Genomic DNA, 72,089 nt, shown 5'->3' on the forward strand with positions numbered 1-72,089 from the left:
AACATTGTCAGGATATGGGTAAAAAAAATAATCCCACACCTAAGAGGTGGCTATTTTTGTCTTATACCCAGGCATCAAAATGGCTTTTTTTTATCACGGGCAAGAACTGCAGCAACTGGTGGCTGACTTACACAAACATCATCAACATCCTCATTTTCAGTGTCAGATAGTAGTAGTACACACACATCCCCCTCATCCTTTTCCACTTTCACACAAGCATCCTCAATTTCTATTATGTCCTCATCACCATCTTTACGTGTACTGCTCCCCACATGTGCAGATGGTGCAGAAATGGTGGAAGGAGGTGAAAGAGGCTTTTCTACAAGGACAGTGTGAGAAATGTCAGACTCACACATAGTTAATGTGGACAACCCTAAACGTTCCTCAGGAATGTGTGACGGTTCTGAACGCACAGTTTGTTCTACTGCCTTAGTGGCTTTCATTTTTTTGACAACTGTTCTAGACTCTAAGTGACAAGTTCTTGCATCGTCATGAGACGCAGAGTAAGATGCCTCACTGACAGTTGCTGAACCACCACTAATAAATAAAGACCAAGACCTGAGTCTTTCCTTGCCACTTCATGTGGTGAATGCATATTGCCAATTTCATGTTTCTCTGCAGCTAACTTGCCTTTTGATGTTTTTTTCTTTACCACTGTAATATTAAATTGCTTTTTTTATTTTACATGCCCTGACTTAAGCCCTCTTTGCCTTTGGGCATCGGCCTTAGTAAATGACGTCAACGGACTTGTATTGTCATGACTGGTGGCAGCACCTGCAGCACTAGTATGTGCTTACTGCTCTCTCAATTGTTCATCCTCCATATCTTTAACAAACACAAATGAAGTGGGGTACAGCATACACTACAATTTGTACAAAAAATGTTCCACCTACAGTGTCACAATACGTGTATGAGTCAGAAATAATAATCTAACACTGTGGTTTACTTTCACCTACAGTGTCACACAATACGTGTATAAATCATAAATAATAATCTAACACTGCGGTTTACTTTCACCTACAGTGACACGCAATACATGTATGAGTCAGAAATAATAATCTAACAATGCGGTTTACTGTCACCTACTGTATTTTGTTGACAGAGCACATCTGGAGGACACAGCACCCCTTCATAGACGGAAAGAGTACCAGTAACACCCCTGTATAGACAACATAGCATCCCTGGACGGACACCGCACGTACATGTCCATTCAATACAAGCTCCACAGCCGGAGTGAAGATGGCGCAATCACCGAGGAACTTTATAGAATACAAATCCCCTGAGAATCTGACAGCGGGAGGATGACGTTTTGCCTTGTTTTGGGTGGGTCTGGTTCCCGGAGAACCGGACACGCTCATCTCTATCTATAAGTAAGTGCTAATATTAATAGTAAAGATCTTTGAAGCAGCTTATGATTTCTTACTGTCCCACTTGCTTAGTTCACTCTACATATGAAGGACTATTAGCGAGCAATACCTAGAATATCACTTAATTCATTTGGTGGTTAAACTTTTAGCTTTGTGGTCCCAAATCTATGGAACTCATGTAGGATTTGTCTTCTGTCAAGCTTAAGCTCTGCCTCCTAGTGACAAATGACATAGGGACCTGAGTCAATAAAGACTCAGGTTCCCGGCATTCATGATGAGAGGGTTGGCCATTATGTTGGAGCCACAGGAAGGAAATAGAGTGGTCTCACGGTACCCTGGCATCAGGCGGTTGCATGGCCATTGCAACAAGGTGACTTTACTTGGCCAAGGTGCCTGTGTCCAAGGGGGATGCATGGCTGTGAGTCACATGCCACATGCTGTTATGAGAGGGGCAGTCTCACTGAGAAAGGGCCCCTTTTAATCACCCTCTGCTTACTGCAGAAGAGGGGAGTCTGCTGTAAAATAAGGCGATACAGTGAGAGACCGGCAGTATACAGAGCTCTGCAGTACAGGTATCCCCACCCAGGGCCGCCAAGAACAGTTACGGGTGTAAGTACTGAGGAGAGTGGCCACAGTCCCTAAAAATATTGGAAAAAGTAGGAAGCAATGGTGCCCTGAAACAATGTCCCCCTTAGCAGCAGACCCGGTCTCCACTGGTCCCCTCGAATAAGCCATGCCCAGGTAATTAGTACTCCCCTTCTCCCCTTCTTGGTACCTCTGTTTCCACCTTAAGGGCTACCCCAATTGAGTGGTTGCAATATCAAGTGGCATAATCAGATGGTCCCCCCCCCCCCATTAGCTTGGAGTCCTTGTATTGGTAGAAGCCCCCTGAGATGCTCCCCCATAGTGAAGTGTGGGGAAGGTGGGGGTCTGTATGGACATCATGACTGTATGAAAAGTCTCGAAGCTGTGACGGCCCCTGGTGAGAAGAGGATGGAGTGCCCAGAGAGAGTCCCTGTTGGGTGGGAAGTGGTGCAGAAAACTTGTGTGACAGTCTGCTGGGTACCTTATTGTGTGAGATTGCATCCTGTGATGCTGTAGCACTGCTGTCCCCAAAATGTCCTGGAATGTATTGCTCCCTGTTTTACAACTTATGCCACTGTAATTTAGGCCCAAATGTATTAAGCCTTAACAAGAGATAAAGTTGAGATACATAAAGAATGATAAAGTACCAGCCAATCTGCTCCTGTCATTTTTCAAACACTGGGCAGATGTATTAAGCCTGGAGAAGTGATAAAGCAGTGATAAGTGCAAGGTGATAATGCACCAGCCACAGCCAGCCAGCTCCTAACTGTCAATTTACATATTGGAGCTGATTGGCTGGTGCGTTATCACTTTGCACTTATCGCTGCTTTATCAATTCTCCAGGCTTAATACATCTGCCCCACAGCCTGTTACATGGCAGTTAGGAAGCTGATTGACTGGTCATTTATCACTTATCCTTCTCCACTTTATCTCTTGTTAAGGCTTAATACATTTGGGCCAAAGTACTGCACTGGAGAGTTAGAATTCCCTTCTGTGGTCTAATGTAGCCCATACGAGTATTGTGCTGGAGGAGTTGTCAAAGTGTCAGATGACCTACTCTGTAACCAATAAGTTTTGTGCAGGAGGAAAGGAGTTTTTATGAGAAGGCCTGTCACCCAATTTATCTATATGATTGGCCCTGGCAGCTGTATTGATATCCACTCTACCACATCGTACAGTATCTGTATTAAACACTCGAGTATTCAAGGCACCCATTGGTAGTGTACTTTACCCGCAACGACCAACCGGAACAGAGTAAGCATGGTGTATCATACACTGTTATTTCTCTTACGTCCGTAGAGGATGCTGGGGTCCACATTAGTACCATGGGGTATAGACGGGTCCACTAGGAGCCACTGGCACTTTAAGAGTTTGAGAGTGGGGGCTGGCTCCTCCCTCTATGCCCCTCCTACCAGACTCAGTTTAGAAAATGTGCCCAGAGGAGCCGGTCACATCTAGGGGAGCTCCTAGAGCTTCTTTAGTTTTATTATTTTTCTAAGAGTAAGTTAGGCACAGGGAGGCTGCAGGCACACGGAGGCTGCTGGCATCAGTCTCCCTGCTTCGTGGGACTTAGGGGGGGAGCAGTGTCCGCCCTGTGGGGTTTTGAGCCACTATCTCCTCTGACAGGACATTAGCTCCTGAGGGTGATGATCGTTAGCCGCCCCAGTCGACCGCTCACTCCTGCAGCATGCCGCCACCCCCTAACAGAGCCAGAAGATTCTGGTGGCGAGTGAGTCAGTGGCCCCCTCAGCAAGCGGGGAGCCGGTGTGAAGACGGCGGCAACAGGGTAAGAGCGCAGTATTAACTGCACTCCGGAGGCTCAGCGGTACATAGCGCTGCGCTGTGAGGGGCGCCCTGAGCCAGCGCCTATACCCTACACTGGTCAGAAAGCCTGTCAGGGACCTCGGTTACACTGCCAGCAGAAATCCTCAGGTCAGTATAAAGAATGGAAGAGCGGGAAGCAGCGCCATGTTCAGGGGGTGGGGCTTCTCCTCAGAGCGGACCCAGCAACATTCAGCGCCATTTTCCTGGCTGCAGATCCTAACAGAGATAATGACAGGGAGAGCTGTCCCTCCAAGCAACTCCAGCTATCCTGTGTGATACCAGGTGGTTGTAGAAGGAAGGATGGTGGGGGGGGGGGGGGGGGGGGGCTGTGTAAATTCTGTGTAGTTTATTAAGGTACACAGTAGGCGCTAGGTAGTTGTATTATATCTACCTCAGTAAGCACTGTGTGTAGGTTGGCTCCAATCTCTGTGTCTCTCTGTGGCATACTTGGGGGGAAACTGTGTCTGACATTTCCCTGTGTGTGTGTGTGTGTGGGTGTTTGTTGTCTCATATAGCCATGTCTAGGGACTCTGTGTCATATGCTGCAGAGGATGTTTCCTCTCAGGAGGGATCCATTCCATGTACACAGGATTGTAATGTTTTGTCTCAGATCCCAATTAATGAGCCTGAGTGGTTGTCCTCTATTAAGGGCATGATCTCTCAGATTTCTACCAGGGTAGCTCATACTGAGACTGAAACTCAGGTGCTAAAGAACTCTATGGCAGTTTGGTCAGGTTCTGGGGTCATTCCGAGTTGATCGCTAGCAGATTTTGGTCGCAGCGCAGCGATCATGCAAAAAAGGCACTTCTGCGCATGCGCCGCAATGTGCATGCGCGTCGTACACTTACAAAAAACAATGTCGTTTCACACAAGGTCTAGCGAAGCATTTCAGTTGCACTGCTGGCCGCAGAGTGATTGACAGGAAGTGGGCGTTTCTGGGTGTCAACTGACCGTTTTCAGGGAGTGTGTGTAAAAACGCAGGCGTGCCAGATAAAAACGCAGGCGTGGTTGGGGAAACGCAGGCGTGGCTGGAGCTACTCTGACACTGCACAAAATTATTTTGTAGCCGCTCTGCAATCCTTTCGTTCGCACTTCTACTAAGCTAAAATACACTCCCAGAGGGCGGTGGCAGAGGCGTCACCAGGTGTGGTGACACCCGGTGCGCGCCCCTGATGTACTGCCGCGATCGCGGCAAAAAGGGGCGTGACCTTACAGCTAGGGGGCGTGGCTTCGCGGGGATACTGGTATCGTCACTCTGGGGGCGTGCCTAGCATCTCCGGAGATGCTGGGCTTCCCCCAGAGACGGTCTCAGTGTGCTGTCGGCTCCTCTGCTATGACAGGAGCCGGGTGCTGTAGCGGAATTTCACACTGCAGCACCTGGCTCCTGTCACTACGGAGGAGCTGACATTTGGAGTCACCCCCTCCAGGTGTCACACCCGGGTGCGGGCCGCACCCCCCGCACCCGCCTTGTGACGCCACTGGGCGGTGGCTTAACGTTTGCATGGCTGCTAAAAGCAGCTAGCGAGCGAACAACTCGGAATGAGGGCCTCTGTTCCTATTCCTGCAAAATCCCCTAGTATGTTCACACAGAAACGTGCACTTGCCCAGATTATGCAAGATGACATGGATACCGACTCTGATACAGCAGACGGTGATGGGGACGTGCTGAGGGGGGCGGCATCCCTTGCAAAGGGGGTGCAGCTCATGAGTGAGGCCATTAGAGATGTGTTAAACATTAATGACATGCCATCTGAGCAGGTTGAGGAGGCTTACTTCACTGACAATGAGAAAGCCTCGCTAACCTTCCCTGCGTCAAAACAATCAAATGCTATATTTAAAAAATCCTGGGAAAACCCGGAGAAAAAATTCCAGATCCCAAAAAGGGTTCTGGTTGCTTTTCCCTTCACTGAGGAGGATAGGAAAAAATGGGAAAACCCACCCATAGTTGACGCATCTGTCTCCAGACTGTCTAAAAAAGGTGGTTTTACCTGTACCTGGATCTACCGCGTTAAAAGATCCGGCTGATCGTAAAATTGACACTACGCTTAAATCCATATACACTGCTTCAGGAGTGGCATTAAGGCCCACTATTGCCTGTGCATGGATTTCTAAAGCCATAGTAAAGTGGTCATGCACATTACTAGAGGATTTGGATACAATGGATAGAAGTGACATTGAATTGTTTCTAGTAACATACGGGATTCTGCGGGGTTCATGGTGGAGTCCATGAAGGACCTGGGTACGCTGACTGCACGGATATCTTCCATGTCGGTCTCAGCTCGCAGGGGACTCTGGCTACGCCAATGGTCTGCAGACGCGGAATCCAGGAGAAGTGTGGAGAACCTACCCTACACAGATCAGGCTCTTTTTGGGGAAGCGTTGGATGCTTGGATTTCCACGGCAACCGCGGGTAAGTCACCTTTTCTTCCCTCAGCTACACCTTCTACGAAGAAACCCTTTTCTTCAGCTGCATCGCAGTCCTTTCGGACAACTAAGACAAAAAGTCCAAGCCTCCTACCACCTTCTTTAGAGGTGGGCGGGCAAAATCCAAAAAGCCTGCACCCGCAGGCTCCCAGGACCAGAAACCCCAGGACCAGAAACCTGCTTCTGGTTCCTCAAAATCCTCAGCATGACGGTGGACCGCACAGCCTGGAGGACGGGCTGGTGGGTGCGAGACTCAGACGTTTCAGACACGTCTGGGTGTTGTCTGGCCTGGATCCCTGGGTACAAGATATTGTGTCCCAGTGGTACAGACTGGAGTTTCAAAAACTCCCGCCTCACCGATTCTTCAAATCAGGCTTGCCAGCTTTGCTGACAGACAGGGCTATCCTATGGGAAGCCATCCTAAAATTGGAAAAGTCACAGGTCATTGTCCCAGTTCCACCTCATATGCAAAACAAGGGTTATTATTCAAACCTTTTCATGGTACCAAAACCGGATGGTTCGGTCAGACCAATTTTGAACTTGAAATCGTTGAACCTTTACCTGAGGGTGTGCAAATTCAAAATGGAGTCTCTCAGAGCAGTGATTTCAGGTCTAGAGGAGGGAGAATTCCTGGTATCCCTGGATATCAAGGATGCGTACCTCTACATTCCGATTTGGCTGCCACACCAGACTTATCTCAGATTTGCACTGTTAGACAGTCACTATCAATTTCAGGCACTGCCATTCGGCCTCTCCACAGCACCGAGGGTGTTCACCAAGGTGATGGCCGAGATGATGGTTCTCCTCCACAGAGGGTGTGAACATAATCTCATATCTTGTTGATCTGCTGATAAAGGCATCGTCCCGGGAGACATTGTTGCAGTCCATTGTTCTCACGACTCATCTGCTCAGGGAATACGGTTGGATCCTGAACCTTCCAAAGTCACATTTTGAGCTGACAAGGAGATTGTCTTTTCTGGGGATGATCCTCGACACAGAAGTGCAGAGGGTGTTTCTGCCGGAGGAGAAAGCGTTGGTAATTCAAACAATGGTCCGGGATGTCCTGAAGCCAACCCGGGTATCGGTTCATCAGTAGATTCGCCTTCTGGGGAAGATGGTTGCCTCCTACGAGGCTCTGCAGTATGGAAGGTTTCATGCTCGGTCCTTCCAACTGGATCTCCTAGACAAATGGTCAGGTTCTCACCTACACATGCACCAGAGGATACGTCTGTCGCCGAAAGCCAGGATTTCACTCCTCTGGTGGCTGCAAATGCCTCACCTTCTGGAGGGCCGCAGGTTCGGGATTCAGGACTGGGTCCTTCTTACCACGGATGCAAGTCTCCGGGGCTGGGGCGCAGTCAGTCAGGGGGAAACCTTCCAAGTAAGGTGGTCAAGCCTGGAATCCAGTCTTCAAATAAACATTCTGGAACTAAGAGCCGTCTACAACGGTCTTCTCCAATCGGCTCATCTTCTGCGAGATTGAGCCATTCAAGTGCAGACGGACAATGTAACGACGGTGGCCTACATAAACCGACAGGGCGGAACGAAGAGCAGAGCTGCAATGTCAGAGGTAACAAGAATCATCCTCTGGGCAGAAAAGCATGCGGTGGTGCTGTCTGCAATCTTCATTCTGGGAGTAGACAACTGGGAAGCGGACTTCCTCAGCAGACACGATCTCCATCCAGGAGAGTGGGGACTCCATCTGGAGGTGTTCACGGAGGTAACAGATGGCCTCTCGTCTCAACAAGAAGCTTTGGAGGTATTGTTCCAGGTCGAGGGACCCGCAAGCCGTGGCGGTGGATGTCCTAGTGACTCCGTGGGTGTTCCAGTCGGTGTACGTGTTTCCTCCACTTCCACTCATTCCAAGAGTTCTAAAGCTCATAAGGAGAACAAGAGTTCAGGCAATCCTCATTGCTCCAGACTGGCCAAGAAGGGCTTGGTACTCGAATCTTCTGGATCTACTGCTGGAAGAGCCGAGGCAGCAGGGGCCGTTCGCTTATCAAGACTTACCACGGCTACGTTTGACGGCTTGGAGGTTGAACGCCAGATATTAGCTCAGAAGGGCATTCCGAACAAGGTTATTCCTACCCTGATACAGGCTAGGAAAGGAGTAACGTCTAAACATTACCATCGTATATGGAAAAAATATGTATCTTTGTGTGAGTCCAAGAAGTTTCCTAAAGTGGAGTTTCAACTGGGACGGTTTCTCCTCTTCCTGCAAGCAGGTGTGGATATGGGCCTGAGGTTGGGATCCGTAAAGGTCCAGATTTCGGCCCTATCCATTTTCTTCCAGAAACAATTGGCTTCCCTTCCTGAGGTTCAGACTTTCTTGAAAGGGGTTCTGCACATCCAACCTCCCTTTGTGCCGCCTACGGCGCCCTGAGATCTTAATGTGGTGTTACAGTTCCTCCAATCGGATTGGTTTGAACCTCCACTGGAGGTTGAGGTCAAGTTTCTCAGGTGGAAGGCTGTCACTTTGTTGGCCTTAGCTTCTACTAGACGTGTTTCGGAGTTGGGGGCTATGTCTTGTAAGAGCCCCTACTTGATCTTCCATGAGGATAGAGCTGAGCTCCGGATACGTCAGCAGTTCCTTCTGATGGTTGTGTCGGCATTTCATATCAACCAACCTATTGTGGTGCCAGTTGCTACTGACGCCTCAATTTCATCAAAGTCCTTAGATGTTGTAAGGGCTCTGAAAATATATGTGAAGAGGACTGCTCGTCACAGAAAATCGGACTCTGGTATAATCCCAAGAAACTTGGGTGTCCTGCTTCTAAGCAGACTATCTCTCGCTGGATCAGGTTCACTATCCAGCATGCGTATTCTACGGCAGGATTGCCGTGTCCTACATCTGTTAAGGCCCACACTACTCGTAAGGTGGGTTCTTCCTGGGCGGCTGCCCGGGGTATCTTGGCTTTTACAGCTTTGCCGAGCGGCTACTTGGTCTGGGTCGAACACGTTTGCAAAGTTCTACAAGTTCGGTACTTTGGCCTCCGAGGACCTTAAGTTTGGTCAATCAGTTCTGCAGGAGCCTCCGCGCTCTCCCTCCCATTCTGGGAGCTTTGGTACATCCCCATAGTACTAATGTGGACCCCAGCATCCTCTAGGACGTAAGAGAAAATAGGATTTTAATTACCTACCGGTAAATCCTTTTCTCATAGTCTGTAGAGGATGCTGGGCCAGCGCTTCGTGATCCTGTAGTGGTTACTTAGTTCAGTACTGCTTAGTTCTTGGTTAAGTACTGTTTTGTTACTTGGTTAAGTAATATTGTTCAGCCGTAGCTGATTTTTCCAGCTGGTTAGCTTGGTTTGCCTTGTATGTGTGAGCTGGTGTGAATCTCACCACTATCTGTGTAATATCCTTCTCTCGAAGTTGTCTGTCTCCTCGGGCACAGTTTCTAGACTGAGTCTGGTAGGAGGGGCATAGAGGGAGGAGCCATCCCACACTCGCAAACTCTTAAAGTGCCAGTGGCTCCTAGTGGATCCGTCTATACCCCATGGTACTAATGTGGACCCCAGCATCCTCTACGGACTACAAGAAAAGGATTTACCGGTAGGTAATTAAAATCCTACTATTACGCACAATTTGCACCCAGTACAGTGGGATGTAAAGAACACACACAGTGCGAGCGGCTTCCACTGTAGAATTCTTCAAAAACAGATGTAAGTCTTAGGGGGATATTCAATTAAGTCTCGCGGGGGGGAAGCTATCTAATTAGCCCCGGTAAGCCGGCATGTGCCGCGACTTATCAGAGATTTTGTTTCACCTGCCTCCGGCAGACAAAGAAAAATCCCCAATAACAGCAAAATGGGGCTATTTCACCCCAAAACACACAAGTTTCACTGAACCTGTGTATTTTCGGGTGAAAATGCACTTTTTAACGGCCGGTCAAATCGAATAGGCCGACCGCAAAACTTGAAGAAACATCAGGAGTTTTTACTCCCGATGTCTCTCCGGGGGCTAATTGAATACCCCTCTTACCTGTTTACTCAAGAATTTTATTGATGCCCCAAGTTTCTAAAAAATACATCCCAAATGCTTAGCTCACTTTGCTGTTAAGTTTATTTTGTATCTTGTGCTTGTAAAATGCAAATATACAGATTGTACTGGGAGAAAATTACTAAATAAATTAACTATTATTATTATTATTATTATTATTATTATTATTATTATTATTAATATATGGTATTGTTATAGTGCTGTTGAGTGAGTTTACAGCTCCCTCTAGTGGGCAGCATGGAAACTAAGAAGCATATTCATTCTGATGATAGGTTTAATACATGCCATAACTACAGTACATGTTGTGATACGTAACAGCTATATATGACAATTGGGACATGATATTTGATATATAAAGACATGCTATACAATTGACAATATATTTTTTACAAGGGGGCTGTAAATCGCTATTGTACTGTAAATAATGTAATGATTACCATATCAATCAGTTCTTCAAGCAGCATTACAGCAGAATTAGAAAGAAGTTTTCCACAGGCTAAACAGTGAGATAGCCTATGGCTGGCTAGTCAAGTTGGTCAGTACCCATTGCCAGTCAATCATGGAGTAATATAGCAGCACTTCAATCTATCTATCTATCTATCTATCTATCTATCTATCTATCTATCTATCTATCTATCTATCTATCATCTATCTATCTATCTATCTATCTATCTATCTATCTATCTATCTATCTATCTATCTATCTATCTATCTATCTTATAGCCTTAATAATAATAATAATAATAATAATAATAATCTGGTCACTTAGGGCTGTCTGACAATTACATGTACCGGTCAGTTCAGACATCATTTAATGTAAACAAAAAACAAAACAAGTTCCCTCAGCACACTCAAAACATATAAACCCTGCCTGATAACAGCAAAGCAGAGATCTCAGTTACATACATTTGGAAACATGTGGTCAGCCACCAGCCATGGCAAGGCGTCTCTGCTCTGATGGTCCTACAGCTACATGATAATAGCTCCTACTTTGGGTCATACATTTATCTATTTCTAAACTGAGATCTAACTTACCTAGAGGCTCTCCAAGATCCTCTGATCTGGCACTACAAGAATCAGCATACCCTGCAACTACTGATCCCTTTCATGCCTTTCAACCATCCTGATTCCAGAGAGATAGTCCCGTGTTTTGGACACTGCCCCGCTGTCCCACCTGCAGGCTGCAGTGCCCCACTGGCCTGGGGGGGGGGGGGGAGGTTGAGAGCCTTTGATCACCTCAGCTTTGCACTGCAAAGCAGCGGGTGTCCAATAATAGATGCAGTGAGGGTAGGGGTGTGAGCCAAGGGGCTAAACCCAAAATGACGAGAATGGGAACATGCAGCTAGGCCACGCCCTCCCATCCAAGACCACACCCCTGTCCAGCCGAGGTCAACTCCCTTTTCAGCAGCGCACGGCTTCACCATGCGGGGAGTCTGGATTCTAGTGCACATATGTTGGGCGGTATGGAACACTGATACACAGAATGGCAATTGCTCATAGCAAACCATTGGCCCATCACAGGTTCATGTGCATAAAGGCACCACATCACTGTCTTCTCCATTAATGTCTCCAGTTTAAGCCATGCTCATTAGGCATTTCTACTACTTATTTATCAACCAAAACCTCCTCTGGCCAATTAGGACTCCTTCCTACAATTTTCTTCAGTCCAATATTGCTCTTGTATGATCAGGAACGTAGGTCTTCAGTCAGGTGATCCATGATCCAAGGAAATGCTTGTGTAGGTGGGGCACTGATAAACAGTGTTTGGTCTAGCTACAGGGCACAGGAGTCGGGAAGATGTTGGTCTCATGAATGAGGAGGATATTAATGTTCTGGAAGTCGCTGATAAGCTGAAACAGATATCAGGTAGAATCAACACTCAGAAAGGGGTTGCCCAACAGCACCAAGAAACAGAACTGACAATGTCCCCCTTTGCAGCTGACCTGGCCTACACTGGTGCCCCCCAATAAGCCATGCTCAGGTAATTAGTACCCCGTCCCTCTTGGCACCTCTTTTTCAACCTTCAAGGCACCCTAGACAAACGAGTGGCTGCAAGATCACGTGGCATAATCAGAAGCACCCCCTCCATTACATTGGAGTACTTGTATTGATTGAAGCCTCCTGAGAAGTGCCCCCATAGATAGAGGGGGTGGGGGTGGGAGTCACTGCATGGACAGCATGGCTGTATGAAAAGTCTGGAAGCAAGAGTGTGGAAGCTGCGAGGGTCCTTGGGCGAGTAGGGTATGGAGTGCTCAGAGTGAGTCCCTGTTGGGTGGGAAGTGGTGCAGGAAACTTGTGTGTCTTATTGTGTGAGATTGCAACTTGACACTACTGGCCCCAGAATGTCCTGGTATGTATTGCTCCCTGTTTTACAACATATGCCACTGTAACAAAGGCCCTTGATCGCTCGCTAGCTGCTTTTAGCAGCTGTGCAAACGCTAAGCCGCCGCCCTCTGGGAGTGTATCTTAGCTTAGCAGAAGTGCGAACGAAAGGATCGCACAGCGGCTACAAAATATTTTTGTGCAGCTTCAGAGTAGCTCCAGACCTACTCCTAGCTTGCGATCACTGCAGACTATTTAGTTCCTGTTTTGACGTCACGAACATGTCCTGCATTCGCCCAGCCACGCCTACTTTTCACCAGCCACGCCTGCGATTTTATCTGGCACGCCTGCGTTTTTTCACTCACTACCTGAAAACGGTCAGTAGACACCCAGAAACACCCACTTCCTGTCAATCACTCTGCGGTCAGCAGTGCGACTGAAAAGTTTCGCTAGACCTTGTGTGAAACTACATCGTTCGTTGTAATAGTACGACACGCATGTGAATTGCGCCACATACGCATGCGCAGAACTGCCATTTTTTTGCCTGATCGCTGCGCTGCGAACGAAAGCGGCTAGCGATCAACTCGGAATGACCACCAAAGTACTGTGCTGGAGAGAGTCAGAGTTCCCTTCTGTGGTCTGATGTAACCCATACAAGTATTGTGCTGGAGGAGTTGGCGAAGTGTAAGATGACGTACTCAAACCAATGCGTGATATGGGCATAAAAATGAATGGGGACTGTCACGATATGGAATTCACAGGTGATTGAATAAGTTATTTCTGATGGAAATATCTGAACAGCTTGCATGCTTTAATTAGAGATGACAAGACGTGAGCATTGCACCAATGGGGCACCATTATCTCTGCAGGGTACGAACTAGGTGAAGCGCATGAATTGCATCAGGCCCCAATTGGCATTATTATATATCAATGGCTGTGTATGACTTGCTAGTGTTTATATACTGTGTGTTATATGCTATCGATTTATTACTACTTTATTTACTTAAATCCACACACCCAAATAAATGGAAAGTCCAGACGCTGCCATATAATGACTGCCAAGGGGAATTTGTTTGCAGGTCATTCCATTGTGGTTACATCACATCCAAGTAGCATCTGGCCTTAAAGCCGCATTACCACCTAGGAAACTTCTCCACTGGCTCTCTTCTCCACTCTATTTAAACTTCTTCATACATCTCACCCATAGTTCATTAGGTGGCCCATCTCTATCAGATCCCATTAGGGCACAGTAATTACAATGGGCCTGATTCACAGTGGAGTGATTTGTTTGCCACTGAGCATACCTCAGGGAACGTTTAGGCGGTAATGGGGGACTGGTGACTAAAACACAGGCGCGTCGCAACCATTTTGTGGGTTTCTCACAGTTTGTAACTGCGAACCTGTACTCATTATACATGGCTTCGGTGTCTTACTTCCGATGGTGTGTGTCCAGTATGGCAGATCTGAGTTGCCTCCAGTTGCCCCGTTTGAGCTGTTGATGGCAGTCATGCCCATGCGCAAATGACATAAACGAACTTCATATTCTCTCCAAGATACATAGCTGTCGAGATGGTGATCTGACCTCTGGGCCACCATCCTGCGCATGCATTTTTGTGAAAAGAATCCCAGCGGCTTTTATACCCAATGTCATCTATTGGTTGCTGTAGGTACCGTGTCATTAAATTAGCCCATTCGAGAATAACTGCATTGTGATTTACCATTGTGAATGTAGGTCAGAAGAACAGACAGCTCCATATCTTAAAACAATTCATTTATTTATTTACAAAAAAACAGTTTTAAAATCATCAGTAACAAATGAGTGTGTAGTGTGGTGTGGGAGCGTAGCAAGTGAGTCGGGGCATGGTGGTGGTGTATATAGTCTTCAATGTTGCCCTTTACCCTGGCATTGACTGACAACCAACATAAAGGAGAGAGAGAAAGAGAGAGAGAAGCTGGGAGAGAGGAGAGAGAGAGAAGCTGGGGAGAGGCGAGAGAAGCTGGGGAGAGGAGAGAGAGAGAGAGAAGCTGGGGAGAGGAGAGAGAAGCTGGGGAGAGGAGAGAGAAGCTGGGGAGAGGAGAGAGAGAAGCTGGGGAGAGGAGAGAGAGAGAAAGAGAAGCTGGGAAGAGGAGAGAGGGAGAGAGAAGCTGGGGAGAGGAGAGAGAGAAGCTGGGGAGAGGAGAGAGAAGCTGGGGAGAGGAGAGAGAAGTTGGGGAGAGGAGAGAGAGAGAAGCTGGGGAGAGGAGAGAGAGAGAGAAAGAGAAGCTGGGAAGAGGAGAGAGGGAGAGAGAAGCTGGGGAGAGGAGAGACAAAGAGAGAGAAGCTGAGGAGAGGAGAGAGAGAAGCTGGAGAGAGGAGAGAGAAGCTGGGGAGAGGAGAGAGAAGCTGAGGAGAGAGAGAGAGAGAGAGAGAGAGAGAGAAGCTGTGGAGAGGAGAGAGAGGAAAGGATCTATTGATGTGAGAGAGCTGGGGTAAGACCAGGAGTACAGGGTGTTGGGGAAGAGTGACAGAGATGGGGAAGGGAGAGAAATAAAGTGAAAATAGATGAGTAGGAGAAGGGTGACAGAGTTGAGAGTTGACAAGAGGAAAGAAGTTTGTAAGAATTACATCAAGTGGGGATATGGAAAGGGTGGGAGAGATGGATGCTAGGGAAGATGGGATCAGGGAATTCTGGTCCTGTGGAATGTGTAAGAGAAACTGGAACTGTAGGAATAGTGAGTACAACAGATGTTGTGAGATAGGAGATGGGGCTGGCTGTGGAGGGTGAGATAGATTAGAAGCTAAGAGTGGCTGTGGAGGGTGAGATAGATAGGACCTGGGGATGGCTGTGTAGGGTGAGATAGGAGCTGGGGGAAAAAGCAAAAGAGACAGGAATTATGGAAAGTTTAGAAGCTAATTAAAATAGATCAGGAAACGTGAGAGAGGCTAAGGTTGAAGGAGGGTAAGAAAGACAGGGCTGCATGATGGTTATGGTGGTAGTGGGGAAGGGGGGTGCAAGGGAGCTGCAATAAGCTGGGGTAGACCAGGGAGCTATAATGTGATGCAGAAGATACTGCTAGCAGCAATTGAGCAGAGAGAGGTGGGAGAACGATTAAGATTGAGATAGATGGGATTTTGGGAATGATGACAGAATCTGTGGAAATAAACGAAAGATGAAAGAGTAATCCAGGTAGGCACTGGGAAAGGGCAAGAGGGACTGGAGAGACAGGAGCCGGGGAGTGGCAACATTAATACAACTGAGGAGATACACAACCTGGTCACACTGAAGACGAAATGTATTACTTACTAATGTATTACTTACTAACCAGGAGATAATGCTACACAGTCATTTTAGAATGATCTCACCACTTTACAGCTCCTCCCACCGCAAGCACAAGTCCCACTCATGTGCTTTCTACACACACTGCTCGCTAGCAGCACAGGCAAAGCCGTGCCGTCACATTAACAGTGTTAGAAGAGTGTTCTCAAGGCTTCCCCTACAGCATAGTATACTTCGGCCCTCATTCTGGTTTGCAAGCAATGCAGAAAATCAAGCAACTGGGTAAAACCATGCTGCACTGCAGGTGGAGCAGAAGTAACATGTGCAGAGAGAGTTAGATTTGGGTGGGGTGTGTTCAAAAATAAATCTAAATTGCTGTGTAAAAATAAAGTTGTCCAGCATCTGTGGGCTACATACAAAAGCAGACAGTATTTACCCTGCACAGAAAACATGTAATTGTGTTTGCTCCCCTTGCATGGCACCATGGTTTGTTCCAGGCACAAAGTTACATGCTTTTTTTGCTTTACTTACAAATTTGAAGCAGGTCCTCTGTACTGTGCATTTCCCTAGAACACCATGTATGACAGAACTTTCACGCTCATGAATGACGCAGGCAATGGTGGAACAGACGCCAAGTATACCAACGGGAGGCGAATGCTTGTTAATAGTGACGGTCCAGGGCTGTTTACGTATATTATTTCATAGAGTGTTACCAATATCAAAGTTCACCTGACGTATATTGTAGGTATAAAATAAGCACCATTGTATACACGCACTACTGTATAATGTATCTTAGCACCGTTTAGACTAATGAGCACTTGTGACATAAATCCACTCCAGGATTGGGATCCCCGACTGCTGATTTTTACTGCATCCTGTTGTGAGGACACAGAATCAGGGTAGAACAAAGTGAGGGACACAGATAAGACATCGCTTCTATGAATATCATACACCTCACATACAAGCACACATGACAGAAGTTGTGTAGTCAACGCACACCATGTATGTAGTCATGTGCTAACAACTGCCTTTCATAGAGGAGAAGAGGAGGAATAGTGATGTGACAAACACAATGACGTGTATGTGAAAGAGTTAACAGACTCTACATGGATGTCCAACACTATGACCGGGACATGACGGGAAGTCAGAGCACCGCCGTAGAAATATTGAGGCAAGAAAGGAAACTGTGTTATAAAATATTTGGCAGAATGACACCTAAGAGTCAAACAATTATTGTCTTCAGTATACAGTATCGCATTACTTCCTCTGTATCACAGAGTAATAGGTCAATCAAGTTCACTGGATATTACAACACTGTGGCTGCTTTAGAGTCCTTTGGCCAAGGAAGTAATGTCTTTATAGCACCAAACTCTTAAACGTGTCACACTGACGCGTTTCGGGGGTCACTAAAGAAAACCAAATAACTGTGGCTTTCAAATAACCCAGTAGTCTCTCAAGTATGCATTGTTAGTAGGTAATGAATTCAAGCTCACGAGCAGCCTAGAGTGCTAATCGGGTCCACTCCGAGTCATCACCTGCTCTGAGAAAATTCTCTTCAAGTGGGCAACCTCTGCAGAGAGCGAGGCAAGCTGGGACCGCAGGTCCGGGCCATTCGCAGTCGGTGTAGGTGCTGCGTCCTGCACCTGGCTGCCCCACCGTCCACGAGGACAGAGCACTGGTTGCTGGGGAAATCCTGGGGCTACTTCAGGGGGAAAACTGTTAACTTCTCTTGACACAGGTGGTGGAGCATGAGGCAACTCCTCACCTGGAGCACAGGCTTTAAACCGTAGCTTGTGTGGAAGACTTCTGTAGGGGTCAGGAATTGTCTCCAGTCTCACACGAGGATTTTCTACAGTCTCTCCTCCAACGGCTCCATAATAAGTTATGGCTGAAGGCTGCAGTGGTTGGGGTTCTTGCTCAGGAACTCTATCCTCAAAAAAAACTGGACTGCCTACACTGGGGGTGGAAAATCCAGAGTCTTCTGAATGAGGCATGGGTGGAGGGGGGTTAGGTGGCGGAGGCTCATGGAGTCCACACGGTGGTGCATATGTCCCCCGAGGTTCCTCACATGGATCCCGCACCAGGCCAAAGCGGAATCGGAGGGCAAGAAGTTCAGCACGTAGCCTTGCATTCTCCTCTAACAGAGCAATGACACGTCCTTCTAGTGCAAGGTCACCTGCCCGGCGCTTCTCCCTAGAACGTTTAGCAGCCTCATTGTTCTTCCGTCTCTTGTCCCAGTAGTTGTCATCTTTTTTTTCATCTGGGGTGAACTCGCGACGGCGTCGAAGGCTACAGGGAGAAGGTGAAGAACTGGGGGAAGAAGGACTACTTCGGCGCCCAAGAAGAGAACGGGCAAGTAGGAGACCAGAACCCGATAGGAGGGACCCCGAAGAGGAAGAATCATCACCATTATCATTTTGTGGAGGCGTCACGTAGGGCTCAAGTGTCGGAGGGGCCTGATGAGAAGAAGGATCCTCTGAGATGGGGCAAGGCCCATGGCCATTCATATTAGGGTGGGGGGACAGGGCTGGAGGGGAGAGATCACTGAGTTGAGCCAGGGTGGTACAAGGTTGGAGACCAAAGGGTGAATTCCTGCAGAAAACAAGAGGATAAATTAGTTATGACTGCTGAGATTAGGAATACCAGTCACTAGCTATGTTCTGCGCAGAAATAATACACAAATGTTCCAAATCATGTTCACCACTTACACTATACATGAAAAGTACACACAGCAGTATAAAAACAGATAAAAGACAAAAAATACAGCACGAATGATACCGGTAACCACATCCACAGTCATAGCACAATTACAGAGTTTCACAATGTTTGGCAAACAGGCAGCAGTAAAAACGATTAAAGGGGCTTTCCACTCGATTATGTAATACTAACTCCATTGTTACCATACAGCCTATAGATCGGGGGGCTGCAGCAGCAGCAGTCCAGACAGACAAACCAGACAATCCTGAGAATGTTCATTTGGGCGGTCCGTGTTTAATGATACATTTCTTATTTACAAAAAAGGTACAAAGTGCTATATTTTTGTCTTTAGTATGAGCCTGTGTTTATTTTAGATTTAGCGTTTGGCCGTTAGGTTTGCAGAAGACTGAATCCAGCGACCCCCAATCGTCCCTAATCCTAATCTTCAACCCCACACCTCGGTTTCTAACACAAATCTCAATCCAGCTCCCTAGCAAGAAATGAATTCTCCGGCTAACCCTAGGTCGGAACCTATAATGTAGATCTTGAATAAGAGTGTCTATAATCTGTATTACTTTGAGTGGTGGTGGTGGTGGGGGGGGGGGAGGGGCAATTTTTAAGCTGCAAATACACATTAACATTAACAAATAAATAAACCTGACAAGTCATGGGAGGTGAATCTCCCTCTGAATTGCATTAGAACTATACAGACCAGAGGTAGGACAGACACACACATGTAGGGGGGAATTCAAATGTTTGAAAAGTCAGTTGGGTGTCTAATAGACAGGAAAAAACAGACACCGAACAGAATTTTCAAACATTTGAATTCCCCCCATAGAGTGGGACAAAGATAACATCCACAACACCCTGTGGAGCAGCGTGCGCTCACTCGTACACACGCAGGGGGCTGTACTTGCCTACGCACACTGTTACCCAGTTCTCATTAAATTATCAGTTCTTAGACAGCAAAATTATAAATAATCACCTCCCAGGATAGAAGCCTCAACCCGGGCGTGTCTCACACAAACACACAAAGGAATATGCAATCACCGTCACTGTATAGATTAAAAAAACAACACAATTATACCACATTAGCACACAGTCACACATAAGCCTAGTAAACACACAGCTCTGGGGCATAGCTACAAAAAATGCACAATTTTGCTCTAATAGAAATATTTCTGAACATATAAACTAATGTGCCATGCATACTGTATATTTTATTTGGCTACACATTAGAGTGTAAGCTCTGTGGGACGGAATGCCTTTTTTCCTATTAGTTGCTGATCCTACTGTGTTATTGCTATTCCCCAATGTAATGTATCTATCTGCTTCTATTATTAGAAAGTAAGCTTTGCAGTACAGAATACCATTCTATTGCTTTGCCTTACACTGTCTGTATCATATAAATTCCTCCCCTCTCTGATGTGTATCTATCCTCTCTGTAATCAGAGTGTAAGTTCTGCAGGACAGGACAAAATGATATATCTTTGTGCAATGGTTTCTCAGCTCTCTGTGTTCTCCGTATATGAGTGTCAGCTCTGAAAGACAGGACACTACTATGTCCCTTCCAGCTGTATGTCTGTGTAATTTGTGTATATGAGTGTAAATTCTGAAAGACAGGATTCCCCTTATATCCCTTCCAGTTGTGTGTCTGTGTATATGAGTGTCAGCTCTGCAGGACAGGATTCATCTTATGGTCCTCCCAGTTGTATGTCTGTGTATATGAGTGTCAGCTCTGCAGGACAGGGTTCCTTGTATGCACCTTGCAGTTGTACAGTATGTCTATGTATATGAGTGTCAGCTCTGCAAGACAGGATTCCCCTTATGTCTCTTCCATTTGTATGTCTATGTATATGAGTGTCAGCTCTGCAGGTCAGGATTCCTCTTACTGCATGTCCCTTCCAGTTATATGTCTGTGTATATGAGTGTCAGCTCTGCAGGTCAGGATTCCTCTTACTGTATGTCCCTTCCAGTTATATGTCTGTGTAGATGAGTGTCAGCTCTGCAGGTCAGGATTCCTCTTACTGTATGTCCCTTCCAGTTATATGTCTGTGTATATGAGTGTCAGCTCTGCAGGTCAGGATTCCTCTTACAGTATGTCCCTTCCAGTTATATGTCTGTGTAGATGAGTGTCAGCTCTGCAGGTCAGGATTCCTCTTACAGTATGTCCCTTCCAGTTATATGTCTGTGTAGATGAGTGTCAGCTCTGCAGGTCAGGATTCCTCTTACTGTATGTCCCTTCCAGTTATATGTCTCTGTAGATGAGTGTCAGCTCTGCAGGACAGGATTCCCATATGTCCATGTCTCTTCCAGCTGTATGTCTGTGCATGTGAGTGTCAGCTCTGCAGGACAGGATTCCCCTTGTCCATGTCTCTTCCAGCTGTATGTCTGTGTATATGAGTGTCAGCTCTGCAGGACAGGGTTTCCCTATGTCCATGTCCCTTCCAGCTGTATGTCTGTGCATGTGAGTGTCAGCTCTGCAGGACAGGATTCCCCTGTTAGCGTTTCTTCCACTTCATGTCTGAGTGCTCTGTGTACAGTGTATGAGAGGAATAGCTCTGACTCCCCATACTGTATGTATATATATATATATATATATATATATATATATATAATATATAGAGTTGTATATCTATTGGAGTGTGAGCTCTTCAGGCACAGGGTTTCCTATAATGAGGGGATATATACTGTACCTGTGTGGGCTGCACAGCTCCCCTGTCTCCGGCTGCAGCAGAGGACGCCTCCGTTGTTGTGGCTGCCTCACACTATCATCTATCTGTATATACACACAGCTCTCTCCCTGCCCTACAGAGTTCACATCAGGCTGAGCAGTCACCTTACTTAACCCTAGTGCGTCCTGTGAGAATGTGCCAGCCTCTCCCCTCTCTCTCATTCTGTCCCTTTATTTCCCTCTCCCTCCTTCTCCTGCACTCTCTCCCCCCCCCCCCCCCCCCTGTCCTCCTCCCCATACCTCTCATCTTAAAAAGATATCCAGATATACTATTACTAGCACTGAATAATGAAAGCAACTGCACAAGCCAGTGTAAGCACTGCCCAGCTCTGACGTCTGCATACTGTATTTATCATACTGTAACTGCGTGGTGTGCAGGAAGGGGACTGGGTGAGCCTGAGGCTGTTCAGCTGTTGTGGAACTACAAATCTCAGCATGGCATGTCTCAATGTTCCTCCCTCTGCACTTTCAGCAGCTGCCTCCACAAACTAAAGAAATGCACAATGTAGCCTCAGACATGAAGGAGTCCACACTACTAGGTGGGGTAGTGTGGGGTGGGGATGGAGGGGTCCTGCTGATTATGATTATGGCAAGTAACACTATTGTGTGCATGTGAGGTATTTTATTACATACGGTAGCAGTTTTATTACATATGGTGCAGGTGCGCACTCAGGGGGGGTTTCCAGTTGACATGTTATTTCCTCCAATCACATATTCTGCCGACTTCTAGGAACCTGCCAGTTAGAATCTGTTAGGCGCCGGGGTCCGCGATGTCTTTGCGGCCCGGCGCCTAGCAACTAGGGACGCTGAGCGGCTGAGCCGCCTGGACCCTGGCAACGGGGACGCCATGGACGGACCGCGTTCCCCGTTGCAGGGTCAGATTTCAACATACACGCTGGTCTTGTGGGCGTGCAGCAGGGCAGCTGCACAGCATTTGGGGCAATTAGACTGGGGGCATCTGATTGGAGGACTCTTTGTTAAATGCTTCTCAGTGCTTCACACAGACGCCGGTAATAGCTTCCTGCATGCTGTTTTGGTTTGCTGAACGTCTGTTCCAGTCCTGCTGTGTCCGGTCATTCCTGTCCTCAGAAGTCCTGTATCTTGGAGTTGTCATCTCATCTCAAGAAGTCGTTTGGTCCCCTGTAGTCCTCATCGATCACCAGAGAATATTGAGTGGTGTTCGTGAGTTGCGGCTCTGCCGTGTGTTGCGGCTCAGCCGCTTTATCTTTATATTCTGTTTCGGAGCATTTGCGGAGGGTTCCGCTTCCACAAGTCCTCTCCGGAACTCGGCGGTGCCGGGTAGGAGAGTGGACAAGTGGATATTTTGGTTGTCCTTTTCCCTGGCGGTTTTTCCGCACATATTCTAGTTTCCAGTTAGCTTGTAGCCCCTGGCCTGGTTGTTTAGTCAGAGGGCCCCTTGTTATCACCCTGTCTCGGATTTCCCTTTGTCTCCCATTAAGATCTGAGGGGGCATCGGAGTTGGGCAGACATAATCCGCCCTTCAAACGCGGCTGCCATGGGCTCAAGCAACCATAGTCTCGCAGGGGATTTCTGACAGCACGGGCGAGACAACGGAGTTAGGGCGCCAGGGGCTATTTTCCATTCCCGCACCCTTCCCCAGCATTACGTTCCAGTGCTCCGGTCCTCGCAATAAGATCTCCTCAGACCAGAGTGCTGGAATCATAACATTATTACCGGCCCTACCAAAAACTAAAATTAAACAGGGTTTAATTTTTTCTCATTCAGTTTTTGTTAAAGTTTTTTGGCCTCATGAATCCGACAGGTTTAGGGCCAAATCCTGGCCAGCTCTTAGTCAATCAGATTCAAGAACTTACTCAGATGGTTCAGGATCTTTCTCTTCGGGTGAGGTCGCAGGAAGATCTTTTGCGAGCCTCCCCAAAGGTAGTCCCTGAACCAAAGATGCATTTGCCTGACCGTTTTTCTGGTGATAGAAAATAATTTTTTAATTTTAAAGAATCCTGTAAACTTTATTTTCGTTTAAGACCTACTTCCTCTGGTACTGAATCTCAGCGGGTTGGGATTATTATTTCTTTACTCCAGGGGGATCCTCAGACCTGGGCATTTGGTTTAAGAGCAGAGGATCCTGCGTTGTTGTCAGTAGACGCTTTCTTTAAGTCTTTAGGGCTCTTGTATGATGACCCAGATAGAGAGGCGTCCGCTGAAAGTCAGCTGCGCGCTCTCAAACAAGGTAGAAATCCTGCAGAGGTTTATTGTACTGAGTTTCGCCGTTGGTCGAACGACTGTGGCTGGAATGACCCAGCCCTGCGCAGTCAGTTTCGCCTCGGTTTATCAGAGTTTATTAAAGACAGTCTCCTCCAGTACCCCGCTCCTGAGACTCTTGATAAACTCATGGAGCTTTCTATAAAGATTGATAGTCGTCTCAGAGAGCGGAGGGCTGAAAGAGGAACATCTGTAAGGTCTAGTCCCTGTGTTTATTCCATTCCAGAGGACGTCGAGGAGCCCATGCAGATGGGTCTCTCCCGGCTGTCTCCTGAGGAAAAAACCAGAAGGCAAAATTCCGGTCTTTGTACTGTGGTGGTAAGGGACATTTTGCTCGTAATTGTCCGAACAAGTCGGGAAACGCTTTGACCAGGTGAATTGTGAGGGGGTTCACCTAGGTCTGCAGCTTATCTCCTCGAATAACTCTCTTTTAGTCCCAGTTAAGGTTTCCTTGGGCAGCCTCAGTTCTTTGGTGTCGGCTTTTGTTGACAGTAGAGCTGCAGGAAACTTTATGGATTTAATTTGGGCTAAGGCCTTAGGCATTCCACAGTTACCATTGGATAGGTGTATCACCATGCACGGCTTAGATGGGAGTCCGCTTTCCAATGGGGTAATTACTCACCGTACACCTCCCGTAGTACTTACAGTAGGAGCCTTACATTCCGAAAATATTGAATTCTACCTAACACATTGCCCAGCAGTTCCAGTTGTTCTGGGTCACCCTTGGCTGGCCTTTCATAATCCCACCATTGATTGGCGGTCCGGGGAGATTTCCCAATGGGGTACATTTTGTGCTAAGGAATGTATTTCGTATCCAGTCAGAGTAGCAGCTATCATTCCAGAGCTCATTCCTGTGGAATACCAGGAGTTTGCCGATGTATTCTCCAAAGGCAATGCGGACATTCTGCCTCCCCATCGGCCTTATGATTGTGCTATTGAGCTAGTTCCAGGTGCCGCATTGCCAAAGGGGAGATTATATGCATTGTCCGGGCCAGAAACTTCGGCCATGAATGATTATGTTCAGGAGAGCTTAGAGAAAGGATTTATTAGACCATCAAAATCTCCTTTAAGTGCAGGTTTTTTCTTTGTGGAGAAAAAGGATGGCTCGCTTAGACCATGCATTGATTTTAGAGCCCTGAATAAGATCTCAGTAAAAAACACCTATCCTTTGCCGTTAATTTCTGTACTTTTTGATCAGTTATGTTCTGCTGTGATTTTTTTCTAAAATTGACCTTAGAGGAGCTTACAACCTCATCCGAATTAAATCTGGAGATGAGTGGAAGACGGCTTTCAGTACTCAGTCGGGTCACTACGAATACCTGGTGATGCCGTTCGGCCTGTCTAATGCTTCAGCAGTTTTTCAAGACCTCATTAATGATGTGCTCCGTGACTTCCTAGGGAAATTCGTGGTCGTTTATTTAGACGACATCTTGATTTATTCTGAATCGATGGAACAACATGTTACCCAGGGGCGTCTGGTTCTTCAAAAGTTACGTGAGAATCATTTATATGCCAAGCTGGAAAAGTGTGATTTTCACGTCACGGAAGTATCTTTTTTAGGGTACATAATTTCCCCTCAGGGATTTTCCATGGAACCAAAGAAGCTCCAGGCCATCCTTAATTGGGCGCAACCCACCAATTTAAAAGCAATTCAGCGCTTTTTAGGGTTTGCTAATTATTATAGGAGGTTCATCCATTCTTTTTCTGACCTGGTTGCTCCCATAGTGGCTCTGACAAAGAAAGGAGCGGATCCTACCAACTGGTCGCATGAAGCTGAGTTGTCATCCGGGCCTTGAAACAAGCCTTTGTCTCGACTCCAGTCCTCAGACATCCTAATCCGGAATTGCCCTTTGTTGTGGAGGTTGATGCCTCAGAGGTTGGAGTGGGGGCTGTCCTTTCTCAAAAGGATCTGGAGTCTCTGGAGTTACATCCTTGTGCCTTTATGTCCAGGAAATTCTCCTCCGCTGAATCCAACTATGACGTTGGTAATCGGGAGTTACTGGCGGTAAAGTGGGCTTTCGAGGAGTGGAGGCATTGGCTGGAGGGAGCAAAACATACTATTTCGGTTTTGACTGATCATAAGTACCTGCAATACATTGAATCAGCTAAACGGCTTAATGCCCGGCAAGCACGTTGGGCATTATTTTTTACTCGTTTCAAATTTATAATCACTTTCAGGCCTGGTTCCAAGAATACTAAAGCTGATGTCCTGTCACGTAGCTTTCTTCCGGTTCACAATAGCAATCCTGTTGTTACCCCCATACTTCCATCTTCGGTCATCCGGGCAGGCCTCACACAGGATTTATTTACCCAGTTAAACCAGCTTCAACACCAAGCTCCTAGATTTACTCCTGCTGGTCGTCTTTACGTCCCTGAGAGCCACTGTTTTAACTGAATTTCATGACAACAAAGTTTCAGGGCATCCGGGAGTCACTAAGACATTGGAGTTAGTCTCTCGCTCAGTATGGTGGCCTAGTCTTTCTAAAGACATTAAGGAATTTGTTTATTCATGTCAGGTTTGTGCACAGCATAAGGTTCCCCGTTCCTTGCCTATCGGGCAACTTATGCCCTTAACTGTTCCTCTCAGGCCATGGTCTCATATTTCCATGGATTTTGTGGTTGACCTTCCCCTTTCAGACGGATTCCGAGTCATATGGGTGGTAGTGGACCGTTTTAGTAAAATGGCTCATTTTATTGCTCTTCCTCGATTGCCTTCTGCTCAAGGGTTGGCAGTTTTGTTCCTCCGCCATGTGTTCAGGCTTCATGGGTTGCCCACTGATATTGTTTCTGATCGGGGTCCACAATTCATCGCACAATTCTGGAAATGTTTTTGTGCCTCATTAAAGATGAAACTGTCGTTAACATCCGGTTACCACCCACAATCCAACGGGCAAACCGAACGAGTCAACCAGTCATTAAAACAATATTTGCGCTTGTATTCAGCCAAACTCCAGAATGATTGGTCCGAGTTTCTCCCTTTGGCTGAATTTGCTTACAATAATTCTTGTCATTCCTCCACTATAGAGTCTCCATTCTTTTCAGTTTTTGGTTTTCACCCCAGAGCCAATTCTTTTTTTCAGCATTCTCCAGTCTCCTCGCTAACCTTAACCTCCCATCTCAGAGCAATTTGGAAAAAAGTGCACCTTGCTCTCAGAAAAGCGGCCTTCCGAGAGAAGAAATTTTCTGACAGGCTCCGACGTCCTTGCACTTTTAAAATGGGAGATAAGGTGTGGTTGTCAACTCGCAACATCAGGCTTCGACAATCCTCGGCTAGGTTGGGACCCAAATTTATTGGACCGTTTCTTATTATTAAGAAGGTCAACCCAGTTGCCTTTCGGCTACGTTTACCAAGATCCCTTAAGATTGGAAATACTTTTCATTGTTCCCTGTTGAAACAATATGTTTCTTCCAGTAAATTTCCTCAGAGGATCTCTCAGGGTAGATCTCCAGTGGATGTACAGGGACAACAGGAATTATTGGTAGAGAAAGTTCTTGACTCTAAATTGTCCAGAGGTCGGCTTTATTTTTTAGTGCACTGGAAAGGCTATGGTCCGGAGGAAAGGTCTTGGGTCCTGGATAAGGATCTTCATGCCCCTAGGCTCAAGAGGGCATTTTTTCGAGAATTTCCTCAGAAACCTGGCTTTAGGGGTTCCTTGACCCCTCCTCAAGGGGGGGTACTGTTAGGCGCCGGGGTCCGCGATGTCCTCGCGGCCCGGCGCCTAGCAACTAGGGACGCCGTGCGTACGTAGCCGCCGGCTCCCTAGCAACACAGGGACGCCGAGCGGCTGAGCCGCCTGGACCCTGGCAACGGGGACGCCATGGACGGACCGCGTTCCCCGTTGCAGGGTCAGATTTCAACATACACGCTGGTCTTGTGGGCGTGCAGCAGGGCAGCTGCACAGCATTTGGGGCAATTAGACTGGGGGCATCTGATTGGAGGACTCTTTGTTAAATGCTTCTCAGTGCTTCACACAGACGCCGGTAATAGCTTCCTGCATGCTGTTTTGGTTTGCTGAACGTCTGTTCCAGTCCTGCTGTGTACGGTCATTCCTATCCTCAGAAGTCCTGTATCTTGGAGTTGTCATCTCATCTCAAGAAGTCGTTTGGTCCCCTGTAGTCCTCATCGATCACCAAAGAATATCGAGTGGTGTTCGTGAGTTGCGGCTCTGCCGTGTGTTGCGGCTCAGCCGCTTTATCTTTATATTCTGTTTCGGAGCATTTGCGGAGGGTTCCGCTTCCACAAGTCCTCTCGGTGCCGGGTAGGAGAGTGGACAAGTGGATATTTTGGTTGTCCTTTTCCCTGGCGGTTTTTCCGCACATATTCTAGTTTCCAGTTAGCTTGTAGCCCCTGGCCTGGTTGTTTAGTCAGAGGGCCCCTTGTTAATACCCTGTCTCAGATTTCCCTTTGTCTCCCATTAAGACCTGAGGGGGCATCGGAGTTGGGCAGACATAATCCGCCCTTCAAACGCGGCTGCCATGGGCTCAAGCAACCATAGTCTCGCAGGGGATTTCTGACAGCACGGGCGAGACAACGGAGTTAGGTGCCAGGGGCTATTTTCCATTCCCGCACCCTTCCCCAGCATTACGTTCCAGTGCTCCGGTCCTCGCAATAAGATCTCCTCAGACCAGAGTGCTGGAATCATAACAGAATCTGCATTAAATAAACTGGGTTTGTATTACGGTTGATGCAGAGTGAGCTTTCTGATGCTTTGCGGAGCGTACATTGTGTGAAATCGATCTGCAGGTGCCAAGAAAAAGACACATGCGCCTATGTAGATTTGCCTGATGCCAGGGCTTACACCCGTCTGTGACCGGATTGGCTGGAAGGGGGAGTAAGTCTGATTACACATCAAAACGATGTGTATCCTGGCCGATGGCGTGACCGATTAAACGATATATCGGTCGTCCGTAACCACTGAATGATATATCGTGTGACCATGTGATATATATCGTTCATGGACGCATTCTTGTACATGCCCTCATTCCCTGGGTCGCCCTGTTGGGCAAGCAGTACGCATGATGGGACAACCCAGCAAACGACCCACATGAACGTGCGATTGAGCGTCCACTCTAGATCAGGGGTCAGGGAACTTTTTTACCTTTTACCCCAAAATATATTTAGATACGCCAACGTTACCTCCTTGATTTGAAAGGAAGAAAATCATATATTATTAGGCATATACACTGGTTATCACTGTTTATATGGCATTTCTGAGATACTGTGTGTGTGTGTGTGTGTGTGTGTGTATATATATATATATATATATATATATATGTATATATAATTTTTTATTAATATTATTTTTGCCAATTATTTTTTGGCAATGAATGGGTTAATTAACACTTTCTCCCAATGTCAGTGGGAAATTCCCACTGTTATATGAGCCACTGTCTGATCCTGCGGAACTCCATCAGCGGTCAGCCACAGAACACTTCAAGTTCTGTGTGTGGGTTGGCGGGCCGCGGGCGGGAGGAAAGGAAAGCGCAGGACGGGCGGGCGGGCGCGAGGGAGCGCGGTGTGACATCAGCACGTCACACCGCGGCCAGGAACACAGCACAGGGCGGCCAGAATCACAGTGCAGGGCGGGCAGGAGGGAGCGCGGTGTGACGTCAGGACGTCACACTGCGGCCGGGAACACAGCACAGGGCGGCCAGGCGCACAGCGCAGGGCGTGCAGGAGGGAGTGCGGTGTGACGTCAGCATGTCACATCGCGAGCTGGCCGCTGCTGAGCGGGGCTGTGTCTCGGCAGCGCGACCGTCCATTATCCCCAGGAATTAAATTTTTACCCCATTTGAGGTAATTCAACCCCTGTTCCCAGACCACTGCTCTAGATGATATAGTAGCCGATATATCGTTCCAATTTGTGTCGGGACGATATATTGGACGACATATCGTGTAATGTGTACCCATCCTGTGTGTGTGGTGGGGGGATTCTAAAGTATGATGAGTACTGCAAACACATGGGGCCGGATGTAATAATAATAACGCCCGAGTTCCGCGGCCGTGCGGTATGCCGGCTGAAGTCGGACATGCGGTGGTTCGTCGTAAACAGTACAACTGGATTTCTGCATTATTTATTGTTGTTATCTAACATTTTATTACATTTATGTAACATTTTGCTTTTTATGATCCTAGTTCTCATCTCTCACTACTGCGCTACAGCCTAGGTTCTGCTCTGCAGGCAGTGCTGCGTGTAGGAACAGCTGAGCAGTAGCTCTTCTCTTTATGTAATTTACAGATGTTGTTATGCAATTGTGCTTCCATTGTTCTGTGTGTAGTGTGTGAAGGTTTCCACGTCGTGATGTAGTACTGTGGGTGGCTCAATATTGCCCTGGGCCACAGCTGCTGTAAAACCGGCTCTGGTTCTACCAGTAAGCATGATGAACCACCACACGTACTGTATCACATTCTGACAGAGATCCCAGCCACGTCCCCTGCTTTTACTCTGCAACAGCTGGCTGTGGTCAGTCACCCGGCTACCTACTTAGAGGGGGGAGCCACGTGACAGGACTGCTTCCCCTACTGACGCAACACTCCTTGGTACCTTCTCACAGGATGACTCTCAAAAAGTGTCTTTCAGGATTACTGCAGCAAGTGTATTTTTATTTTGACCCAAAAAGCAAGCATCAGGATGCCCCCCCCCCCCTTGCCCCCCCCCCCCCCCCCCTTCACCAGATATCCTGGATATACACCCAGAGTGCACCTGCAATTGTGTCCAATACTGTAAGTCCTTTAGCGCAGTGGAAATAGTTGTGTGCCTGTGAAAATGCCCTGTGTATATCTTTTCAATAAAATGAAATCCTTTTTTCTGCTCCGCAAAAGCCAGGAATACTCCGCGTTTCCCAGAGAAACACCTCACTCCGCCTATTTTGCATAACTTGATGCACAGCGGGTGCAAAGATTTATCTGCATTGAACAATGGGCCTGATTCAGTGCTGACCGCTGCTACAACAGCCATCGCACTCTGAAGCCCTTTCTCTTGTGCGCACGCACAGTGGGTGCACTGTGCGTGCACACCCAAGTGAGATGTGAAAGCATCTCACTGATGCGATCGCCTCTACCTGATTGACAGGCAGAGGTGGTCGCGGGGCGGGAGGAGGCGGGCCGCGATCACTGCAACCCAAAACATGGCTGGGAGCCGCCTGGCAGGCAGGGAACTATTTGGCGGGTGTGAAAGCATTGCCACCTTGCGATACTTTTGCTTGTGTGTGTGTGTGTGTGTGGTGGTGGGGGGGGGGGGGGGGGGGTTGGGCCTGACATGCGGGGCGGACTAGCCCTGTGCTAGGTGTCCCCCCACATTTTAGCACGTCTACGATCAGCTCTGAATCACCCCCATTGTTTTGCACTTTGTAACCTACTTTGAATAAGTCATTTTATAATAATAATAATAATAATAATAATAATAAAGATAGGTGCAATGTGATACATACAGTAAGTGCATGTGATATGATACATAGCACAATAAAATAATGCATTTAAAAAAAAAAATTCAAATAGCACGGTCTGATCTCTGACCTGATGATGTCACCGCCGTGTTACTTAGCATGTGCACCCAGCACCATCTTTATTGTGTAGAGTGTCACAGTACTTAGCTCCTGAGGTTAGACACATATATGCCGCTATTAACCCCTGCAATACCGTTATTGTGGTTACCGCTGTTAGCGCTGCGTTACCACTGTGACCTGTTACTCTGTTGATATCAATAAACCGGCATCCTGGTAAAGGACTCTGGGGGGTATATTTACTAATCTGAGAATTTACAGAAGTGGAGATGTTGCCCATAGCAACCAATCATATTCTACATATCATTTATCTAGCACCTTCTAGAAGATAGTAGCTAGAATCTGATTGGTTACCATGGACAACATCTCTACTTCTGCAAACCCATACTTTAGTACAGGGCCGTTTCTTGGGGCAGGCGAGCAGTGCAACTGCACTGGGCGCCCGCCGCGACACTAACTGTGACTCCCTGCTTCCCCTCCTATTTCTCCCCGAGTAACCCGCTCGGGGGGCGGAGTTTCACAGAATGACGCGGTTGCGTCGTTACATCACGACGCAACCCCGTCACTCCGTGAAACTCCCCCCCCCCCCCCCCCAAAGCGGAGTACAGAGGGGGATCCAAGTTAGGAAGAGGGAAAGGCCGGCGCGAGGAGCGACTGGTGAGGCGGCCCGAAGAGCGGTAATCGCCTCTGTAAGTATTCTCTCTCTCTCTCTCAATGTGTAAAATGGAGACACCTGCCGTAATGTGTGAAATGGGAACTCTTGCCTGCCGTAGTGTGGGGATTTAATGTATCAAGGGCATTGCGGTGTGTGGCATAATATGGTGCAGGGGCATTACTGTGTGGGGCTTAATATGGTAGAATTTTTTTTCCTGTGGTGGTCGTGATCTGTTGGAGCAGGGTCAAAAACTGGATTGTGAGGTAGTCTTTTCAGACGAGGCCATGCCCATTTAAACGAGGCCACACCCATTTAGATGAGGCCACGCCCCCTTGTCGTTGCGCGCGCAAGTTTTTTTTAATCTAGGTGTGTGGGGGGGGGGGGGGGGCACATTTTTTTATGTCATGGGGGGGCGCATTTTTAAATCTCGCACTGGGAGCCAAATTGGCTAGAAACAGCCCTGCTTTAGTAAATACATGCTCCTACTGTGACCGTCACACCAATAGGCTGTATCAATAATTGTAGCATTCCTGGCTTTGCTTGGTTGCCGCCTTATTACTGCCCAGAAACACCCATTGGGCGGAAAGAGTGGTCTGTCAAAGCACAGATCAATCCGCCCGCACTTGTGATCTCCGTTCACGAGCGAACGCCTTGCACAACACATCCGCACGTATGCAGGCAGCGGATATCCGTTGGATCTTTTTGCAATTCCACATGTGCTGGACTCGAGACCTATATGTAAAATTGCACCTGTTATGAAATTCAAGATGGCCTCCCAGCTATGCGAAGATAACGGGCACCTTCCAAGCACATTTTACGCCCTGCCTGTTACCGATTTTGATAGCTTCAGATTTACAGAAATTTAGATTTTGATAGATTCAGATTTAGGGCGGGATGTAATGGGCCGAACGCGGATGTTTTTTTAAATGGGTAATCATGTGCAAGGCTAAACCATGCCTTTGTACATGATTGCCCCTTTAAAGAAAACGTCCGAATTCGGCCGGCATCCCACACGGCAGCCAAACTCGGAGTTCATTACATCTCGCCCTTGGGCTTCACAATCATATTACAGTTACCGGTTACATATACATTATACAGCGTATAGAATAGAAAATAAATGAAATAAAAATATGAAACAAAATTTGCTGTGCGCCCTGTAAGATCACAGAATTATCTAGATGATCATTAGTATTAAGAAAGAATATAAAGCTTTATTTTTCCTTTATAATAGAGGGAACTTGTATAGATAAACATTGTTCAGACTTTTGAACTCCTATTAATATCTGTATCTTAACCACTTATATTGTATGTACTGAGGGAAGTCTCTTATGTCATAACTATAGGATTCACTAGAGCAGTGGCGTCACAAGGGGGGTGCGGTCCGCACCCGGGTGTCACCCGCCGAGGGGTGACACCAAAATGCCGACTCCTGCTCAGTGACAGGAGCCGAGTGCTGCACTGTTACATTAAGTGCAGCACTCGGCTCCTGACACTGTGTAGGAGGCGGCACTGCAGCCACGGCACTCCCCAGGGGACAGCCCCACCTCCCGAACCCCCGGAGTAACGAAAAAGGGTGGGTGGGTGGGATGTGAAGCCACGCCCCTCATGTGAGGCCCCTCCTACATAACCATGCCCCTTTCTGTGCAGGCCTTTCCCTTTTCCCCCGGGTGTACCTCTAGTAAGTGACGCCTCTGCACTAGAGTCTTTCTACCATGTCCCTCTAATATTCACATCTAAAATCTCCTGAGTATAATATAGCTTTTCACTATATACACTGCATTTTAACCCTTGAGAAAGTGTACAGTGAAACGCGCATTGTGTGGAGATAGCAGAGAGACAGTTGGTTACACATGATAGTATAGAAATATAGGGGTCTATTTGCTAAGACTTGGATGGAGATAAAGTGGATGGAGATAAATTCCCAGCCAATCACCTCCTAACTGACATTTTTCAAACCCAGCCTGTGACATGGCAGTTTGGAGCTGATTGGCTGGGACTTTATCTCCGTCGACTTTATCTCCATACGAGGCTTAGTAAATAGACTCCATAGAAGCATAAAGGTGGTACTGGAGACCAAAGGAACAATTTCATTCCCAAAGAGAATAGGTACAAAGGGGACTATTCATGAAGCAGTGAAAAGTGTGGAGAAGTGAACTAGTGGAGAAGTTGCCCTTGGCAACCAATCAGCATTGAAGTAACATGCAGAATTTGCATACTAGAAAATAATACAGGGCAGCTGATTGGTTGCCATGTGCAACTTCTCCACTGGCAAACTTCTCCACACTTTTCACTGCTTCATGAATAGACCCCAAAGTGAGAAACCCAGACGGGCGAGAACAGAGCCTTGTGGGTCCCAACTGGTAGCTGTAGGGGAGGATGTGCCAGAGATAGGTACAATGAAAGAGCAGATCAATAAATATCATCAGTGAGGGGGGAATCAGACCTGATCGCTGCTGTGCGTTTTCGCACAGGTGGCGATCAGGTACTAACTGCACATGCACCGCAATGCGCACACGCGTCAGACAGCTACAAAGGGCATCGCCAGTCAGCGACAGGATGGTGCAAAAAATCAGATCACACAAGTGTTTGCAAGGTGATTGACAGGAGGAAGCCGTTTGTCCAGAAAAACGCAGGCGTGCCCAAGCGTTTTCATCGAGGGTGTGTGATGTCAGCTCCGGCCCCGATCAGCCTGTTCTTATCGCACTGTAGGAGTAAGTTCTGGGCTGTGCAGAGACTGCGCAAAGTGGATTTTAGCAGCTCGGTGTACACATGGGATCGCACATTGCACGGCGAATATACACTCCCCCTGGAGGCGGCGACTATCTGAACGCAGGACTGCAAAGTTAGCAGCCCAGCGATCAGGTCTGAATCACCCCCAATATCAGAGAGGTCCAGGAGGATGAATACAGAGAAGTGACCTTTAAGCTGGTTACACACTGGACGTTATTTTGACGGATTTGCCTGATTCCGACGGATCGGAATGACAAATCGTTCAAATCGTCCAGTGTGTACACACTGTCTGCGCTCTCCCGCGGTCGTTAGCAGCGTGTTCTGGTTGATGTCTACAGCAGAGCCGACAGAAGACATCGCTAACCAGAGCCATGCTGCCGCCTCCGTTGCCGTTGGCAGGTGTGTATGCACTTGCCGATGCCGGGTCCCCATCGCTCACGATGCTGGACTTGCTACACAACATCTAATGTGCACCCAGCTTTACACTTTTTTTGTTAATACATTTTTGATCACTTTTGTGAGAACTGTGTCTGGGGAATTATATGAGCACAAAAGTCACTATAGGAGGAAGAGAAGACAAGACTGGGGGAGATGTATCAAGTTTTCTAAAGAAACGTTTCCCATAACAACAATTATCCTGTTTCCAGCTATCATTTATCTAGAACATTCTATAAAGTGATAGCTAGAGTCTAATTGATTGCTACGCTGTGTGCACTGTGGCCATATTGGAAAGGGGGGGGCAAATAAGGTTGTGGACATGGCACGGGGTCATTTTATAGGAGGAGGCCTTAATCCGGCCCTGAATGTGTGTACTTGTTGGCTGTGCGGACCCCAAAGTGTACCAGGTTGCCTATCATTGGTGGTCATTCCGAGTTGATCACAGCCAGCCACATTTTGCTGCTGCTGCAATCAACAAGCCCACGCCTATGGGGGAGTGTATTTTAGCTTAGCAGGGCTGCGATCGCTTGTGCAGCCCTGCTAAGCCCAAAAAATTTAAAGCAAAAGAAGACTAGGCCAATACCTACTTACCCTGTGCGATGGATCCAGCGATGATGGGTTCGGCTTTGACGTCACACCTCCACCCTCCGTTCTCCTGGACACGCCTGCATTTTACTCACCACTCCCCGGAAACGGCTCCAAACGCTCCGGATCCGCCCAGGTACGCCTTCTTCCTGTCAATCTTCTTTGCGGTCCGTCCTGCGACTGCTTTCTTCTTTAGAGGCGACGTAACCCGGCGACCCCTGTCGCCGGGCAATGTCGCGCACGCGCACTGCGGCCGCCGCGCATGCGCATTCCACACCTGTTTGCACCGCAGCGATAAACCGTTGCGTGCGAACGGGTCGGAATGACCCCCATTGTGTTAAATCGTTTGTGCACACTTGCTTAGTCTCCTAGGACATTGTGGGAGGCTTTTTTGGGTGGTGCCACGCACCCACAGAAGAGTAGGCAAATCTCCCGCAATCCCACCCACTACCTTGTGAAGCGGGCAGGATGGGAAGAACGTCACTGAAATTGTGGCAGTACCTAATGACGCGTACACCTGACCCCAGCCCCCAGTAGCATCTCCTTCCCCGGCTTCTCCCAGAGAGGAACCATGAAGTGTAGGCAAGTTTGCATTTGTGTAACAACTACAAGACACAGATAATTGTAAGATCTAATTAAATACTATAAATGCTGTTTACATGGGCACGTAGACTATTTATGACTGGCTGCAATGAGTTAAAACAGGTTTCTGTTTTGTTCTTTTTAATCTACCCTTGTTTAAACTGTACAGCTTTCATAAGGCTATTCTGACATCTGGGTGTGTTGTGTCATCACCTTGTGGATTCACATTCCTGCTAGAATGATATGTTATGTATGTATTTATGTATTTACATCTACCTGTCACCTACACACTGTGGAGGAAGCCATTGTCTAACGCAGTACTGGGTGCCATGGTACCCTATGGTTCTGCGGGTCACTTGTCACGGGTTGGTTGCTCAGTACAAGCCTGCCCACCACCATACCACTGAACCTAAGTGTGACATGTCAGCACAATTTACTTTATATAATCATTTTTCCCAAACTTCTCAATGAGAAACTTTTGGCCTATTGGCGCCTTGAAAAAAAAAACTGCTGATACTACTGTATAGGGCGCTGTGATTCAAGAAGGTTTGGGAACCACAGGACAAATGACTGCTGAGGGTTCCACCGGGATCCCACCGGACGGGATCCCGGTGGTTGGAATCCCGACACTGGAATCCCGACACCGGAATCCCGACCGGCACAATCCCGACAGGGGGGCGAGTGCAATGCAGCCCCTTGCGGGTACGATGCCTCGCTACACTCGGCACACTAATTTATTCTCCCTCTATGGGTGTCGTGGACACCCGCAGAGGGAGAATATATCGGGATTGTGCCGGTCGGGATTCCAGTGTTGGGATTCCGACCACCGGGATTCCGTCCGGCGGGATCTTGACCGCATCCCGTTCCACCTACTCAGTGTCATTACTAGGCTGACCAGGAAAGGCAGCATCACCACCTACCCGCAGGCTCAGACTATCCAACTGCAAAGACAGAGACATATGTTATGCCAACTGACCTACTTTCAGCTCTACATCAGCCACATAATACAGCTGTCATGCTAACCTGTCATGGATTCATATAGCACAACCAATGCAGATCTTACAACTGGTAGAAACGTTGCCCAAGTGGAATCTGCTGATAGGAATTTCATTGTGAATCATAAAAAAAGAAAAAAAGAAAAAGTTGTGACACCAACTAGTGAGTACGTACATACATATGCCAGTTTACCTGGTGGGGTCATACAGCGCCTGGAACTAACAAAAAGAGACAGCGAATAAGAACATCCTAATATCACAGACTGATTGATGGCCATTTGGCTTGAATGTCACACTGAAAATACTTTCAGTCATTAACATATTCTAAAATAGATTACCTACATTGGAGATGTGTACTGCGACCTGATACTATATGAGCTGACCAAATATAATGACGCTTGGTAATAGGATTAGTCCTCCTCCCTGCAACGTTAACCACCATTTATGCTGGAAGTAAGATATGTGTTCCGCATACAGGCCCTCATTCCGAGTTGATCGCTCGCTAGCTGCTTTTAGCAGCAGTGCAAACGCTAAGCCGCCGCCCTCTGGGAGTGTATCTTAGCTTAGCAGAAGTGCGACCGAAAGGATCGCAGCGCTGCTACAAAAAAAGATTGTGCAGTTTCAGAGTAGCTCGAGACTTACTCCTAGCCAGCGATCACCTCAGTCTGTTTAGTTCCTGTTTTGACGTCACAAACACACCCTGCGTTCTGCCAGCCACTCCTACGTATCCCCAGCCACTCCTGCGTTTTTATCTGGCACGCCTGCGTTTTTCCACACACTCCCCGAAAACGGTCAGTTACCACCCAGAAACACCCACTTCCTGTCAATCACTCTGCGGTCAGCAGTGCGACTGAAAAGCGTCGCTAGACCTTGTGTGAAACTTCATCGGCTTTTGTGAAAGTACGACGCACGTGCGCAGTGCGCACCATACGCATGTGCAGAAGTGCCGATTTTTAGCCTGATCGCTGTGCTGCGAACAACGGCAGCTAGCGATCAACTCGGAATGAGGGCCACGGTACATAACATGGCAGTTTGGTTTCTTGTATGTACGATGCTCTGTACTAATCAGAGGTTAAATATGTAATAATCAGTTAGCCAGCACTTAAGCAGTTAATGGGAAGGATGGAATATTCTCTGATTTTGCAAAACCTGGTGAGATTCTGGTAAATTTCAGGCCGCTGTATGTAACTGTGTGAATTTACTGTGCACAAAGTTGCCAGATACCCGACTGGCACACTACAGGTGTGCTAGCCCTGTCACACCCAATTATAATGACTTTCCTGGCACGCTGGCATTTGGAGAATCACAACTGCCAGCATGCCCTACCAGACATGGCTGGCTGGCACCTGTATATTACAATAAGTACAACACTTGGACACTCTGGGGGTAATTTAGAGTTGATCGTAGCAGCAAATTTGTTAGCAGTTGGGCAAAACCATGGGGGTCATTCCGAGTTGTTCGCTCGTTGCCGATTTTCGCTATATTGCGATTAGTCGCTCACTGCGCATGCGCAAGGTTCGCAAAGCGCATGCGCTTAGTTATTTTACACAAAAGTTAGGTATTTTACTCACGGCATAACGAGGATTTTTCATCGTTCTGGTGATCGTGACAGGAAGTGGGTGTTTCTGGGCGGAAACTTGCCGTTTTCTGGGCATGTGCGAAAAACGCTAGCGTTTCTGGGAAAAACGTGGGAGTGTCTTAAGAAACGGGGGAGTGTCTGGGCGAACGCTGGGTGTGTTTGTGACGTCAAACCAGGAACGAAACTGACTGAACTGATTGCAGTGTAGGAGTAAGTCTGGAGCTACTCAGAAACTGCTAAGAATTTTCTATTCGCAATTCTGCTAATCTTTCGTTCGCAATTCTGCTATGCTAAGATTCACTCCCAGAGGGCGGCGGCTTAGCGTGTGCAATGCTGCTAAAAGAAGCAACTCTGAATGACCCCCATGTGCACTGCAGGAGGGGCAGATACAGGGGCGGATCCAGAAGAAAATGATAGGGGGGTGGGCACCAGTGGAAGGGGAAGTACATTTGCGTGCGGCTTCGGTGCATGTGAGGTGGCGCTTCTTATACAATGCCCACAGTTGTAGCGCTCATTATGCAATGTCCACTGCACTGGTAGTGCCCCTTATATAGACCCCATAGTAGTGGTGCCCCTTATGCAATGCCCGTATTGCCCCCAGTAGTAATGTTGCCTGTAGTAATGCCCGCAGTCATTTAGTGAGTGTGGCCAATTAAAATGAGACGTGATACACAGGCATATGCCCCCAATAGTGCAGTGCCAAATCCACAATTGCACCCACAGTGCCAGATCCAAAAATGCCCCCACAGTGCCAGATCCACAAATGACCCCACAGTGCCAGTTTGAACACACCCCACCCAAATCTAACTCTCTCTGCACATGTTACATCTGCCCTCCCCTGCAGTGCACATGGGCTCTCATTCTGAGTTGATCGCTCGCTAGCTACTTTTTGCAGCCGTGCAAACACATAGTCGCTGCCCACAGGGGAGTGTATTTTCGCTTTGCAAGTGTGCGATCACATGTGCACTCGAGCGGGACCAAAACGTTTCTTGCAGTTTCAGAGTAGGTCTGAACTTACTCAGCCGCTGCGATCACTTCAGCCTGTCCGGTCCCGGAATTGACGTCAGACGCCCACACTGCAAACGCCTGGACACGCCTGCATTTTCCCTACCACTCCCAGAAAGCGGTCAGTTGACACCCATAAACGCCCTCTTTCTGTCAATCTCCTTGCGATCACCCGTACGAATGGATTCGTCACTAGAAGCATTGCACAGCAACGATGCTGTTTGTACTCGTACGACGCACGTGTGCATTGCGGTGCATACGCATGCGCAGTAGTAACCTGATCGCTGCGCTGCGAAAATCGTCAGTGAGCAATCAACTCGGAATGACCCCCATGGTTTTGCCCAACTGCTAACAAATTTGCTTCTGCGATCAACTCTGCAAAGTCTGCAAAGTCTTTTATTAAATAAAAACACTCTCAGACCCCTCTTTCTCCCATTTATTATCCACTTAATTCCATTGGGATGGGTCCTCTTTGTAGGCATCTACGAACTCAACATAAACCTATGAGAAATGAAACTGTACATCTCCCATAGAGAGCCCGATGGAAAAGGCAGGTCACTTACAGAGACTGCTATTGAAATGAATAGGAATGCTCTGCTTGGGCAGCTCTTATGCTCTGACCCCCAAATATAATCCTATTACATTCCTCCTATATATTTATTCTACACTATGGGGGTAATTCAGATCTGATCGCTAGGCTGCGTTTTCGCACAGCGGGCAATTAGGTCTAAACTGTGCATGCATATGCACAGCAATGCGCGTCGCACGGGTACAAAGCGGATCGCCGCTCAGCAATTGGTTTGTGTGACGGATCCGTTCGCACGGGCGAGCGCAAGGAGATTGACAGGAAGAAGCCGTTTGGGGGTGTCAACTGACCATTTTCAGGGAGTGTCCAAGCGTTTGCAGGGAGGGTTCCTGACATCAATTCCGGTCCCGGACAGGCTTTCAATACCAGAATAAGATCTTTTGGACCTATAGTACGCACAAATGAAGGCTGTTCATGCAATATATCCTAATAAAACTTCAGGACCGCCAGACATTTTTTATCTAAAAGAAAACCAAAAGAGCCAGAACCTAAACCTTCGGGACCTGAGTCAAAACCCCCCGGTCCAGGCCATCCTTTAAGGACAGCAGCAACTGTATCTGAAGAACAAAGTAGGAAACCCATGCCTCTCACACCATGAGATATGTATTCCTTTGTCTGTGGTATTTTCTGTCTGAAATTAGTTTTCTGGTCTTCAGCATAGTCTGAATTACTATTGCAGACAAGCCCTTTGCTCTAAGGAACATTGCTTCATTAGTTGCCAACCGCTGTAAACTACTGGAAGTATAGGACCTTGGCTTAACGGTTGTGCTATGATGTACCTGCCATCATGTTGAGAACGTCTGTGTAGTATGTCCTTTGTGACTAGTCTGGATCTATAAGGATGACCAGACAATCCCTTTTTTTTGGAGGAAACAAGAAAATTAGATGAAAACTCTACAGCAGTAACATGACTCCCCTGGCTTGGTATAGAAATGTTGGATGTTGTGGTTCAACCAAGATGCCATCATGTTGATGTCTGGTCAACCTCCCCTTTCCACCTGCTAAAGAAAAACTTTTGGTTGAAGTGACCATTTCCTGGGGTGAAGATCCTGCCAATTTCAAGTTGTCTATTCTTGGAATGGACACCAGTACAATGGACTGAAATTTTCACTTCATCCATTACAAAATCTGGTGGGACTGTTTCATGGAAAGAGAACTTTTGTTGCCCCCTGATGGAGGATGATGTGTTTATGCCATTGCCATGGTATTTTTTCTGCCTCTACACACAAGAGATGACATCCTCTTACTAAGACGTACAGCACAGTTCCAGGACATTGATCAGAGTGTTGAACTCCTCCAAGGTCCAAGACCCTAAAACCTGGCCTGAAGCATGAATGCTCTGCTACCCTGAAGAATGGCATCCGTCCAATCCCCAATATTGAAGATCTATCCTCACCTGAGGTTCTCTGCCCTCAACAATCAAAGGAATTACTGACATACTCGAGGGCAAATAACTCCATGAGTAAGGTGTCTGACTGCAATATAAGAGGTGATGGGGTTGATTTAGTTTGATCAGAAACTCCATCGAGTAACAACTGGTCGTACTTGACCACATTGAAGATCGAAATTATCTTCTCCTGAACAGCCATGCGTCACAAACCTTGCAATGAGGTTATCTTCCCCAATGACAGAAATACTCTCTTTTGCCGTTATTGAGGAGGAGCCCCATAAAACCATATGCTGTGGAGAATTCCAATTTGATTTCATGTAATTGACAATCCATCCAGGGGATTCCTAAGTGTGAACTGTATTTGAAGCAAAGATGGGGAACTGGCCTTGATCCAAATAGAGAATCACAGCCACACCACTAGACTAAACTGGTAATGCTGGTGCTGAACCACAAAGCAGAGAACCCAATGAGGTCCCTCCCATATCAGAAATACATGCACCATGAACTTAGAATGTTTATGACAATCTCAGACACTTCATCTTGAATATATGCACCTTGAGCTGTGGGTTCAACAACGTCAAGTTCAGAGTAGGACTATGGACTAATGTACCATTATGCAGCACAGTGTGATCACTATCAGTGTATAGATACTCAGTATCATTATACAGCGCAGTGTGATCATTATTAGTGTATACTCAGTATCATTATACAGTACAGCGTGATCACTATCAGTGTATAGATACTCAATACCATTATACAGCGCAGTGTGATCAGCATCATTGTGGAGGAATCTCCTATATAATAGCCCAGATCTGTGACTTTGTGACTCATTTGCTAACGCTGGGCGGAGTCACAACACTGGGCGGAGTTAGTCAAATGAGTCACAGATCTGGGCAAATCTATAGGAGACTAGGAGCAGAAGCAGATGGTATGGGCATGGCACAGGCAGGGGTGCATACCTGCCAGCTTTCTTCTGACAGGAGGGACACACACGTGGCGAAAAGGGGGCATGACCAACGAAAAGGGGCGTGGCTTCACGGGAGGGCCCCCGTTTTCGTCAGTGAGGGGGCATGCCCAGCGCTCTGTGAGCTGCTGGCATGCCCCCAGGGGCGGATTATGAGTCCGGGGGGCCCAGGGCACTTGAGACAGGGGGGCCCTATCTCATTGCTGTGCCTGCTGTGGGTTTGGGGCGTGGCCTAATCGCGGGACGCGGGACCACGCCCCCTTATGAAAATTCCGGAGATTTTTTTTTCCCATAGGATTTTGGCCCCTCAGCTAGGGGTAAATCCAGAGGGGGTGGTCGCTCCCCCCTACACACCCGCACAGGCAGAAGAAAGCAGGGACCCTGCAACACCACAGACCTGCCAACACGCAGGAGCGTGTGCTGACTGTAGCACAATGCTGCTGCTGTTGCTGGCAGGACGGGGGATCTTCAGAGCTGGGACAGAGCTACTCCAGCCGGGGAGGCCCCTAAAACTGTGGGGCCCACGGTACGTACCCCCTGGCCCTCCCCCCTTAATCCGGCTCTGCTGCCAGAACCCCCCCTTAATCCGTACCCCCTGATGCCCCCTCTCCTCCTGTCTCCACTAAATAGACGCTGTGCGCATCTATTCACCGCTGCTCTGCTAAGCAGAACAGCGAGTTCAGGAGCTTCCCAACTGTCCCCCCCCTCCCCCCCCGCACCGGGGGACACTGCGGCCCACGGGTGGGACAGCGGGACAGACCCCAAAAAATGGGACTGTCCCGCGAAAATCGGGACAGTGGGGAGGTATGGGGGTGTGTGAGGGGGTAAGCCGTACAGATAGACTGCACCGGCTCACTGTGTGCTTGACCCCCCCACATCAGCATACTCAGCAGGGTCTCTCTGACGCGGAGGAGTGTCACTTTCTGGCACACTCCACGCTTCTTAGCTGCAGATTTGTGGGGCACCTGCCACTGTACAGGTTCCGTACTGCCTCTGTTATCTCCAGCCCCGGCAACCCCACCGCTAGCTGCAGCGCTGCCACCCGCAGTGAGGTGCGCCCAGCTCCTTCACAAACTTTAGCTGACGGGTAGTGCTGCAGAAGTCTGCGCTGCTTGCAGGCTCCGACCCCCTTCTCTCTCCAGCCGCAGCGTCTCCTGGGAGCTAACCAGTCACTCCCAGTCTCCCCTTTCCACAGTGCCCGGCAGCCGCGAGGTCCGCGCCGCGTGCATGCTATGACCCCCTCCTCCCTCCAGCAGCAGCGTCTCCCGGGGGCTAACCAGTCACTCCCAGTCTACCCTTACCACAGTGCCCGGCAGCTGCGCGAGGTCTGCGGTGTGTGACTGAGGAGGGGGGGAGGGATGCGGACGGGCAGAGGAAGCAGGACTCCAGCCTGAGAGAGTCAGCCATGCCAAGTCTCCACCAGCAGCAGATCCCAACAGGTTGGAGTGGAACAGCAGCAGCCAGCAGCAGTGACTCCGGTAAGACACATCTGTCTGTCACCACTGTTTTGTCCCTAATACCAATCTCTCCCGTGCCCTGTGTTCTGTCATGTCCCTGTCACCCCTGGCCTTGCCCTGTCACCCTTATCCTGGCCCTTTTACCCATATCCTGGCCCTTTCACCCTTATCCTGGCCCTGTCACCCTTATGCTGGCCCTGTTACCCCTATCCTGGCCCTGTCACCCCTGTGCTTGCCCTGTCAACCCTATACTGGCCCTGTCACCCCTGTCCTGGTCCTGCCGCCCCTACCCTGGCCATGTCACCCCTATCCTGTCCCTGTCATTTCTGTCCTGGCCCCATCGCCCCTGTCCTGGCCCCATTACCCCTGTCCTGGCCCTGTCACCCCTGTCCTGGCCCTGCCACCCCTGTCCTGGCCCTGTTACTGCATACCCTCCAACTACCTTTTTGGCAGGTACAGTACCCGCAGCGCCTCCAGACCCCTCCCCAATGCACCACACCTCCGTACCTTCCCCTCCACCACATGCGGCACCCCTCCCCCCACGCTGTGCCTCCAGACCCCCTACACTACCCGCGGCTCCCACTCCCCCGCCTCTCCACCACCCACAGCACCTCCAAGCCCTCTCCACTATCCACCCCCCATATATCTCTCCCCCCACACCTGCCCCCCCTCCACCCACAGCATCTGCAGACACCCTCCTCAATCCGTGGTCCCCCCCTCCCCCACCCCTGCCCCTCCACCACCCGCAGCGCTTCGAGACCCCCTTCCCCATCCGCTGCACCACCTGTACCTGCTCTTCCCCCACCCATGGTGCCTCCGGACCCCCTACCCCACCCTCGGCACCCCCGGCCCTTCCCATCACACAGCACCTCCGAAACCCTTCACCCATCCGCAACATCCCCGCACCTGCCCCTCTCCCACCCGTAGCACCCCTGCCCCTCCCCCACCTGCAGTGCCTCTGGACCCCTCCCCCATCTGCAGCCCCCACTCCTCTGCCCCTCCCCCATCCGCAGCACCTCCCGACCCTTCCCCATCCGGACCCTCCCCCGCTTCCGCCCCCTCCTCCACCCGCAGCATCTACAGACACGCTCCCCCATCCGCAGTCCACCCCGCACCCGCTACATTCTGTACATCATGCCCTGCAGGTGCTGTTCACGCCGTCGCAAGGGGCTGCGCCTCTTTCACCATCACACGCCCTTTCATTGTGCAATATTTAACCACTAACAAAGGAATGCAGGTAATACTCCATATAATACAAATATTGAACCCCAGAAAGGCATGCAAGGGTTAAGGGGGCGTAGCCCCTTGCGATGGTGTGAAGAGCGCCCGTAGGGCGCGATGAAGCACCTAGTTAATAGAGTATTAGGATAAATGCTGTGTGTTGTTTACTATCGCGCAGCCGCTCTGCTCCTGTCTGTGTCTCCTGGAATGAGGTCAGGGCAGGCTACTTCTGTAACATGCTGTAACATTAGCTGCACTCTGGAGAGAAGCCGGAGAGGAACTTACATAACCCGGAGAGGAAAGCAGAGCAGCCATCTGAAGTGTTCCCTGTGCCTGTAACACAGTCAGTGCAGAGCTGCCGACTGAGTCTACACACTGCTCTCAGGAAGCTGGAAGGGTCAGGCCTGACGCGGGCTAGTAATGATACATATACTAATGTTCTTCCAGAAGACCGAAAACCTTTAATAATGTGTGTGAGAAAGGAGACACAGAAAGGGGCATGACACAGGAGGATGTACATGTACAGTAGACCGTTTCACTGTGATAGATATCTCTGGTTTGGAATAGGGATGGCCATCCGTGGCCTTGTATTGATCATTTGTATCAATATGGGATCAGGATCTTCATACTTAGGCCCTCATTCCGAGTTGTTCGCTCGGTATTTTTCATCGCATCGCAGTGAGAATTCTCTTAGTGCGCATGCGTAATGTTCGCACTGCGCATGCGTCAAGTAACTTTACTAAGAAGAAAGTAATTTTACTCACGGCTTTTTCGTCGCTCCGGAGAACGCATTGTGATTGACAGGAAATGGGTGTTACTGGGCGGATGTACGGCGTTTTAGGGGCGTGTGGCAGGAAACGCTACCGTTTCCGGAAAAAACGCAGGCGTGTCTGGAGAAACGGTGGGAGTGCTTGGGCGAACGCTGGGTGTGTTTATGACGTCAGCCGGGACCGAAAAGCACTGAATTGATCGCACAGGCAGAGTAAGTCTGGAGTTACTCAGAAACTGCTAACTCGGTTTTGATCGCAATATTGCGAATACATCGGTCGCACATTTAAGATGTTTAGATTCACTCCCAGTAGGCGGCGGCTTAGCGTGTGTAACTCTGCTATAATCGCCTTGCGAGCGAACAACTCGGAATGAGGGCCTTAATACAGAGAACAGAGAATAATGATAGGAATACATCTACAGGAGCAATATTATTTTCACACATGTGCAGTGGGGGAGTTAGGGAAAAGTTGTACATGTGCAGTGGGGGAGTTAGGGAAAGGTCATGCATGCGCAGTGTGAGAGTTAGGGAAAGGTCATGCATGCGCAGTGGGGGAGTTAGGGAAAGGTCATGCATGCGCAGTGTGAGAATTAGGGAAAGGTCAGGCATGCGCAGTGGGGGAGTTAGGGAAAGGTCAGGCATGCGCAGTGGGGGAGTTAGGGAACGGTCATGCATGCGCAGTGGGGGAGTTAGGGAAAGGTCATGCATGCGCAGTGGGAGAGTTAGGGAACGGTCAGGCATGCGCAGTGGGGGAGTTAGGGAAAGGTCATGCATGCGCAGTGGGAGAGTGAGGGAAAGGTCAGGCATATGCAGTGGGAGAGTTAGGGAAAGGTCATGCATGCGCAGTGGGGAAGTTAGGGAACGGTCATGCATGCGCAGTGGGGGAGTTAGGGAAAGGTCATGCATGCGCAGTGGGAGAGTTAGGGAAAGGTCAGGCATGCGCAGTGGGGGAGTTAGGGAAAGGTCATGCATGCGCAGTGGGAGAGTGAGGGAAAGGTCGCGCATGCGCAGTGGGGGAGTTAGGGAAAGGTCATGCATGCGCAGTGGGAGAGTTAAAGGTCATGCATGCGCAGTGGGAGAGTTAGGGAAAGGTCATGCATGTGCAGTGGGAGAGTTAGGGAAAGGTCAGGCATGCGCAGTGGGGGAGTTAGGGAAAGGTCAGGCATGCGCAGTGGGAGAGTGAGGAAAAGGTCATGCATGCGCAGTGGGAGAGTTAGGGAAAGGTCATGCATGCGCAGTGGGAGAGTGAGGAGAAGGTTGTGCATGCACAGTGGGAGAGTGAGGAAAAGGTTGTGCATGCACAGCGGGGAAATAGGGAAAGGTCGCGCATGCGGAGTGGTTCAGTTAAAAAAAAAAAGATATGAAGATTGATCTTTGATGTTCGACACTGCCTCTCTTTTTTTAATGTTGGTTCTCTCCCACCACAGGGCATAGGTGCCAACTTTTTTGTTGCCCACTCAGTGGGGCATGACCAGTGGGGCAGTGGAAGAGTTAGGGAAAAGTTGTACATGCACAGTCGGAGAGTCAGGGAAAGGTCATGCATGCGCAGTGGGAGAGTTAGGGAAAGGTCATGCATGCGCAGTGGGAGAGTGAGGAGAAGGTTGTGCATGCACAGTGGGAGAGTGAGGAAAAGGTTGTGCATGCACAGTGGGGAAATATGGAAAGGTTGCGCATGCGGAGTGGTTCAGTTAAAAAAAAAAAAGATATGAAGATTGATCTTTGATGTTCGACACTGCTTCTCTTTTTTTAATGTTGGTTCTCTCCCACCACAGGGCATAGGTGCCAACTTTTTTGTTGCCCACTCAGTGGGGCATGACCAGTGGGGCAGTGGAAGAGTTAGGGAAAAGTTGTACATGCACAGTGGGAGAGTCAGGGAAAGGTCATGCATGCGCAGTGGAAGATTTAGGGAAAGGCCACGCATGTGCAGTGGAGGAGTTAGGGAAAAGTTGTACATGTGCAGCGGGGGAGTTAGGGAAAGGTCATGCATGCACAGTGTGAGAGTTATGGAAAGGTCATGCATGCGCAGTGGGAGAGTTAGGGAAAGGTCATGCATGCGCAGTGTGAGAGTTAGGGAAAGGTCATGCATGCGCAGTGGGAGAGTGAGGGAAAGGTCATGCATGCGCAGCTGAAGAGTTAGGGAAAGGCCACGCATGTGCAGTGGGGGAGTTAGGGAAAAGTTGTACATGTGCAGCGGGGGAGTTAGGGAAAGGTCATGCACAGTGTGAGAGTTATGGAAAGGTCATGCATGCGCAGTGGGAGAGTTAGGGAAAGGTCATGCATGCGCAGTGGGAGAGTTAGGGAAAGGTCATGCATGCGCAGTGGGAGAGTTAGGGAAAGGTCCTGCATGCGCAGTGGGAGAGTGAGGGAAAGGTCATGCATGTGCAGTGGGAGAGTTAGGGAAAGGTCATGCATGCGCAGTGGGAGAGTGAGGAGAAGGTTGTGCATGCACAGTGGGAGAGTGAGAAAAAGGTTGTTCATGCACAGTGGGGAAATAGGGAAAGGTTGCGCATGCGGAGTGGTTCAGTTAAAAAAAAAAGATCAAGATTGATCTTTGATGTTCGCCACTGCTTCTCTTATTTTTAATGTTGGTTCTCTCCCACCACAGGGCATAGGTGCCAACTTTTTTGTTGCCCACTCAGTGGGGCATGACCAGTGGGGCAGTGGAAGAGTAAGGGAAAAGTTGTACATGCACAGTCGGAGAGTCAGGGAAAGGTCATGCATGCGCAGTGGAAGATTTAGGGAAAGGTCTTACATGCGCAGTGGGGTGTTTTGTTCATATGTTTGTAAATCCAGTCATCAGGACACAGCATGCCGGTTGGTGGAGCTAGTTTATCCATGGTTACTCACTGTTTGAAGATAGGAGCAGACGGCAGGCTTTGCAGACACAGAGTATCACAGCCACAGACTTCTGCAAAAAAATTTCACACTCTGAGAGCACTAGCAGTCCAAGTTAAACTTCTTCTGACACCATGTTTTGTTCATATGTTTGTAAATCCAGTCATCAGGACACAGAGACATGTGAGTTCACTGCTGTGCTGTTTATTCCATCACCAACTCCAGGCACACACACACTGGACCACCCACTTCCCAGCATCCCCCTGGTCCCAGGGACCATCACTGAAGATTCAGGCTTACACAGATTAGTAAGGGAGTGTCTACAAATATTAAGCATTCTAATACACTAACATCACATCCTCTTTTCTTTAAAGATAAGCCCTGTACGCTTCAATGCAACAATTAACAACGTCATATTAAGAACATCATCTAACACGTTTCAATGAGTCTCTCAGGTCTGCGTATTTCCCTTTTGGGTCTTTCATACACAGTCTGTGTTTTATCTACCATGTTGGACCTTTCTAGAATCGTGGTTTGTTCACCATTATGAGGATCATCATACATGTCAGATGAAGGGTATTCTTCAGTCATGTTGTCTTCATTATGGTTAGGTTGAGATCTTAAATCCACCCGATTTCTTCTTACTTCCGTTCCACGCTCTGTACGTATAGTATAAGATCTTGGTGCTACTTGTGCTTGCACAATACCTTTCTGCACCCAAATACCTTTCTCGTGATCTCTGAGACAGACTTGGTCACCCGATTTTAGATCAGATAAGCTTTTTGCTCGCCTTTCATGGAACAGTTTTTGTTTCGCCTGTTGACGTTCCTTACTCAGTCTGACCAACGCTGAGTTATGTGTATTAAGCAGTTCATCATGTATCGGGAGATTTGCTCTAATCCTCCTTCCCATCAGCATTTGTGCAGGAGAAAGTCCATTCTGTAAAGGTGTACTGCGGTAGATTAAAAGACTTTTGTAGAAATCTTCTTTACCTTCTTGAGCTTTTTTCATGAGACTCTACTGTTTTTACTGAACTTTCCACCAACCCATTTGAGCGTGGATAGTGGGGACTTGACGTAGTATGGAAAAATTCCCACTCATCAGCAAATTGTCTAAATTCAGCACTGGAAAACTGAGGACCATTGTCAGTGAACACTTCCATAGGAACACCATACCTTGTAAAGATTGACTTCATGCAATTGATTACGGCTTTACTAGTAGTTGTATGTAGTGTCTTCACCTAGGGTAGTTAGAGTAATAATTAGTCACGACAATGTACGTTTTCCCATTACAATCAAACAAATCTGCGCCAACTTTCTGGTACGGCCTCTCTGGCACTGCGTGAGGACTCAGTGGCTCGACTTGTTGTTTCGGTCTATACGTAAGACATAATTCACATGTAGCTGTAGTCTGTGCTATGTCTTGGGTCATTCTTGGCCAATACATAACTTCACGCGCTCTCCGCTTACATTTTTCTTCTCCTAAGTGGCCTTCATGTATCTTGCACAGCATAGTTTTTCTTAGTCGTGCAGGTATGACAAACCTATTGCCTTTGTAAATAATACCATCGACAACTGTAAGGTCACTGCAGAACATCCAATAATCATGGATAGACAGCGGGCACGCATGTTTTTCTGCTGGCCAACCTTTCAGAATGATATCTTTCAAAACTTTCATTGTGCCATCTGTCTCAGTTTCTTTCCTAATCTGTTCTTGTCTTGCAAGAGAGACTGGTAGAGAAGCTACGATCAAATTAACATAGGCTTCTATCTCTTCATCCATCAGACTTTAGGAACCTTCACTTTTGTCCACAGCACGAGAAAGTGTATCAGCAATGTACATGTATTTGCCGGGACAGTACAGCAAGTGTACATCATATTTCTGTAGTCTGATAAGCATTCATTGAATTCTCATGGGACAGTCATGTAATGATTTAGTCATGATAGCTACCAATGGCTTGTGGTCAGTTTCCATTGTAAATGTTTGACCATACACAAACTGATGAAATCGCTCACATGCATATGTGATCGCTAGAAGTTCTTTTTCTATCTGAGCATACCTTGTTTCAGCACTTGTCAATGCTCTTGATGCATAGATTACTGGTTGCCATGTATCCTCATGTTCTTGTAAGAGCACTGAGCCTAGGCCAAATTGCGAAGCATCTGCTGAAATTCTTATTCTTTTCGCAGGATCAAAGAATTTTAGCACTGGTTGCTCTGTAATGATCTGTTTCAATTTTTGCCAACTTTCTTCTTGTTCATGTGACCACATCCACTCGTTATCTTTGTCCAACAACCATCTAAGAGAGGCTGTTCGTTCAGAGAGTTGAGAAATAAACTTTCCTAAGTAAGTAAACATTCCTAGGAATCTTCTGACGTCGTCTTTGTTGTTAGGACGTTCCATGTTCACTATGGCTGATATTTTCCTTGGGTCTGGTTTTACACCAAGTTCCATTACTTGTCTCAATCTAGAATCATGTTCTTCCTTTGTAGATCCCCAGACAATAATGTCATCCATCATTGTTTCAACACCTGGAATATGTTCAAAAATCATGTGTATCTTTTTGTAATGTACTTCTGGAGCAGACAATATTCCATATGGTAGTCGAAGAAATCTGTATCTACCTTCTGGTGTATTAAATGTACAAAGCTTTGAGCTGGCCTCATCTAGCTTCATTTGCCAGAATCCTGAAGATGCGTCCAATTTACTGAACCATTTTGCTCCCGCAAATTGTGACATGATTTCATATCTGGTTGGTAGTTTGAAATGTTCTCGTTTAATAGCTTTGTTTAAATCTCTGGGGTCTAGACATATTCTAAGTTGTCCATTTTTCTTTTCAACAATTACTAAGGAGCTTACCCATTCAGTAGGCTCATCAACTTTCTGTATCACACCCAAGGCTTCCATGCGATTTAACTCTTGCTTCAGTTTTTCTCTCAGCGCAAACGGCACTTTTCTACAAGGGTGTATCACTGAAGAAACTTGCATGTCTATATTTATTTTATGCTCTCCAGGCAAACAACCTAGACCTTCAAACAAGTCTCTGTATTCTGTAAACATCGATTTGCAGTCATCTTCTACTTGTGATGTCACCATAAAAACTTTCTTTAGCAAGCTTAGTTTCTCACAGGAACTTAATCCTAGAATCGGTTGCACATTTTTATCCACAATCAGTAAAGATGTTTTAAACTGTTGTCCCTTATATTTCAGTGTCACTAAGCATGTACCTTTGACAGGAATTTCCTCCCCAGTGTACCCTGTAACTTTCACTTTGGCTAGATGAATTTTAGGTTTTACTCTAAAAGTCTTATAGTCTTGAAATGATATTAAATTCACCTGCGCGCCAGTATCAAGCTTAAAGGGAATGATAATCTTGTTCATAGTTAAAGGGACAATCCATTCTTTCTTATCTGCACTGCAAAGTTCAATGCAATCCACAACGAATTCCTCTGTTTGTTTAACAGCATGCACATTGGTTGCTTCCCTTTTCATTTTACAGCATTTGGCAAAGTGATTAAGTCTACCACATTTCATGCAGGTTTTACCATAAGCAGGGCACATTTTAGGATTGTGAGCATTTCCACATCTACTACACATTTCCTTGTTAGACTGTGGCTTAGACTGCTTCATTCTTGAGAATGGAGGTTTGCTTGGTTCTGTGTTCTGCACTACATGGACAGCAGTATCAACTTCCTTGTGTAACTTTTTGGCTTGAAATCTAGTTATTTCTGCAGATCTACACATAGTCACTGCCTTTTCTAGTGTTAGGTCTTGCTCTCTCAGCAGTCTCTCTCTGAGTCCATTATCAGGTATTCCACAGACAATACGATCTCTAATCAGTGAATCCTTTAAATCACCAAACTCACAGGTTTTACTGAGTGATTGCAGCTCTGTAACATACTGATCAAATCCATCTACAGACTTCTGATCACATGTGAAAAACTTATATCTTTCATATGTCACATTTTTCCTTGGCACAAAGTAATCGTCAAACTTTTGCATTATAGAAGATAGCACCATATTCTGCCCCTCAGCAAACTGAAAACTATAATAAATGTCCAGCACATCCTCTCCTATCACATGGAGGAAAATGGATGCCTTCGTTTTGTCAGCCTCTGAATCAGCTCCACATGCAGCAAGATATATATTAAACCTTTGCTTAAATCTTTTCCAGTTTTCAGACAAGTTACCAGACATCAGCATGCCAGTTGGAGGAGCTAGTTTATCCATGGTTACTCACTGTTTGAAGATAGGAGCAGACAGCAGGCTTTGCAGACACAGAGTATCACAGCCACAGACTTCTGCAAAATTCTTTCACACTCTGAGAGCACTAGCAGTCCAAGTTAAACTTCGTCTGACACCATGTTTTGTTCATATGTTTGTAAATCCAGTCATCAGGACACAGAGACATGTGAGTTCACTGCTGTACTGTTTATTCCATCACCAACTCCAGGCACACACACACTGGACCACCCACTTCCCAGCATCCCCCTGGTCCCAGGGACCATCACTGAAGATTCAGGCTTACACAGATTAGTATGGGAGTGTCTACAAATATAAGCATTTTAATACACTAACATCACATGGGGGAGTTAGGGAAAGGCCACGCATGTGCAGTGGGGGAGTTAGGGAAAAGTTGTACATGTGCAGTGGGGGAGTTAGGGAAAGGTCATGCAAGCACAGTGTGAGAGTTATGGAAAGGTCATGCATGCGCAGTGGGAGAGTTAGGGAAAGGTCATGCATGCACAGTGGGAGAGTTAGGGAAAGGTCCTGTATGCACAGTAGGAGAGTGAGGGAAAGGTCATGCATGCGCAGTGGGAGAGTTAGGGAAAGGTCATGCATGCGCAGCTGAAGAGTTAGGGAAAGGTCGTGTATGCGCAGTGGGAGAGTTAGGGAAAGGTCATGCATGCGCAGTGGGAGAGTTAGAGAAAGGTCATGCATGCGCAGTGGGAGAGTTAGGGAAAGGTCCTGCATGCGCAGTGGGAGAGTGAGGGAAAGGTCATGCATGCGCAGTGGGAGAGTTAGGGAAAGGTCATGCATGCGCAGTGGGAGAGTTAGGGAAAGGTCATGCATGCGCAGTGGGAGAGTGAGGAGAAGGTTGTGCATGCACAGTGGGGAAATAGGGAAAGGTTGCGCATGCGGAGTGGTTCAGTTAAAAAAAAAAGATATGAAGATTGATCTTTGATGTTCGACACTGCTACTCTTTTTTTAATGTTGGTTCTCTCCCACCACAGGGCATAGGTGCCAACTTTTTTTTGCCCACTTAGTGGGGCATGACCAAGTGGGTTGTGTGTATAGGGATGGTCATGGTGACACATCGACTTGATTACCAGCATTGTGAAGCAGTGCCACTATGATGCAAATCGCATCATCAGCCACTCGGATTGCCACTTCATTTGGCATGCGGGAGAGCCACCAGAAATTAGAGAGTCTCCCGGTCATTCTGGGAAAGTAGACAAGAATGCCACAGGACGACACAGACAGGAGAGAGCTAAATGACACTCGGGTCTATGTAATAAGCCTTAGGGAGAGATAAAGAAGATGGAGATAAAGAAGCAGCCAATCAGTTCCTAACTGCCACCTAACAGGCATTGGGCTAGATGCATCATCGTTTGGAAAGTGATAAAATGGAGAGTGAAAAAGTACCAGCCAATCAGCTCCTAACTGCCATTTTTCAAACACAGCCTGTGAGATGGCAGTTAGGAGCTGATTGGCTGCCACTTTTTCACTCTCCATTTTATCACTTTCCAAGCAATGATGCATCTAGACCTGTGTATGAAAACTGACAGGAGCTCGTTGGTTGGTAATATATCTCAGTCCTCTTTATCTCTTTCCAAGGCCTAGTACATAGACCCCATGAAGTCTGTCCCTCCCACCACAGTGTGACACAGACAGGTGGGAGCTATGTAACATGGGGTCTGTCCCTCCCACCACAGGGTGATATAGACAGGAGGGAGCTATGTGACATGGGGTCTGTCCCTCACACCACAGGGTGATACAGACAGGAGGGAGCTATGTGATATTGTGTCTGTCCCTCCCACCACAGGGTGACACAGACAGGAGGGAGCTATGTGATATTGTGTCTGTCCCTCCCACCACGGGGTGATATAGACATGAGGGCAGTGCCTAAAGTGGTCCTAGAGAGGTGGTGGAACTCCCCCCCCCCCCCCCCGCCCCATGCAACCAAGGTATTGCGCGCAAAGGGGCGTGGTCTCAAAAAGAAAGGGGTGTGGCCACACAATAGTAATAATGCCCACAGTAGTAGCACCCATAATACACGTAATGCCCACAGCAGTGGCGCCCCTTATACAATGCCCAGATTAGTAGTGCTACTTATGCAATGTCCACTGTACTGTTAGTGCCCATAGTAGCGGTGCCCCTTATGCAATGCCCCCAGTAGTAGTGCCCCTTATGTCCCCAGGAGTGATGCCCCTTATGAAGTGCCCACTTTACAGTGCCCTCATTTGTAGTGCCCCCATTAGTAATGGCCTTACTGGTAATGCCCCTGTGTAGTATTGCCCCCAGTAGTAATGTTGCCTGTAGTAATGCCCCCAGTCATTTAGCCTCCTGTAGTTTATCCCCAGTAGTTATGCCCCCAGTAGTTTAGCCATCAGTGGTAATGCCCCTGCAGTTGACTCCAGTAGTTTACCCCCCAGTGGTAATGCCCCCAGTAGTTTAGCCCCTGTAGTTTAGTCCTCATGTAGTTTGCCCCATATAGTTTAGCCCCCAGTGGTAATGCCCCCTGTAGTTTAGCTCTTGCAGTTATGCCCCCAGTAGTTTAGCCCCCCCCAGTAGTAATGCCCCCAGTAGTTTAGCCCCACGTAGTTTGCCCCAAGTAGTAATGCCCCCAGTAGTTTAACCCCTGTAGTTATGCCCCCAGTAGATTAGCCCCCAGTAGTTAGGCCCCTTGTAGTTTAGCCTGTAGTTTAGTCCCCAGTAGTAATGCCCCCCTGTAGCTTGCCCCCCTGTAGTTTAGCCCCCAAGTAGTAAAGCCCCTGTAGTTATGCCCCCAGTAGTTTAGCCCCTGTAGTTATGCCCCCATTAGTTTAGCTCCTGTAGTTATGCCCCCAGTAGATTAGCCCCCAGTAGTTTAGCCCCCTTGTAGTTTAGCCCCCAGTAGTAATGCCCCCCTGTAGCTTGCCCCCCTGTAGTTTAGCCCCCAAGTAGTAAAGCCCCTTTAGTTATGCCCCCAGTAGTTTAGCCTCTGTAGTTATGCCCCCATTAGTTTAGCCCCTGTAGTTATGCCCCCATTAGTTTAGCTCCTGTAGTTATGCCCCCAGTAGTTTAGCCCCTGTAGTTATGTCCAGTAGTTTGCCCCTTGTAGTTATGCCACCAGTAGTTTAGCCCCTGTAGTTATGCCCCCAGTAGTTTGCCCCTTGTAGTTATGCCCCCAGTAGTAATACACCCCTGTAGTTATTCCCCCCAGTAGTAATGCACCCCTGTAGTAATGCACCCCTGTAGTTATGCCCCCAGTAGTTAGCCCCCAGTAGCTTTCCCCCTTGTAGTTAGCCCCATGTGGTTTTCCCCATGTAGTAATGCATCCAGTAGTTTAGCCCCTGTAGTTATGCCCCCAGTAGTAATGCCCCCCTGTAGTTTACCCCCTTGTAGTGTAGCCCCCCTGTAGTTTAGCCCCCAAGTAGTAATGTCCCCCTGTAGTTTGCCCCCTTGTAGTTTAGCCCCCCTGTAGTTTAGCCCCCAAGTAGTAACGCCCTCAGTAGTTTAGCCCCTGTAGTTATGCCCCAAAGTAGTAATGCCCCCCTGTAGTTTGCCCCCTTGTAGTTTGCACCCAGTAGCTTGCCCCCTTGTAGTTTGCCCCCAGTAGCTAGCCCCCTTGTAGTTTTCCCCCAGTAGCTTGCCCCTATGTAGTTTGCCCCCAGTAATTTGCCCCCTTGTTGTTTTCCCCCAGTAGCTTGCCCCAGTAGAAGCACTCACACATATGTTAAAAAAAAACAACCAAAAAAACCATACTCACCAAGCCACGCTCCCGCGTCTGACCGCTGCAGTCCTTCTGGCGTCCGCTCCTCGGCACTATCGTCATGACGTCTCTCCCATAGCGCACACTGACACAGCAGGAAGCAGGAGCTCAGTAGTGAGCTCCTGCCGCCGGCTTCTGCTGTGGAGAGGGAGCCGGGCGCCCGTTGGTAACACAATCTTAGCGGGCGCCCAGCATCCATGCAGCAACAGGCACACATCGGGTGAGGTGAGCCGGAGGAGGCTCGTTCCAGCTCACTTTAACCCCTGCAGGAGGGAGGGAGCTATGTGACATGAACTCTGTACCCTCACATCAAGGGCAGATTGTTCCACTGGGACAACGGGTAAGTTCCTGCTTGGCCGGTCCCACCCTCCCTGTGTCGGGCTAGCTTACCCTGCCTACTGGACTGGGATGATTCATCCATCTGCCAGGCCGGTTTTCGCACTTCTGTGGTTTGTGTTCCACACTGTGGAACAGAATCCGGAAGTTATCATTGGCTTCGGCGGCTGGACATGGACAATTGGCGAATCAGCTGCTGCCTTCTTTTCTCACATGACCAGTTGAGCACTGTCCCACAAAACCTCTGTCCTCTTGGACCTAGTGTCCACGATAAGCACTCTGCATCACCCCAAAAGGAGGAGGAGGAGGAGGAGGAGGAGGAGGAGGAGGAGGAGGAGGAGGAGGAGGAGGACTTGTACCGGCGGGTGCCCTTCAGCTGGTGTCCTGTATATGTGTATTGCAGTGTCAGTGTCTATATGTGTGTATGTGCTACGGTCTATGGGGGTCATTCCGAGTTGATCGCTAGCTTCCGTTGTTCGCTGCGTAGCGATCAGTGAAAAAAATGGCTAATCTGCGCATGCGTATGCACCGCAATGCGCACGCGCTTCGTACGGGTACAAAGTCCATTGTGGTTTTGCACTGGTTCTAGCGACGATTCCAATCACACAGCAGAACGCAAGGAGATTGACAGAAAGAGGGTGTTTATGAGTGTCAACTGTCCGGTTTCTGAGAGTGTTTGGAAAAACGCAGGCGTGGCCGGGCGTTTGCTGGGTGGGTATCTGACATCATTACCGTGTCACTCGTCGCAGCAATCATCGCACAGGATAAGTAACTACAGGGTTGGTTTTGTTTTGCATAAAATGTGTTTGCAGGCGCTCTGCTGCACAGGCGTTCGCACTCCTGCAAAGTGAAAATACACTCCACCGTGGGCAGCGACTATGCGTTTGCGCGGCTGCTAAAAACTGCTAGCAAGCTATCAACTTGGAATGACCCCTATATGTGTATGTGAAATAGTCTGCCTATATATGTGTATATGCTACAGTCTGCCTATATGTGTGTATGTGCTACAGTCTGCCGATATGTGTGTATGTGCTACAGTCTGCCTATATGTGTATGTGCTGCAGTCTGTCTATATGTGTTTATGTGCTACAGTCTGCCTATATGTGTGTATGTGCTACAGTCTTTCTATATATGTGTGTTTGTGTGCTACCTTCTGCCTATATGTGTGTATGTGCTGCAGTCTGCCTATATGTATGTATGTGCTGCAGTCTGCCTATGTGTATGTGCTGCAGTCTGCATATATGTGTGTATGTGCTGCAGTCTGCCTAAATGTGTGTATGTGCTACAGTCTTTCTATATGTGTGTGTGCTACAGTCTGCCTATATGTGTGTATGTGCTACAGTCTGCCTATATGTGTGTATGTGCTGCAGTCTTTCTATATGTGTGTATGTGCTACAGTCTGCCTATATGTGTGTATGTGCTGCAGTCTGCCTATATGTGTGTATGTGCTACAGTCTGCCTATATGTGTGTATGTGCTACAGTCTGCCTATATGTGTGTATGTGCTACAGTCTTTCTATATGTGTGTATGTGCTACAGTCTGCCTATATGTGTGTATGTGCTACAGTCTGCCTATATGTGTGTATGTGCTGCAGTCTGCCTATATGTGTGTATGTGCTACAGTCTGCCTATATGTGTGTATGTGCTACAGTCTGCCTATATGTGTGTGTGTATGTGCTACAGTCTTTCTATATATGTGTGTGTGTGTGTGTGTGCTACCGTCTGCCTATATGTGTATATGTGCTACAGTCTGCCTATATGTGTGTATGTGCTGCAGTCTGCCTATATGTGTGTATGTGCTACAATTTGTATATGTGGGGGTGCTACAGTCTACCTATAATTGTGTGTGTGTCACAGTCTGTATATGTGTGTGTAACATTAAGAGGCCTATTTTCAAGAAGCATCCATTTGTGGTGATAAGGCTGATATTTAATCACTGCTTATCGGGGGCAAAAAAAATCATCACAAGTTCATGTCATACGGCCTGATGAGGGGCAGGCTTACCCACTGATTCGCCATAGGCTAGCCAGCTCACCCATGTGCAGATTAAATGAAATCCTAGATTTTGACTTTCATTTCCAATTGTCAAAACATGAATTGCAAATTTTAAAATTAACTTTAAAAATAAATATTTTTTTTTTTAAGTACTATACTATTACAAAAAAATACTTTGATGTACTTGTTAAATACACTTCCCTATGCAAAGAATTTCAAAGAAAAAGTATTTGTACTGCGCTCAGCCTGGTGTATTTTCATTATTCTGTTATGTAGCAAATTATAAATGCACCAATAAAAGTAAAAGTACAAATTATTTAATCTGTTGCAATATCATGAAAAACGTAACAATGCACACAAATGATAACACAATGGCCCTCATTCCGAGTTGATCGCTCGCTAGCTGCTTTTAGCAGCAGTGCAAATGCTAGGCCGCCGCCCTCTGGGAGTGTATCTTAGCTTAGCAGAAGTGCGAACGAAAGGTTAGCAGAACTGCTTGAAAAAATTTTCATGCAGTTTCTGAGCAGCTCCAAACCTACTACTACCTTGCGATCACTGCAGACAGTTTAGTTCCTGGTTTGACGTCACAAACACGCCCTGCGTTCGGCCAGCCACTCCCCCGTTTCCCCAGGCATGCCTGCGTTTTTTAGCACACTCCCGGAAAAAGGCCAGTTACCACCCAGAAACACCCACTTCCTGTCAATCACTCACCGATCAACAGAGCGACAGAAAAGCGTCGCTCGACCTTGTGTAAAACTGCATAGTTTTGTGTGAAAGTACTTCACGTGTGCATACTGTGGCCCGTACGCATGCGCAGAAATGCCGCTTTTTCACCTAATCGCCACGCTGCGATCGAAAGCAGCTAGCGATCAACTCGGAATGAGGGCCAATATGTATTTGTGTGCAGGAATGGGAGAAAAGGGATCAGACAAATACATAAATGGTGTATAAAGAATAGTAGAAAACGGGATGAAGAGGGAAAGTTCAGAATAGAAAAGAGAAGAAAACAATGACAAGATGTGTGTCACTTGAGTACACTTAAATGAGCTATTCGTTTGAGAAACGACTCTAATTCTTGAGGATCCAAAAAGTATATGAATAAATAAATAAATGTCTATTGGTGCTAATATGTCGTCCAAGTGATGGTACAGTTCAGGAAAATGATGTGCGAACAGATGATGCTTATATAGGTATTATGGGGGTCATTCCGAGATGATCGTATTATGGGGGTCATTCCGAGATGTCAATCAGGCAGAGGTGATCGCAGCGGCCCGACGTCCTTCGGCCGTCTGGCATGCGTCAGCGCACTGCGGAGCTGGCGCATGCGCAGTTCTGACCCGATCGCACCATGCAATCGGGTCAGAATGACCCCCTATATCCAGTGTATATATCCCTATATCCAGTGTAGGGAGAGCAGGATTTATCAATCATGGTACAGGCGTGGGTGGCGGCGTCCCGCTCAATCACTGAAATTGTTCAATGTCCGTTTGGTACCTGAGTGTTGTCCATAATTCCAGCGGTGCCGAGCCGGTGGCATCTTCTCCTCTCCAGGTTACCTTCATGCTCCGGACTTGCTGTGCAACCCGTCTGTTCCGCCGTCCTGGGGGACACCCACACTGTGGGTGCTCACCTGGACACGGAAACCGGGAGGGGGACAGCCGCAGCCTGGGGAGGGGATGTGGCCAGGTCCGGCTTGATTTGCTTTTCCCTGCAGCACCCCCTCCGCTATGGAGACTTACCTAACGGCGTCGGTGTATTCTCCTCGGTCGGTATTACCGCTCAACTCCCAGAAGAAGACCTTTACAGGTTGAAACGCGTTGGTGGAAAAAACGACACAGAAAAAAAATGAATAAATTATACACTTTCAATTCATTATTAATCCAATAATCACTTGTGAAAATCTCATTAGGGTGTTCTGCTCCCAAACAAACAATTGTTAGTATTATAAGTCATTAAGTTTACGCTGTAATAAGTAGAGATGAGCGGGTTCGGTTCTCAGAGAACCGAACCCTACCGGACTTCACGCTACGACCCCGGATCCGAGACAGGCTCGGGTTTTCCCACCTGACTCGGAAACCAGAACGAGGCAAAACGTTATCATCCCGCTGTCGGATTCTCGCGGGATTTGGATTCCATATAAGGAGCCACGCATCCCCACCATTTCCACTCCGGCATTGGAGAGTGTAGAGAGAGGACTTGTCTCCGTTCTCTCAGTGTCCTCAGTGTCCGTGTCTTGTGCTGCATTTGTCCAGTCACAGTAGTTGTGTCCTCTTGCTGCCATATGTCCAGTGTTGCTGTATAAGTCCAGTCCAGTGGTGCTGTATTGTGCTGCATCAGTCCAGTGGTGGTGTATTGTGCTGCATCAGTCCAGTGGTAGTGTCCTGTGCATCAGCCATCAGTCATTCCAGTGACCAGGCAGTCACATTGGTATACTCTGCTGCCATATGTCCAGTGCTGCTGTATTAGTCCAGTTCAATGGTGCTGTGTTGTGCTGCATCAGTTCAGTGGTGGTGTATTGTCCTGCATCAGACCAGTGGTAGTGTCCTGTGCATCAGCCATCAGTCATTCCAGTGACCAGGCAGTCACAGTGGTATACTCTGCTGCCATATGTCCAGCGCTGCTGTATAATAATAACAAGTCCCTTACAGTGTTGCTGTGTTGTCCTGCATCAGACCAGTGGTAGTGTCCTGTGAATCAGCCATCAGTCATTCCAGTGACCAGGCAGTCACAGTGGTATACTCTGCTGCCATATGTCCAGTGCTGCTGTATAATAATAACAAGTCCCTTACACAGGGCCGGATTAACAATGGGGCGGATGGAGCTGCAGCTCCAGGCCTCCCCATCAAAATAGGCCCACAGCATCTCTATGAAAAATGTTTCTCCTATTACAGGCTGCTGAAACCCTGGTAAACCACCTCCCCTGGCTGCCCGCCAGCAAATAAAGCACCAGGCACTCTCACAAACGGACTCACACATGGCCGTGGCACAGTAGGAGGCTTCACTAGCTCTGCATGTCAGCTCAGTGTTTCAGGCTGGCCCTTCCTCCCAGGGGGCGGAGCTACCGCAGCAAGAGATCCAGGCACCGTGACCAGGCACAGTCAGAAAGTGAGAGTGTGACCAATGCAGGCATCGCTGCTCAGCACTGCACGGTGGGTGGCAGCTGTTATTGCTCCACACAGAGGGACACTGCTGACATCAGAAGAAGAGCCTGATGTGAGTGGCAGGGGAAGGACGGCCCTTGAAAGCAGGGGTATTACAGGCTGAAGCACCTCCCTGCATCTTCCATGTGTGATGTGAGTGACAACGAACTGCTCACCTTCCTGCAGCTGCGCATGGGGTGTGCTATCCTCGTGGCAGATCTATATCAGGAGGCGGAAGTAGAATAATTAGGCACTGGGGAGTGCAGAAGGGATGATTCTAATGTACAGTAGCTGCCTGAATTTCACCATTAATGAGGCAGGAAAAAAGTAATCAGTGGGGATATTTTACATTAATGACAGAAAACATAAAGACTTCTTTATATATCTGTATATATCTACCAAATGGTGAGGTTTGTTCTGTGATTTATAATATAACTAGTTATTGTGCAGATATTTTTACTTTCTAGACCTACCCTCCCATCTGTTTCTGCTCTTATTCTTCCTCCCATCTCTCCCTATTTTACCTCTATTCCTCCTGTCTCCTATTCTTCCCCCTATTCCTCCCATCACCACCTGTTCTTCCCCTATTCCTCCCGTCTCCTCCTATTCTTCCCCGTATTCCTCTCATCTCCCCCTATTCCTCCCATCACCACCTGTTCTTCCCCTATTCCTCCCGTCTCCTCCTATTCTTCCCCGTATTCCTCTCATCTCCCCCTATTCCTCCCATCACCACCTGTTCTTCCCCTATTCCTCCCGTCTCCTCCTATTCTTCCCTGTATTCCTCTCATCTCCCCCTATTCCTCCCATCACCACCTGTTCTTCCACTATTCCTCCCGTCTCCTCCTATTCTTCCCCGTATTCCTCCCATCTCCCCCTATTCCTCCCATCACCACCTGTTCTTCCCCTATTCCTCCCGTCTCCTCCTATTCTTCCCCGTATTCCTCCCATCTCCCCCTATTCCTCCCATCACCACCTGTTCTTCCCCTATTCCTCCCGTCTCCTCCTATTCTTCCCCGTATTCCTCCCATCTCCCCCTATTCCTCCCATCATCACCTGTCCTTCCCCTATTCCTCCCGTCTCCTCCTATTCTTCCCCGTATTCCTCTCATCTCCCCCTATTCCTCCTATCACCACCTGTTCTTCCCCTATTCCTCCCGTCTCCTCCTAATCTTCCCCGTATTCCTCTCATCTCCCCCCATTCCTCCCATCACCACCTACTCTTCCCCGTATTCCTCCCATCTCCCCTATTCCTCCCGTTTCCTTGTATTCCTCCCATTTCCCCTATTCCCCCCGCCTCCTATTATTATTCCCCTATTCTTCCTGTCTTCTCTTGTTCTACCCCATATTTCCCAAATCTCCTTTATTCCTCCTGTCTCCTCTTAATCTTCCCCGTATTCCTCCTTTCTCCCTTTTATTCTCTCCCCTATTCCTCCCATCTACCAACTCCAGAAAGTGTGACTTTCCTGGGCTTGTATTTGCTAGGTAACACCATCAATAGATGGCATTGCTTATAGAAGTCTATAGGCGGCTTATTGCAAAAATCCCAGAGAAACATCAGATTGCCGAGCCTTTGCACTTCTGGGTTATAAACTAAAAACAATATTCAAATTTTTTTCAACAAGGCTATCAGCCCCCCATCCGCCGCCCTTGGATGGGGGGGGGGACAGCCTCGGGCTTCACCCCTGGCCCTTGGGTGGCTGGAGGGGGGGACCCCTTGATTGAAGGGGTCCCCACTCCTCCAGGGTACCCCGGCCAGGGGTGACTAGTTGGGGTTTTAATGGCACGGCCGCAGGGACCGATATCAAAGTGTCCCCCGGCTGTGGCATTATCTCCCCAGCTAGTGGAACCCGGTGCTGGTTTCAGAAATACGGGGGACCCCTACGCTGTTTGTCCCCCGTATTTTTGGAACCAGGACCAGGCGCAGAGCCCGGTGCTGGTTGATTAAATATGGGGGAATCCCTGTCATTTTTCCCCCCATATTTTTTCAACCAGGATCGGCTCAAAGAGCCCGAGGCTGGTTATGATTAGGAGGGGGGACCCCACGCAATTTTTTCCAGGATTTAAAAGACTTTAATGAACTTTTTAAGGTACACAATGAAGCCCTGCACGGATCTCACAGATCCGGCCGAGTTTACTTGTGTTTTTTCAGGCAGTGTTTTACTCATCACTCCCGAAAAACACTGCCTGATATTACGAATCACATCGACATCGGAAAAAACGATTGTGCAAAACTCGGCAGCTTAGTGAATGACCGTATCAGGATTCAAAAGGTTGCAGTAAAATGCACCCGATACCATTCGAGTTCAAACACCCTTCAAAACGGACAAAACACGAATATTAGTAAATAAACCCCCAAGTGTGTTGGCGGTTGCGATGCCTGACCTTCCCAACACTGGACAGGAAGAGGTGGCTCCTTCTACCATTTTCACACCCCCTGCAAGTGCTGGAAGGAGCACCCACAGTCCAGTTTCTGATATTCAAATTGAAGATGTCACTGTTGAAGTACACCAGGATGAGGATATGGGTGTTGCTGGCGCTGAGGAGGAAGTTGACGATGAGGATTCTGATGGTGATGTGGTTTGTTTAAATGAGGCATCGGGGGAGACACCTGTTGTCCGTGGGATGAAGAAACCCATTGTGATGCCTGGGCAAAATACCAAAAAAGCCACCTCTTCGGTGTGGAATTATTTCTCCCCAAATCCGGACAACAGGTGTCAAGCCGTGTATTGCCTCTGTCAATCTGTAATAAGTAGGGGTAAGGATGTTAACAACCTAGGAACATCCTCCCTTATACGTCACCTGCAGCGCATTCATCAGAAGTCAGTGTTGAGTTGTGAAACTTTGGGTAAGAGCGTAAAAAGTTCAATGACAACTAAATCCCTTCTTCCTCTTGTACCCAAGCTCCTGCAAGCCACACCACCAACTCCCTCAACGTCAACTTCCTCCTCAGCCATGAACGTCAGTAGTCCTGCAGGCCATGTCCCTGGCAAGACTGACGAGTCCTCTCCTAACCGGGATTCCTCTGGATGATCCTTGAGTGGTACACCTGCTGTTGCTGCCACTGCTGTTGTTGCTGCTGGGATTCGATCGTCATCCCAGAGGGGAAGTCGGAAGACCACTTGTACTACTTCAACTAAGCAATTGACTGTCCAACAGTCCTTTGTGAGGAAGATGAAATATGACAGCAGTCATCCTGTTGCAAAGCAGATAACTGAGGCCTTGACAGCTATATTGGTGTTAGACGTGCGTCCGGTACCCGCCATTAGTGCAGTGGGATTTAGACAATTGATGGAGGTATTGTGTCCCCGGTACCAAATCCCATCTAGGTTCTACGTCACTAGGCAGGCGATACAGAGAATGTACAGAGACGTCAGAAAAAGTGTCACCAGTGTCCTAAAAAATGCGGTTGTATCCAGTGTCCACTTAACCACGGACATGTGGACAAGTGGAACAGGGCAGACTAAGGACTATATGACTGTGACAGCCCACTGGGTAGATGTATTGCCTCCCGCAGCAACAACAGCAGCGGCACCAGTAGCAGCATCTCGCAAATCCAAACTCGTTTCTAGGCAGGCTATGCTATGTATCACCGCTTTCCGTAAGAGGCACACCGTTGACAACCTCTTATGGAAACTGAGGGACATCATCGCGAATTGGCTTACCCCACTTAGACTCTCCTGGGGATTTGTGATATCGGACAACGCAACCAATATTGTGCGTGCATTACAACTGGGCAAATTCCAGCACGTCCCATGTTTTGCACATACAATTAATTTGGTGGTGCAGAATTTTTTGAAAAATGACAGGGGTGTACAGGAGATGCTGTCGGTGGCCCGAAAAATTGCGGGCCACTTTCGACATTCTGCCACTGCGTGCCGAAGATTGGAGCACCAGCAAACACTCCTGAACCTGCCCTGCCATCAACAGAAGCAAGAGGTGGTCACAAGGTGGAATTCAACACTCTATTTGCTTCAGAGGATGGAGGAGCAGCAAAAGGCCATTAAAGCCTATACATCCACCTACGATATAGGCAAAGGAGGGGGAATGCACCTGACTCAAGCGCCGTGGAGAATGATTTCCGTCTTGTGCAAGGTTCTCCAACACTTTGAACTTGCCACACGTTAAGTCAGTTCAGACACTGCCAGCTTCAGTCAGGTCATTCCCCTCATCAGGCTTTTGCAGAAGCAGCTGGAGAAATTAAAGGAGGCGCTAAGATGGAGCGACTCTGCTAAGTATGTGGGACTTGTGGATGGAGCCCTTCATTCAGGATTCAAGGGTGGTCAATCTGTTGAAATCAGAGCACTACATTTTGGCCACCGTGCTCAATCCTTGGTTTAAAGCCTACGTTGTATCTCTCTTTCTGGCAGACACAAGTGTGCAGAGGTGCAAAGACCTGCTGGTGAGTAAATTGTCAACACAAGCGGAATGTGACCTGTTTTTTTTTTGTACAATCGATTTTTATTAAAGATTTCAAAAAACGTAAACAGTAAAGAGGAACACAGACAAATTCAGATTTAGAAACATTGACACCAATAAAATATATAGTCACAGGTCTGAATATAAAAATGCTTAGAGCAAGAGAAGCAGGCCAGCAGAGAAATAAAGAACCTTCAAAAGTAGCAGCAGCAAAGTGGGCTGGCAGGTAGAGCATAACATCTAAGGAGCTGGGGATACTGTAATATAATATCGTAGGGAGGCTATGGTGTGCCTGCTGTGAGCTGCACTATACATCACTAATAAATTGTGTTCTTATATACGAAGAAGTATAAAAACTAAAAGAGAACCAGGGAAGGTAGCCATTTGGAATTGGGTAAAGAAACAAGGAAAAGTAGGAAGGAAGAAAAGGAGAGAAGGGGACAAGAGGAAGTAAGAGGTACCACTTATTAAGGTATACAAACAGAGCTATAGGGATATCAACTGCTATCCAAGGGAGTGGCTAAGTAGGCCTGGGAGGTCTTGTATTCCAACCAAGGGAGCCAAGTAGAATCAAATTCGCCAGACTTGCCTATCGATGAGAGAAACAAGTCTTCCATTCTCATAAAATAGTCCAGTCTAGCGAACCATGCACGACGTGTAGGGGGGAGGTGGGACCTCCACATGGCCAGGATTACAGCACGTGCTGCATTGCTGAGATGACGCAGTAATGAGTGTTTATGTTGGGACACTGGAATATTAGAGTGGTTAATAAGCCAAAATGCAGGGTCTGAGGGGATCTGAGTTTTAAGAATGTCCTGAGAAACGAGCATAACCTCCCGCCAAAACGGTTGGATCATGGAGCAAGTCCACCAAATGTGTAAGAGGGAGCCAGTTGTGGAGGAACAACGCCAGCAGTGGGCAGGCGAGGAGGGATACATAGCATGGAGGAGGGAGGGGTGTCTATACCACCTTGTCACAACTTTATATTGTGTCTCCCGGACCTGGACACAGACCGAGCTCAAGTGAGTTTTTAAGAAAATTCTTTCCCAATCTCTAGATGATAAGGAGATGCCTAAGTCTCTTTCCCAGGCCAAAGCAAAGGGCGGGTTATCGACAGTTCGGGAATGGCAAACAATTTTATATAGCGTGGATATAGTGTGGGTCGGGTCTAGGGTTGCAACGCAAAGCTTCTCAAACAGGGTCAACTCCCTGGCGGCGCTGTGTAGTCTAGTATTAGTTGTCAAGAAGTGCCTTATCTGTAGAAACTTCCAAAAGTCCTGTTGAGGGATGTCCCACCTCGCCCTCAAGTCCGTGAACTGTTTGACTCCAGTCGCCGACACCATCTGGCCGACCCTGAACACTCCTGCAACAGCCCATTGAGAAAAGTGGGCGGGGTTAAGACCCAGTGGAAACTCAGGGTTGGCCAGAAAAGATGTCAAGGGGCCAAATTTGGATGAGATGTAGGGAAGACCCCGTAGTGTTTTCCAGGCGGCTAGCGTGGGAGCAATAGTGGGATGGGGGAAGAGTAACTTTGGGAGGGAGGGGAGCCAAGGGAATATTTCCGGGAATTGCTGCACGTACAGGCCCTCCAGTACCACCCATTGTTTGAGCTCGCGACTTCTCGTCCAATCTATAATTCTGCTTAAAAGAATGGCATGGTAATAATGTTTTATATCGGGAAGTTTGAGGCCGCCGTTTTTGATTGATTTAGTCAAGTGGGAGCGTTTAAGTCTAGGTCTCCTCCGTTGCCAGACAAACTGTTGGATCAATCGCGAAATGGATCAGAACCAGGACTCTAGGATGTATACCGGGAGGGCCTGCATTACATACAATAGTTTAGGAAGGGTGTTCATCTTAACTGTATTAATCCTCCCAAACCAAGATAGATATCTCATATTCCATCTAGAATAATCATTCCGGATTGTTTGCAAAAGAGGCAGATAATTTAACAGGAACAGCTGGGACTCACTAGCGGACAGCTTTATACCGAGGAATGTTATATGAGAAGATTGCCATGAGAAGGGGAAAGAACGTTTAAGGGCTACTACGGACTCTTCAAGGGTGGAAATATTAAGAGCGCTAGATTTAGAGTAATTAATTTTGAAGTTGGAAAGTTGTCCATAGAGGTCAAGCTCGTCCATCAGGTGTGGTAAGGAGTCGGTGGGATGGGATACTATGGCTAAAAGGTCATCGGCAAACAGTGCCAATTTGTACTCTCCCTCTCCCACAACAAAACCCTTGATGTCCTGATTAGCTCGTATGGCTCTAGCTAGCGCTTCAATACAGAGCACGAAGATCAATGGAGACAGTGGGCAGCCTTGCCTAGTGCCATTGCTTATGGTGAATGGGTCAGATAGGGTGCCATTTACGCGTACCTTTGCAGTCGGAGAGTCGTAGAGGGCTAGTATCCAAGCAAGTGCGTTGGGACCTAAGCCAATGTGTTCTAAAATTGAGGTCATAAATTTCCAATTGACCCTATCAAATGCCTTTTCGGCATCCGTAGAGAGTAGGATTGTGGGAGTAGAACTGTGGGAAGCTAAGTGGATAAGATTAAGGATTTTGGTTGTAATGTCTTTAGCCTCTCGGCCCAAAACAAAACCAACCTGATCGTTGTGAACTAAGAGAGGTATCAACGTCTTCAATCTATTGGCCAGGATCTTCGCATAGATCTTAAGATCCACATTTAGGAGGGAGATGGGCCTATAACTGGAGCAAATCGAAGGGTCTTTGCCCTGTTTCGGTATCACCTCCAGAGAGTCACAGGAAAAATGAGAGCCAGATGGAATGGAGTTAAATGCTCTAAGAAGAAGGGGAATCAATCTATCCTTAAACACCTTATAGTATGCAATAGTGAAGCCATCAGGGCCAGGGCTTTTTCCGGATGGCATAGAAGAGATTGCTTGATTCAGTTCTTGGGCAGTTAAAGGGGCTTCCAGCAAGCTAAGTTTCGAGGGCGGGAGAACGGGATACTCTATGGACCGCAGATAGTCCCTTATTTTTTGGAGTGAAAGGCAGGGGTCTCCATCAGGGGGGCACATTCTAAGTTGTAGAGCAAGGCGTAGAACTGTGCAAAGCACGCGCCAATCTCAGGTGATTTAAATTTGGGGACTCCCTTGGTGTCCTTCACAGAGCCAATAAACGAAGCCGAGTGTTGGGTACGTATAGCCTGAGCTAGGACTCGGCCAGGTTTATTACCCCACTGATAGTATTTCTGGTTACATTTACGGATGGAGAGAATTATATTATCCGACAGGAGTTTATTCAATTGTGAGCGAGCTTCCGTCAATTCCACTAGGGTCCTATCTGACAATGACGCCTTGTGAGAGGTCTCGAGGGCGTGAATCCTAGTTAGAAGACCTGAGATCAGAGACTGCCTCTGCTTCTTCTTATAAGTGCCTAGTTGGATCAGCTTGCCCCGGAGAACACACTTATGTGCCTCCCACACAGTTAGGTGAGAGACATCGCCTGTGTCATTCGTGGCAATATAATCGTCTATAGCCTTATCCAAGGCATCTTTACAAAGTGTGTCGTAGAGAAGGGACTCATTGAGTCTCCAGGTCCATTGTTTACGGGGACCGTGAGGGAGATCTAGAGTCATCGTCACCGGAGCGTGGTCTGACCAGGTGATAGAGCCGATAGTGGCGTCTATGAGAAGCGGAAGGTGTCTATGGCTAAGGAACAAGTAATCTATGCGGGAATAAACCCGATGGGGGTGTGAATAAAAGGAGTAGTCACGACCCGAGGGGTTGAGGGTTCTCCAGGAGTCAGCTAGTTGTTGTGTATGAAGTAACCGTTTGATATGGCGGTATTTAGATGCAACAAATCTAGGGGTTTGGGATGATGTGTCAGTACTGGGGTCCAAAGTCCAATTAAAGTCCCCACCCAGAACAGTAATGCCTTGGAACAGAGAGTCCATTCTCGGGAGATGGGAATTGAAAAAAGACAATTGGGCCTGGTTTGGGGCATACATCACAGCAAAAGTAAACAGTTGTTCAAAGAGTTTACAAGTCAAGAGGAGGAGTCTACCCGGAACCACCCTATGTGTGGACACATCAGAAATGCGTAAATCCTTGGAGAAAATAATAGCCACTCCCTTGGACTTGCTACCTAGGGTATTGCTGTAATATGCCGTTGGGAAATAGCGACTGGTAAGAGAGGGGTTTCGAATTCCAACTTTAAAATTAGTTTCTTGCACTAACGCAACATCTGCCTTTTCAGATCTCAGTAAACGTAAAAGGCTAAATCTCTTCTCCGGCGTGTTAAGACCACGCGCGTTAAGGGACAGCACTTTAATCCTCCCAGGGACACTCATGGTGGAGTGAAATAGGGCGGATTTCTATAAACTTGAAAGTGGTAGGATAGAAAAAGGGGAGGAAGAGGAGTAGGCGTGGAAAAAGAGACGGAGAAAAAAAACAAAAATACAATAACAATGTAATAACATCAGAAAAAGACCCGCAGGAGAGAGACTGAACCGTAGTACTTTCAGCCTCCCTACTGGCAATAAGCCAAGGGCGGGTTCAATGGGGGAACGGGAGTGAACCGCGCCAGGAGCCACGGTGGAAAAATACGCCCAAAACTGACAAAAAAAACCCAACAACTTGCATTAAGAGGACTGGACAGCGGGCGACAGGGGCAGCAGTATGATCTACAGCCCCCGCCACCAACCGGCCAGCCCAACCAGACAGGTTGGTTAGTTAGTAATAACATCCCTCACCAGTCAGAGATTTAACGAGAAGCGCATGTGAGAACTCTTGTAGAGGAAGGAGTACCCTCCACCACTGTTGTATTAAGAGACTCTTGAAAGAAGCAAAAACAGTAACATTAAAACAGACGAGTCCTCAGCGCAAAGTAGGCTTGGAGGGGGAAGCGTTCGGTTGGCTTCTCTTCTTGGCACCGCGTACCTCATGCCATGGTTGTAGGTCAGGAGCCCTTTCAGGGAGAGGGACATCAGGGAGAGAGAACTCCCAATCCGGAATGTCCAACGGAGGTAGACCTAATGAAGAGCAGAACGAGGAGAGGTCTGCATGAGAAGATAGGGTGAACCATTTTCCAGAGGAGCAAGCCTGGAGGTTAAAGGGGAAACCCCATCGATACCGCAGTTGACGTTTCCGCAGTTCGTCTGTTAGGGGTTTCAAGGATTTCCGTTGCTGGAGCGTGTACCAGGAAAGATCTTGATAGAGGCTGATATCGGAGCCGTTGAAATCAATTTTGGCCAGTTGACGGGCTTTGGACATAATCTCCTCTTTCCGGGAGAAGTAATGGAGCCGGCAAATGACGTCTCGGGGCCTGTCGGTGGGGAGGCCTCTCGGTCGAAGGGCTCTGTGGGCTCTGTCAAAAGTGATAATATTGTCTGAATCTTTATTCAAGAGTTCGTTAAATATCTTGGTCAGGGCATCCACTAACCCAGATTGTGAAACGTCTTCCGGGAGGCCGCGGATGCGGATATTATTCCGTCTGCCTCTGTTATCGATATCCGTCATCCTAG

The 72,089-nt window shown here is 47.9% G+C and overlaps 1 protein-coding gene across 3 annotated transcripts; it reads right to left on the reverse strand.

The window, feature by feature from the left end:
* Positions 1–14,291: 14,291 nt before the first annotated feature.
* Positions 14,292–48,998, reverse strand: LOC134936222 (transcription factor VBP-like). 3 transcript variants are annotated; one of them, XM_063931193.1, is made up of 3 exons: positions 21,172–21,244; positions 19,461–19,530; positions 14,292–18,370 (listed from the first exon to the last, which is right to left on the reverse strand). In XM_063931193.1, the coding sequence occupies exon 3, from the start codon at positions 18,283–18,285 to the stop codon at positions 17,287–17,289; it is 999 nt and encodes a 332-aa protein (XP_063787263.1). In that variant the 5' UTR covers positions 18,286–18,370; positions 19,461–19,530; positions 21,172–21,244; the 3' UTR covers positions 14,292–17,286. The 3 variants fall into 3 exon arrangements, with proteins under 3 accessions (XP_063787263.1, XP_063787264.1, XP_063787262.1); XM_063931194.1 differs by lacking the exons at positions 19,461–19,530; positions 21,172–21,244 and adding an exon at positions 48,757–48,998; XM_063931192.1 differs by lacking the exon at positions 19,461–19,530 and having other exon boundaries at positions 21,172–21,383.
* Between the last annotated feature and the right edge of the window lie 23,091 nt (positions 48,999–72,089).

Source organism: Pseudophryne corroboree, chromosome 6 (assembly GCF_028390025.1).
Source record: "Pseudophryne corroboree isolate aPseCor3 chromosome 6, aPseCor3.hap2, whole genome shotgun sequence".
Taxonomy (NCBI): domain Eukaryota; kingdom Metazoa; phylum Chordata; class Amphibia; order Anura; family Myobatrachidae; genus Pseudophryne; species Pseudophryne corroboree.

What these genes read in the sequence shown, in the direction of transcription:
- LOC134936222 (XM_063931192.1), bottom strand. Translation starts at nt 21,371, where the DNA reads ATGAGAGAGAGGGGAGAGGCTGGCACATTCTCACAGGACGCACTAGGG. An exon ending in GAGCTGTGCAGCCCACACAG is followed by an intron (nt 18,371 to 21,171) that starts GTACAGTATATA and finishes TGTTTTCTGCAG; the next exon opens with GAATTCACCCTTTGGTCTCC.